The sequence below is a fragment of the Patella vulgata genome, chromosome 1, assembly GCF_932274485.2.
Source record: "Patella vulgata chromosome 1, xgPatVulg1.2, whole genome shotgun sequence".
Classification (NCBI taxonomy): domain Eukaryota; kingdom Metazoa; phylum Mollusca; class Gastropoda; family Patellidae; genus Patella; species Patella vulgata.
Window position 1 is genome coordinate 68036734 of NC_065879.2, and position 72089 is coordinate 68108822.

Genomic DNA, 72089 nt, shown 5'->3' on the forward strand with positions numbered 1-72089 from the left:
CCGTACGAGTGTGGTTCGATTGCTGCCTAAATACCGCCCAAAGTCTGGTTGAAAGGCGTCCCAAATGCTTTACGAATTCACATCGAATGCAGGCCGAACGCTCCTGGAAAAACCGCCGAATATGGTTCGAACGTCCAAGAATTCAAACAGAATGCTACTACTACTACTACTACCTGGTGCTTTAACGTCTGCTTCCACAGAGGTGATATCGCAGAAAAGACATAGGAGTGCCGAAGTTTCTTCCTGTTTTTAGAATATGATTTTGCAATCTTTCCATTTGCGGCCTTAGGCCATGGAGTGGGTTTAGCGGGAAGTTCTTCCCTTTATTTAATAAAAAACGTATTGTTTAATACGAATCATAATTACCAGTACAACAACTGCCTTCCACTTTTCAGCCAAATTAAGGTCAAACAAAGGGTACGATGGACTATTTGTCCGGGAGGCCATTTCAGAAGGGCCTTGGTTCGATGTGACTCCGGTCGTTTTTAACCGAAATTGATTGTTTCACAGAAAGCTTATACAATTTGCTACCAGATGGTGCCATTAACCGGGGTTCGTTGAAAAGGTGACTTAGATTGTTCTTCCCCGGGGCTCTTCATATGCGTCTCGTCTCTGGATTGGTAGATGTCACCTTTGTGGGTTTAGTGTTTAGGTGCCAGGCCCGTCTTATCGTGGCCTCCCCTTACTCCACTATCCTACTCTGCAGGTTTGGTGTCTTTTTAGCAGATTAGTGTTTAGATGCCGACCCCGTCTGACCGTGACCCTCCCTTACGCCACTATCCTGCTAATTTGGTATATGTCCCCAATGTATATGGTATATGTCTACATTACATTCAGATAATTCGCCAGATTACCTTAAATCCCTATATACTCCACCCCGTACACTCCGATCTCAAAATAGCAACCTGCTTTTATCCTTCCATATCTTATGGTAAACGCCCACTTTGCCAAGCTTCTTCTTTTCTGTGGAATACCTTACCTCTCAATATGAAACTATCTGATAGCACTGAAAGTTTTAAACGCAATTTAAAAACACACCTTTTTTGTTGACTACTATGGCTTTTAATACGGGTATCCGAGTTCATTGTATATTGTTTTAGGCGCTGTTCTATTTTATTCTTTATTACTTTTAGCTATTTTAATTTCTTTATTACATGCCATATTTTATTATAATCTTTACTACCATATTTTGATTGTTATCGTATGCCATTTTAATTTCTTTTATCATCTATTTAATTTTATTTTATTTTTCTATGCGTGATGTCCACAAAATGTTAAAGGACAATATTGGTGTCAGTCATTATAAAATATGTGATAGAACTGGTTAAATACATCCCAAATATAACTTTAACACAGAGATCATTGCTACGGGAGATGTTTAACAAGCACGTGAAGAAACGGGAAGTGACGACAAACATGAAAAACACGAGTTATCCTACTATATAACTGATTGATGCAACGAGCGATAACAGACACGCGATCGAATTTCATTTCACTGATAATTCAGTTGAAGATGAAAAGCTATTATATGAGACGGTGAGAGGATATCTGACAATTTAAAAAAAGAATTGGCTGTCATTAGATAAAAGATAGCGAACAAATTAGAAAAAGTCCGTGCATTACCATGTTTTTATTAAGAACAGAATGAATAAAAACGGGGGAATGCACGGGATTTTTCTATTTTTCTCGTTTTCCCTTATCTAGTGACAGCCAATTCTATTTTTGAATTGTGAGATACCCTCTCACCGTCCCATATAATAACTTTTCAACTTCAACGGAATTATCAGTGAAATGGAATTCGATCGTTTGTCTGTTATCGCACGTTACATCAGCCAGATACATAGAAGGATAAATCGTGTTTGTCATGTTTGGCGTCACATACCGTTTCTTCACGTGCTTGTTACACATCTCCCTTAGCAATGATCTCTGTTTTAAAATTATATTTGGAATGTATTTAACCAGTTCTATCACATATGTAACTATGACTGACACCAATATTGCCCTTTAACTGCGCCATTGAGCATTATGTTATATCTTTAGGGAAAGAGCCTTATTATTCCCCAGAGAAGGGTAGGTTGATTGGTTCAGACTTTTCATTAGATTCAATTACTAATGAAGGGTGTGAAAGATTTCCTTCCTCTTCAAGAATTCTGGTGATTGCTTTTTATTTCTGCTTGTGTCTGCAAATGTTTTGGCAAGAAGCGAAATAAATGTGAAACTAAACACACAAGAAAAAACAAAGCTAGAAATCAAAGTTAAAAATAAGGAAAAGCTAAACCAAACATACGACTTATAAGCAGAGAAAATCCTAGGAACAAAAAGAAGTACCAAAAAGAAATAAGACTAAAATAAATAGAAAAGAAATAAGAAAAATAAGCAAAAAGAAGTAAAAAAATATAAAAGAGAGAAAGAACTGTAGCACTGTAAACTCATTTCTTAGCTATAATATACTTCAGTTTCCCAGTACGTGTACACTGTGGTGTAACCAAATGATTTACTGTTAAAACGCACATAGCTTAAGCGAACTTAAAGGGCAATATTGGTGTCAGTCATTATCACATATGTGATAGAACTAATTAAACACGTTCCAAATATAATTTTAACACAGAGATCATTGCTACGACAACTGAGTAATACAGGTTTCCTGAATCGGAAGTGAGGAACGCCAAAGGAAAACACGAGTCATTCATCTATATAACTGACTGAAGTAACGAGTGATAATAATTCCTTCGAAGACCAAAAGTTGTTATATGGGACTGTAAGAGGATACCTGACAATTCATAGAAAGAATTGACTGCTACTAGATAAGAGAACACGAAAGAAAAACAGAAAAAGTCCGTGCATTACCATGTTTTTATAAGGTATAGAATGAATATAAACAAGGGAATGTACGGACTATTTCTATTTTTCTCGTGTTCTCTTATCTAATGGCATTCAATTACTTTATCGAATTGTCAGGTATCCTCTTACAGTCCCATATAACAACTTTTGGTCTTTGCTTCGAAGGAATTATTAGTGAGCAGAAATTCGGTCGTGTATCTGTTATCACTCGTCACATCAGTCAGTTATACAGAGGGATGGCTCGTGTTTGCCTTTGGAGTTCGTCACTTCCGATTCAGGAAACCTGTATTACTCAGCTATCGTAGCAAAGATCTTTGTGTTAAAATTATATTTGGAATGTGTTTAACCAGCTCTGTCACATGTGTGATAATGACTGGCACCAATATCGTCCTTTAATAACCGGTGACATACCAAGCACATTTTGCCAAGACACATATAGTTTTGTTTAACCCGGAAGTACATTTGTAATTCGATGGGCAAATCATGTGGTGACATGCTGTCGTGATTTTTTTCATCCAGCATACAAGAATCCAGGATAGGAAATAATTGGGTTGCTTTCACTGACTTCTGTTTATCAATATTTCTATACACCAACAGGATATTTCGTTTACAGCGATCTAGTTTCGGAGACCGTACATCTGGCCGAGCTGCCTGCGGTCCGTCCATCGGAACCCTGATCCGCCTCTGTTGCAATTTCTGATAAATATAGGTTGTATGGTTTGTAACTTGCATGTTTTGTGCAAATCTGGTCAGAGGATAAATACAAATCGCAAGGCATCACTTTATCTTTGAATACAGGATTGGAAGAACTCTTAATATGTCGGATGAGACATGAACATAAATATAGTATTTGATAAGTTGTAGCTTTACATCAGAAATCGAATTGCGATTTCAAATCAAAGTTGGGGAGCAAGTAGTCTACTAACTAATGTATCCGAATTATTTACAAGGCCATATATTTATTGTGAAAGTTTAAACATTTGGGTTAGTCAGTAACGATTGGTTTATTCAGTAGTATGGAATATTATATAATTCTTATCTATCTCGTCCGTAGAAGAAATTAAAACACGAACATTTTATAGTAGCTTCCCTCCACAGCTAAGAAGTAATAATGCTGGGATTTTAGTTTCTTAACACAAGATTCTGCTCATTGTTGGTTGATGCTTAAATCGATGCAAGCAGCCCAAAAACGCCCATCATGGATAAGGGAGCATTTCTAAAATAGTGTAGGTTATGTTTAATATGACATAAAATTAATTAATTTATATCATTGGGCATATTACACTTTCAGATACAGATATGACAATAATTGAATATTTTAATTTTTAATGGTCATTTAAGTAGTTTCGTTATGGACTGTCGATGTTGTCTTTTAAGGCCATCGTACCCAGCTGGTGTATACTTCCGGTTGAGAAGCACTAAACACGATCGAATACGTTGTATTCCTAATAAAAGAGTTAAGAAACAGCATTCCAGAATGAAGGTTAAATATAAAGATTAATAACATAAACAAGTATATTTCTTAACAAACATATTGTTAAAACATTATCCAAATGGCTAAATTACATGTATATCTTAATGATAAAAATTCGCCTATCCTTTTCATTCAAGTCAGACATTTTGTACTCGGATGAGCCTATTTACAGTACAATAGTACCGATGGTTGACTTTTGAGATGTGAACGATCTCGATTGTTGTGCCTTTAACGATCTGTCGTGCTGTGCCTTGATTGACTATTAAACATACTCAAAAAATAAGGAGCAATAAATATAATCTAGGACCACAATATGCTCAGAACAAACGAATTCTATATCTTATGTTTGCTATTGGTTTTCAAAACAGCATTTTGCTTGATGTTATTTCTGGAGAGCGGAATAAGGAGCCTTCTGTACAGGCGGGGGATCCCAGTTAACACGTCGATAATAACTCTGTTACGATGAGAATTTTTCCTCTAGATTTCGCATGTCCACTGTCGGTGTCCAAATACACATGAACGATATTGGTTCAGATTTTACCATCAGTGTTCAGCTAAACATGAACTATATATCGGTGTTCATTTTACCTGAATGCTAGTAGTCAAGATTAACCGTCGGGGCCCATATGCACTATGTTACTTACATGTTCATGACCGGTTTTGTAGATACAACTTGATATAAACTGTCTTTATTTACTCCGTCTGACCCCAGCTTATTCATGGAAGCTTTAGCAACAGCTCTGTAAAATAAAGTAACATTAACAAAATATTAAATGAACTGCGACTTTCAGCTCCAGCCATATTTTGAGCACAGCCAGTTCCTTCGGCAGTTTCTAAAGGATTTAGATCAGGTGTCTATGCTGTAAGAAGAATAAAATGAATACCGTAAATGATACATGGTTTGATAAAATGTTTTAAGTATCTCAAAATCATTTTGATTTTAATTTTAGAGGTGTTCCACTCGACAAAGAGAATGTCATTTCGGGACTTTCCTATGGTATAATTTTATTTCAGCAGTGGATGGAACCTGTTATGAAGTTGGGGAGACGACCCTACACATTATCACGTACAAATTGGGATCGAAACCACACAATGACAGACCTTATGATCTATTTTCTTAACTTTTATTTTTTGTTCAGGATATTAATTTTCAATTGTATTATCGCAACTGCAGTTCGTTTTGGTATTAATTACAAAATTATTAGCGCAATATATCCCGGTTGGTGCTGACGTGCTATAAACACCATTCTTTCTTTAGTTCTCTTACAGTCTTGGTATACTTTCTTTTAGGCGTCAATATAGTTGCTGAACATGATTGGCTATACCAGTTCAATGTATTGTTCACTCACCTTCTCTGGCTGTCATAAGGAGGAGGACTTGACCAATTATCATAATTGGTTTCTAATACATACCATCTGTTTAAATATAACATAATTTATTTTTTCAACAATGATCTTTAATGAGAGAAAAGGGGCAAGTGGGAACATGGAGCACTCTCAGCACGGCGATATCTCCAGTGCCTTGCACAGGCCTCTGATAAATGCAATCCAACTTTCAAACCACTTACGTAATTTCATGCAATTGAGGCTCGATTTATGCATATTTCTATTTGAACGTTATATATTTTACAATAAAAGATTGGTGTATTGGACTGTGTATTTATTAAATTATAAATGGAATATCAATCGGGTCAGTAATTTAACTTGATCATACTTTTATGTAAATACTGTAATAACAAGGGGCTTCTATAGAAATCTTACTGGGGCCCCACCTACTGCTCTACTTTGGGGCGAGTCGATGTCAGCTTTATCAGCCATAACGGAATGGATCCACAAGTAAACATCGTGTGAAAATGGTGAGAGTAAATCTAGTTTTACCTCCCCCTCGGCCATGCATAGTGCCATTTGGATGACGACGTGTTTGGCACGGCAGCACCGAATCTCCAGCGAATGGAAGCAGACGTAAATCCCCAAACATGCTGAGCAATCAACAATGAGTGACAGAGCCTGTGCGCCAATAATATAGGTGGTTGCTATCGGATTTGCAGTCAGAGGCTGGCCTTCAAGTATTATAGTTTGTGTTTATCGGATATCAAAGATGATAATGAGTTTTAACGTAAAGCGATAGTAATACACTTACACTCCGTAAGGCAAGTTAAGGTATAATTTGTCGTCCCATGCGAAACGATTTCTGGTTATGACCACACCCTCTCCTGGATTTATACCTAGAAATAGAATAAAATAGAACCAAGTCGTTATTGGAATATATACTATTCAAAAAAAGTAGGGGATATTTGATTTTGGGGGCATAATACTAAAATATGCAAATGACTACGAAAAAAGTCACTATAGAACCTAACAGAAGAAACATTTCCAGTTACATGTGACGCCCAAACGCACCAATAGCTACCGCATGGAATGCAGGTGATGCTTGGGATCATCATGGGGGTCCAACCCAAGATTTGCACGACTCTGACTTTGAATGTTACAGTCATTGTGGCATTGAATTCCAGGGTGGAAACATCAGTTTAATTGTTTTAGTGACCAGAAAACAAATTTTGATATGCGTCGGCTTACCCAAAATCAAAGGTTACGTGCCCTTGGCATGCTACAGATCGGCACAACACAGGCGGTTGTGGCGCGGACGATGAATGTTTCTCAGTCTGTCATAAGCAGGCTATGGTCCAGATACCGTGATACACAATCTGTACAGGACAGACCACGCTCAGGTCGACCAAGGGCGACAACTCAAGCCCAGGATCGATTTACCCGTACCTTGGCCTTGAGAAATCGTGTCATCACAGCAAATCAGATCAGCACTCGTCTTCAAACAGACACTGGTGTGAGAGTGAGTGGCCAGACGATTCGGAATCGACTGCATAGGGGTCACCTTCGCGCCCGACGTCCTCGCGTGATCCCTTGTTTGAGAGATCATCACATTCAGGCAAGACGTCGTTGGTGTAGGGATCGTCAACACTGGGATAATCGACGCTGGAGCAATGTGATGTTTTCAGATGAGTCAAGGTTCACTGTTGATTTTTTGGACAGACGTAGGAGGGTGTGGCGTCGTCGAAACGAGCGCTTCCAAGACGTTAACGTCATCAGACATGATCGATTTGGGGGTGGTTCAGTTATGGTGTGGGGAGGCATCACTGTTGCTGGAAGAACGGCTTTACATGTTGTTGCAGGGCGTGTTACAGGCCAGTACTACCGGGACAACATCTTGGCAGTCCATGTTGTGCCGTTCGCACGACGTCATGGCCGCCGTTTCATCTTCCAGGATGACAACGCAAGATGTCACAGGGCCAGGATCGTTACAGGTTTCCTCCAACAACAGAACATCACCACATTACCTTGGCCACCACTGAGTCCCGACCACTCCCCCATCGAGCATGTCTGGGACATGCTTGGACAGAGGTTACGTCAACGTCAACAACGTCCTGCCAATGTCCAAGAACTTGCTGCTGCGTTGCAACAGGAATGGGACAATCTGGACCAAAATGACCTTAGACGTCTCATTAGGAGTATGCCACGTCGGATCAATGCTTGTTTGGCAAACAGAGGAGGATTTACCCGTTACTGACTTGGTTGTGATGCTGTGGTAACTTTGCTGTTTGACCCCGGGTATCATTTTACCCTTATAGGCTGGTTGGAGAAGGTGACAAATCCAGCTTTGTGGGAAAAAATTCCTACCCAAATGATTTCTTCATTTTCTGAAACAACTATTTCCCTAGTGTTCCAGAAAAATTTTCCCCGCGGATCGGACTTGAGCAAAATTTTTTACAGCACTTTGAACTTTTCACCCCCTGGGTCAACATAATGAAAATGAAAACCATTTATAACTTCAAAAATATCAATTTTACAGTCTAGAAATGTATTATCAACATAAAGGAAAGTGATACCAAGGAATCCAGAAATGACGTCAAAAGTAACGTACGACCAAAGCCGTATAATATTATAGATAAAGTTGCGACAATTGTGAAGCCAGAAATTTCATATGACGTCATGAAAATATGACCTCAAGTGTAGTTAGACGCCATCTTGGGTCCCAAGTATTTGTACCTACTATCTATTTTATTGTTGTGTCGAAGTTGGCTTCCCCCGACAAGTATGTATATAGATATGTCAGAATACATTTTTTAAACGAAAAGTATAGCTGAACAAACTATTATTATTATTATTATCAATGCTTGTTTGGCAAACAGAGGAGGATTTACCCGTTACTGACTTGGTTGTGATGCTGTGGTAACTTTGCTGTTTGACCCCGGGTATCATTTTACCCTTATAGGCTGGTTGGAGAAGGTGACAAATCCAGCTTTGTGGGAAAAAATTCCTACCCAAATGATTTCTTCATTTTCTGAAACAACTATTTCCCTAGTGTTCCAGAAAAATTTTCCCCGCGGATCGGACTTGAGCAAAATTTTTTACAGCACTTTGAACTTTTCACCCCCTGGGTCAACATAATGAAAATGAAAACCATTTATAACTTCAAAAATATCAATTTTACAGTCTAGAAATGTATTATCAACATAAAGGAAAGTGATACCAAGGAATCCAGAAATGACGTCAAAAGTAACGTACGACCAAAGCCGTATAATATTATAGATAAAGTTGCGACAATTGTGAAGCCAGAAATTTCATATGACGTCATGAAAATATGACCTCAAGTGTAGTTAGACGCCATCTTGGGTCCCAAGTATTTGTACCTACTATCTATTTTATTGTTGTGTCGAAGTTGGCTTCCCCCGACAAGTATGTATATAGATATGTCAGAATACATTTTTTAAACGAAAAGTATAGCTGAACAAACTATTATTATTATTATTATTATTATACAGAAAGCGCACATTATTGTTATAAGAATAGTCTAATTCATAAGAAAGTGAAATAAAAGATACACCAAATAAAAGTGCAATTAAATTGCATACGCTTTTAAAAATCAGATTTTTTGTGCAGACGGGTAAAGTGAAAAATGAAAATTTAAATAGTAATTTGGGAGATACAACCTTTTTGCCTTCTAGCCGGCAAAATAAATGCCTGAAATTCCATGATTTTTGGTCTGGAGTCATTCCGGATTGTGTGTCAGTTTTCAGTCATCAATCATTAATTGTATCATCAATTTTTCGAAAATAGAAATTTCTTTAAATTGACTAATGGATAAAACATTTAAAATCAGTGTAACTTAAAATCAGTGTAAAATCAGTGTAATTCAAATAAAAGGTGTCTAGCGTGACATGTGTTTCGGGCATATGTTTCATCAGTGAAATTTGATACGAGATATCGCTCTCCGAAACTTTCTGGTTTCTTTTGCAATTTGTTTGGGGTAAGACGTTATCACTCCCCGCCCATGGGTAAATAATAATAATAATCTAATATATAAACCGCAAAAATTTAACAGATACATATAATGTACATGTCATTCCACAGGTAGACAGATATTGAAGGGGCCCAGTGAAGGACTCTTTTGGCTATTTGCGCCCCATTTCCAATGAAATAATCATGTTGTTCTGATGCTCAACTAGTATCAAATATATATCGCGTCTGAGATTTGTTACAAATCGCCTCGAACATGTTCCACACATCTCAATTTTTATCAGCTTTTTTTTTCAATCTATAAAAGCCTATATTCCTACAAAATTTTGTGTTTAGTTGTTTAGTCAAGTGAAACAAGAAAACGCATAGGCTAAATGAAACAATAGAACAAGTATACCTTTATAATGTCGACAAATATGTAAAACTATGAAATAAGATACTTCTAAGATATGATTCAACCGAAAAGTCCTATATATGCAACATAGATATATAATATCTACATTCAAGTTAAACGAACTGCATCCAATCATTTTAAATACCGGTATAGCGTCGAGCTGAATAAAGGATATGATTTATTGTCATTAAAGGATCTATGGGTGGTTGGTAAACAATGTGTAACTAAAAACTATGATATTATCTTTATTGCCAACATTTCAATGTACCTAAAATGAATTATCGCTGCCCTTTTATTACCAAATTAATGTTGTTTTTTTCATTTTAATTTTTATTTTTTAAAATGATATTCTTTTACCAAATTTGGCAGTCATATTGAAAGAAATGCCCGCCACCAAATGACAAATACATTTTTTTTATTGATGTTTGTCAAATTCGATTTTTCCACACATTTCGCTTGCATAACCACTCTCCGAAAATTCCTGAAGAACACCAAATTGAATTCTGTTAATCATGTCATTTTGGCCGAATTTGAGTATGATTTCGTCTGACATATTTATCATTGAACCAAACTGCATTGGTTACTTTTGCAATTTGTTTATGATGAACTGTAGCCCGTAAAACGTTATACCAAGAAAAAAATAAAACGTTTTGTTAAGTAAAGCTATATGACGCCATGACGTCATAGTTTTTATGGCGTTATAGTTGGGACACCAAAATGGCGCCTGTAAATGAGTTGTCGTAACTTTCCCTATACAGGGCTTTGCGTACGACGTCACCGTGACGTCAGAATAAAAAATGGCGGAACTATGACGTCACTGTGATGTCAAAATTCAAGATCGTTGACCACTTGATTGATTAGACGGATTTTGTTTTCAGTGTTGGCCAGAAACTGGGCTTGACGATAGATAACTGTGGTGTCCGATTTCAGAGAAATGTCACTGCTCCTATATTTAGACGTAGCAGCTCGGCGCTCGTGCTCATGATCCTTAATATTTGGTTCATAGACGCTGAACACGACGATTGGCGTGGGACCTGAAGCCAGGTGTTAAAGTTCAAGGCACGACAGTGCGAGTGCAACCAGAAGTTCTTTTCCAAAGATGTATTACGGTAGCACATATTCAACAGTTCTTCAAATATGAGTTGAGTGCCTTCCCGTCCTCACTGTTTGCAGGAGCTTTCATGCGACATGTAACCAAGTCCGATCTCGCTGAGCATTTGCTCAAGAACGTTTCACCCGTTTCGAACACTTCGCTCGCCAGTGAAATAACTGTCATTGATGGAGGTCTGCTAATCAACTTTGTAAGGTGGAATAAGGGTACGAATATCTCCAACATCTTAGAAAACTATCGGTCATTTGTAAAAAGATTTCCCTCGCCAATAGTCGTGTTCGACAGCTATGAACCAAATACGACAATTTGGTGAGGGAAATCTGGTTGTTTCGGATTCGGTAAATTGGGACTTCTTAAACATACGAACAGTGACATCTTTCAGGAAGCTAGCAAGACAATAGCTTCACCTGGAAGTTCCCAGTTCGAAGTATCTGAAGCTGGGGAAAGGTTATTCTGTGCAATGTCAATGTATGGTCACAAAAATGAGATATCTCCGACTAAAGTCCGGTACCTAAGGTACAAAGCTATGATCGCTGAAAACATTTCCATTCAAATCAATAGACTTCACTCAACAGCTGCTGCGGCCGAGCAACATGCTCACCGCATTCATGTTCAGGTTAGAATTTGGGATGAACTAGACGATGGCGTCGATCCTGTGAATTGGGGTTGGCAAGTGATAGAGAATAGATACGTTCCCATCGCGACTGTTCTTCCATCAGCACCAGACAACGTTCTGAATTTCATCTGGTGTAAATGTAAATCGTTGAAACAACAATGCTCGTCATGTTCTTGTACACAGAATGGTTTGAAATGTGTTGAAGCGTGTGGAGGATGCCACGGGGAGGGGTAGAACAAATGATCCGAATGAATATTTTATTCCTCTTGTCTATTTGCTTGCTTTATTCACAACACGTCTCCGCCATTTTGAATTTTGACATCACAGTGGCGTCATAGTTCCGCCATTTTGTATTCTGACGTCACGGTGACGTCGTACATTACTATTGACGTCATTTCTGGATTCCTTGGTATCACTTTCCTATGTTGATAATATATTTCTAGGCTGTAAAATTGATATTTTTGAAGTTATAAATGGTTTTCAGTTTCATTATGTTGACCCAGGGTGTCAAAATTTCAAAATGCTGTAAAAAAAATTTGCTCAACTCCGATCGGCGGGGAAAATTTTTCTGGAACACTAGGGACATAGTTGTTTCAGAAAATGAAGAAATCATTTGGGTAGGAATTTCTTCCCGCAAATTTTCTACCCCGACCAGACTATTATAATGGTCAGTCTGTGCCTTACTTAGTCTAACGATCATTTGGAATAAATCGATGAATGTGAACTTCATTTCATTTTGTCATTTGTTTCTTCGTCAGTTTCATTAGGTGACTTTAATAACACTTAAAAATCAAATATCCCCTACTTTTTTTGAATAGTATAATTAAAAGAGTTTATTGTTAGCTGGGAATGAAGATAGACCTTGATCTCTAATCACAGCCAATTTTCTATAACACACACGGGCGTTTCAGACTTGTCAAAGATTAAAATATATGACAAATCTATTTATTCATATTGACCCTCAACCAGAATGGTCTCTAAGATTGATGGTCTTTTTATATGCATTTTGTAAAGTTACTTTTTATAAAGGTCAACACCATTCTGGCAACTGCTTTAGTAGTCCTGTGACTTACCAGGAGCAACTTGAGTGTTCGGTTTTGGTTGCAATTAACTGACTGGTTTTCGAATACAGTTGCTGTTTTAGATGGTCAATTGCGTGAGTGTGGGTGGAGCGGGTGGTTGTACTCTATGGGTTATAAATTTATGTTTTGGTGCGGATGGTTAGAGTTTCGATTTTGGCTGATTTAACAGAATCGGTGCTGGACGGGTTTCATATTGGTCGGAGTGAGTCAGTAGACACTGTACCGATTGTCATTGCCACTGTGGTTACGATTGTCATTTTTAAAATTAAATTATTAACAACCAAGCGTGTTTAAATCTGTTGTAAATCAATACCGCACGATGTTCTAAACACCAGAGAGTTGATTATGGGCTTGGCATGTCTAATCAATGATTTATATAATAGTTGAAGCCAAACGAAAGATCTGCATTAGGCAGATTTAACTTTTACATAATGCATCTATAATAAGAATTGGATTTTTCAGAGAAACAACATTAAAGAAATATGCACGTTATCAGTTTCAGGGAAAAGAAGGAACGACTACAAATGGCATGGTCACAAAGGCCATCGTCAAAGTAAAGACAGTCACATATTTTGTCGCAATTAATAAACAAACATGTGCGGAGTTAATTAAGACTTTCTTTCAATGATAACGTGTTTACGAAAGTTTTCAAATATTATTTGTCTTCGGAAGATATTATTTTAGACGAAGATGTTGATGGCGCATGTTTATCAAAAGATCCAGTAGAGTGTTCGATGGAAGGTGAAGACTCTCTAATTTCAAAAATATCCAGTCTCTAATAAGTGGGAATTGGTGCGCATTGCGACTGGATGGCGGAATGAAGGGCCGTAGACTTTGATCCAACCTTGGCAGTGTGTTTCTCACTTTTCTATATCCATTGAATATCTACTGATAAAGACTCGCTTTTAAACGAGTTATTTGCCCCTGAATCTAACGATTCCATCATTACTAAGATAAACGTAATAAACTTTAGACACAAAAGACATACTTAGCTTTAGTCGAAGATATAGAATGTTTTATATTACGATATTCATGTGGGTCAAAAGTGACAAGTTAGTACTAGAGCGACGTTTGCTTTCTCTTATCTTCTCGAGAAATAGAATGGAACAAAAAATCCGAGGTCTCGCGTACACACTGGCGTGTACGTACAAGAACACTTCGACACAAGATTTGCTGTAGTGCCGCTGTCTGGGCATAATTTCCCTGATACTTTGTACCCGTCTTCATTATCCCGGGTGGAGCAGAAAAGTAGGACTTTGACTCCATTTCATTTCATTTTTTTATCTACTAGTGGTCCTTTAAACGGATAAAATATGAGAGTCTTGTCTTACCTCCTACAATATAATAAACAGGGGCGTGTATAACTTGTGTTGAAAGTTGATCAACAGCATCACTATATGTTGTACTATTCTCTAAAACCTAAAATATAATTATATTCCGAAATTATTTCATTGATTCATTCAGTGCCAATCCATTAAACTAAATCGATTTAGAAGTTGCAAAATTTATATGTTTCGGGTTTTTTTTTATTGCATTTCTGATTATTTTTGTTTCATGTGAAGTGACACTAAATTATGTAGATTGTGATATTTTTCTTTTGTTATGTTTATATTTTGTTATTGAGTATAACAGTTTGGCATTATGATCTAAAAATAATAAGTTTCATTCGTACTAACTCCACTTCGTCTGCTGATAATGATGATATGTCATATTGATGTCTACAAATGTTTTAAACGCCCGGATAGTGGTTTTACGTTAATGGTTTTACATGTGGAAAACGTTAATGATTTTACCGAATACTTGTCAAACTCGTTAAATGGATTGACATATTCGTTGGATAGGTTAAATAATTTTAAGTAGTTTTACGTTAACAGGTTTTCGTACATGTCGAATACGCTAACTATAGTTTTATTTACTTGTTGAATAGGTTAAATGGTTTATGTACTTGGCGAATACACTAAATAATTTTACATACGTTATATTTACATACTAATGGTCGAATACGTTAAATACTTTTACTTACTTGTCGAACTAAGAAACTCACAAAATGTGAATTTTTGTCAACAATGGCGATTAGAATATTTTGCCACCAGTAGCCCACATGAACTGAAAAAATAGAAGGTAATATTTTGTAATTTCATATCTATTAAAAGAGAAACCAATGATATCCGGTAAATGATTCTCTTTTGGTGGTCATATTGATTGGTAGTCCACGTCTTTATTATTCTTTCGACAAGAACATTTTTATTTACATTGTGCTTTATATTCCCGAAGTAATGCCGACGAGCATTATCAGCTCGTAACCAATGCTTCATGAATACGCCTCTAAACTGGCTTATAGTAGACAGAGAGAAGATGGGTACCCCACAATAAAGTACCATTCAAATATGCATGAAGGTAATGTCCCATATAAATCTTGGATACTATTGTTGGGGTGAGAAAGAGATAATAGAATCAGGTCTAGAAAACCTTACCGTGGTGTCCTCTTTGATTAACTGTTACAGTAAATGCATCAGGTCTCTGTCCAGATACAATACCAACATAACCAGCATAGGTCGTTGCTGTATACACCGTCTAGAAAAAAAACCAAAACTGATGTATTGTTTCAATGGCATTTAGTAATCGAACTTGACATACGCCGGTCACAATTCTAAAGACCAGAGAAGTCTAGTCGAAACGTCGCTCCGTAATAAACAGTAATTGTATTCTATAGAATTGTCAGGGGCGGAAATTTTTGCAGGGGGGGGGGGCAGGTTCCTGAGACAATGTATCCCCCCCCCTCCCGCTTGGTCTCTATCGTCATTTTGGCGTATATACATACACATTGAGCTTTTTAAACAGAGAAATTCAACATCTCGTTTGACGTCAATTTTTATTATGAATTAATACAATGACATTGTGATTCAATTTCATGGATGCAAAGCATTAATTGTGATATCACATAATGTCTATATCATTATCTCGTGCTTTGAGTGCCCATCCTGTCTCACATCAGACGATAAAGGATAAAGCACACGGCGGAGAAACTTTTCTCATAAAAAGTGTTGATTTACAAAAAAAAAATTATGTCTTATAATAATATGTACTGTTGTAGCCACTTACAGGTTAATGAATATGGGGCGGTTGTTCAAAGCTCAGTTAACTTATAACAACTCGTTAACATGGAGTTAACGGATCCTTAACTTTAACGGAGAGAAAGCCTGTTTCTGGAAGCTCCGTTAACTTTCTTTATATTTAACGAAGGTGTTGAGCTGCGTTATGGAGTTAACGGATCCTTATCTTTAACGTAGAGAAAGTCTGTTGCCGGAATCTCCGTTAACTTTAACGATGGCATTAGTCGGCTGTCATTCCAAATATACCCCTAAGAAAAAGTCATTTACCAGTGTAGTTTTATAAAACATTCTAGAGGGTTGGATGGGGGCTATCCCATTTTCTATAGGATAAAATTCTATAGTATTCTACAGAATTTGGGGGGCCTTTCGGATATAACGGCTCCAAATATTCTATACAGTTTCTGTAGTGCAAATCCTATATTTTTCCTACAAATTTATGCTAAAATTTCTATAGAAAAATACTATAGTATTCTCTAATTTGTTTATAGTGTTTTCAGTATGAAATTCTACAGTTATCCTTTTGTCTTTAATCAAGTTTTGTGAACAGACTGCACAGTTGTCCCACTTTCTTCAAATGTTTGGGAATAACTTTAATCAGTCCGTTAGCTAACGGATAATGAAATTCACTTTCTAGCAACAGAAATCTAACGGACCGTTCACAAACGACACATTAGCAAAATAACTGAGTTTTGAGCAATCGGTCCCGGGCTACCGCACTACTCACTGGACAATACATTCCATAAAGGCACACACGGAATTTAAATGACGACAAAAGAAAATTTCGTGATTATTTGTGGGCCAAAAAAGAAGGTATAAAATCTCAAAAAGCATTGTTTGAGAATTTAAAATCAGCAATGATGCTGTTTTAAATCATATTGTGCCTTTACGTTTCTGTTGAAGCTGATTGTGTTGTCGCAATGGACCTGATGAAATTATTGGTGTCATTTACAGTAGCGTATCAACAAGATGAACTTGAGCTATGTAAAAGAAAAAAACCACATTCATTGTCACATACAAGTATGAAATCGAACACCTGTATCGATGACCTTCATTTCGTTAATCAGTGATAGCTGATGTGTATTCATTACAAAATTTATGTTTTACATGACATACATTATACATTCGACCTGGCAAGCGATTAGTAAATTTTGTTCAATAAACTTGTCATTTACCTTTCCCTGTCGTTGAAAGTTGACCATAATAGTCAGGTTTCTGAGAAGATCACCATAATAATAATCCAAGTTTCTAGCATGCCATATTGTACCATTACCATCTTGAGCTACTATACTGGTACAAAACCTGTGCATATATATACTATATTATTGCCGCCTAGAAGGGGATAATGATAACGAAATAAATCCGCCTCTAAGAAGGTAAACGGCAACCCGATTCTACCATATTAGGTAAATTTATAACCTCCATCATATGGACATAATAAAAGGCCCACTTTCGAGAATATGTGTATCTTATGGTATGATTCGTATGTTTTAGGATCGGTTATCCATAATATCTAGAAATATATTTTCTTTTTTGTGGAAATATATTCGCCAGTGTGCCAGGCTGACATCAGTGGGGAGGAGGATGTGCTAGGGAAAATAAAGTACATTTTTGGAAATAGGTATTACTCATGGTTGGTAACATTATGCGAAATAAAAATGTTTGTTAAATCAGTCGAAGATAACATGATCTACGGGAAATGAAGTTTACGGCTTCCTGAACCGATCCCTAAATTCTCCAGAATAAAAGCTACTCCAATACAATACCAACATGACTAAAAAAGTCAGTCTGCCTTATTCGTGTATTTGGCGTTATTGATGTATCTTTTTTTTTAATCGGCTTATGTTATTACAATTAAATGTTAACACAAAACTCTTTATAGATCCTCTTTAGATTTCTATTCAATTTTGAATGAATTACGGAACGAACTCCATCTCCGTGGCCATACCACAGGGAAAACAGAATAACAAATACGACCAGGTGTATAATCCCAGATAAAGCATTGGAAAAGCAATAATACTAATTGAAAACACATGTCAACGGAATTGGATATGCAGCACGTTTTCCGGTTATGACTCATTATGAGTAAATACAATCCAGGAACAAACTGCTACTGTTAAATCAACACTATTTCAACTCGAGACAATTCCTCTTCTTGAAATATTAATAATCGGGGTTCAGTCGTTTTATAGTTACAAATATTTGCAGTATGTTTTACGAAAGACAGAGTATGCTTGATATTTATTTGAAACAAGCATCTAGAAAAATGAATTAATCAAAGGAAGATGAGCAAGGAAATGCCCACTTCCAAGAAGAGTAACTTTTTTTAAGAAATAGAAAATCATTTTATGCTTACGCTGTGACATCATATATAATATTTAGAAGAACTATTTCCCCCAGATCTATATCCCAGATTTTAGCTATAGCTGTAATATAATGTTATAACATAGTTAGATTTATTTCCCAGATTTTTTATTTAACTGTAATATAACATAGTGAGACCCATATAACAGACTTTTGATATTTCAGCTAGATCTATTCCATATAACTAAATATAATTCCCAGGTTTTATCTACAGCTGTAACACAATATTAAAACACATATCCATATCCCTGGTTTTAGCTATAATTGTAATATTATTATAACATAGATCTATATCGCAATTTTAGCTGTAACGTAATATTATAACATAGATCTATATCCTAGCTGTTATCTATAGATACAATATATTTCCTAGGTATAAGTTATATTTAGTTGTAATAAAATAATATAACATATATCCCAGGTTTTATCTATAGATGTAATATTACATTTTTAAAAAACATAGAATTAATTCCCAGATTTTAGCTATAGCTGTAACGTTAATAATATAACATAGATCGATATCCCAGATTTTAGCTATAGCTGTAATACAATATTATAACATAGATCGATATCTCGGATTTAGCTATAGCTGTAATATAATATAAAATAACATAGAACTATATTAAAGGTTTTAGCTATAGCTTTAATTGTAACACATAATTAACCAGTAGTGTATTTAATTCGATTTTTAAATTTGTCTGTGGCTGCCAACTAACAATTTAATAGTATAATTTAAAAACTTTAAGAACCTTTCAATTCACCAGCGAATGGCTGTGATATATATGTCTCTATATCATCAGCTATTTTCTCTACCAGAGGAATATAATCCACAGGTATTAATGATCTGAAATATAAACATGCATATTAATAATAACAATTATTTAATTAAAGATAACGGAATGGATATTTTTAACGTCTCGTCAACTCACCATCCATTTGTAGTCGAACATATGGTTGTATATGGTTATCTGTGCAATGCCAGCTATATGAATTTTGTCCGTACAGCGACGTTTCAGCCGACTCTTCCTCGATTTCCAACGAGCACGTCAATGTGTATACTTGTCCTATCCGAACGACTAGAACCACTTGCCCTTGACATGTGAAGACCGGGCTTGAAATTCTTATAATAATGTAAACACGATTATATGGCTTTAATTTAAAATCTCGAGATTAATTGCGTGTATTAGTCTTTGTAAAGAATGTACGTTACCTGACGTCTTGTAGAATATTAGGTACCATATATTGATAATCTGTTAATACTTGAGACCATCTGATCTCCGCTGGTGCATCAAGATCAATATTATATGTCCGAACAGGTTGAGGGTCGGAAGGTTTGGCCAAGGTAGCCCCCACTATGAGAGTAATTGTCATGCAGAGGATAGACGTTAGCGACATCTTTCGTCTTTTACGATGTAAAACTTACTGTCCTTATCTGTGTAACCTAAATCTATATCTGATAAGACAGTAATACTAGTAGTCAACGAGAAGAACGAACTGTTCTGGTAACTAAGACCGAGGCTTAAAATAAATGCTCGTGACTAAAGACTTTTTTTTGTTTTAACTGATCTGATGCAAAGTCTGCAAACCAAACCAAGTCTGAGTGAATCCAGACCCCAGTCTGTTTGTTCCCAGAGTTTGTAACTGGAGTCCAGATCCACGAAAGTATAAATTCTTCAATTGGAAATAGTTGACAATTGACATTCGCCAAGAGCGTCGGCATCATGGCACACTGGAAGGAAAATAAAAATTTCAATTTTAATAAATATCAGTGGCGTTTATTATGTGAAATCGCACGTATTAGACAATTTGGCGGTTAATTCTTTTTTGGACCAAGCATCGTCAAAAACGTACTTTCAACCATTGTGAAGAAATTGTTCTGCAATGTTACGCAGTAAATTTCACATTTGCTACAGATAGAAGACCATCACAAGTCCAAAGCATATCATATCAAGTCGCTCGTAAAACTAGTTGTAGAAATATTATGCCTCGTGCACGTCACCTCCTCTTATGGTTAAACCAAGCTTAAGTTTGGACCAAATATGTTCAAGAACATCTGATTACTACTTATGCCATTTTCTTTCCAAACCAAAGTTTTTTTTATATAAAGTGATCATTTCTTATTCGAAATTTAAATTTCACACTTTTGACTAAGTTTTACTTTGATTTTATATCGATTTATATATACACGAACCCTTCTAGCTGTGACACTTTTACATTTTGGCTTTCTTTAAAGACATGTAATTAAACCAAATTTATCAATAATTTCTATCAAAAAGAACCACTTGGTTAGTGATCTTCAATGCCTCTCACTTGTTCTTTCTAACTTGCTCAAAATCCGATAGATTTTGGTAGAGATCACCATGACAATATAACTGGCTGGTGCTGACCTGTCATCAAACACCAATATATTCACTTCATTTCAATAGAAAGAGAGAAATGGGGTTTAACATCCACTTGACACAAACCAGATCATTTTGGGACTAACATATGGTTCAATTTTATTTCAATAATTCGCTTGCGCATAGGGGTCTTTAGCAGTAGCAGGAAACCGGAGGACCTGGAGAAATCACACAAGGTTGGACAGGCGACCCTACTCATTGTCACGTACAACCAGGGAATCAAAACCACACCGGTTGACTCAATGACAAACCTTATGATACAACGTGCACGCGTTAACCATTCGGCCATCCAACCCTCCTCCTTTCAATAGATTTTGGCACATATCTTGTGAATTGTACAAGCAACACCCATCCTAATCAATAACCCAGGCACCTTTACTTTAAACTAAAGAAAATGACACTTATTAACTATGAATTTAGTCTTTTTATTATATATAATAATAACTAACAATTGCATATATTAATAATAATATACATGTGTAAAATTTAGATTTGATTAATAAACATTATGTGTACTTTGGAGAATGCCACCCCTAGCACACCATATAATTTTCAAAGATACCCATTAATTCATACAAATCATACCCACTAATTTAAAAAAAGAGAGAACCAGTCAGATTTTTAAAAATATAGCTATAATAATATAATTTAATTCCCAACAAATTATATTTTACAAAATAATAGAAATATAACAATATAATAAAATTTTTACAGATACTGTGTATATCTATTTTTTTTGTATAAGTAAAACTGATAATAACATGAAATTGAAAAATATAATATCTGTACATAATGAAATATGAATTTCAGATCATTTTATGAAAAAATAAATGGTATGATAAATAAATAATAATTCTAGATTATTTATATGAGGATCATGATAAAATATAGTCCAATTAAAATTAATTAAATAGTGATATAGTGTACAAAAAAAAAAATATTAGTTTCAGATCATTTTAAAAATCTACATGGCTAAAAGTATAAGTTTAAATTTCAGATCATTTTAAGAATTTACATAAATGAATATTATCTTAATATTATATAAGGAAATTGCATAAATAAATAAGAATATTTTTGGAATTTGCATAAGTATGTAAATATTAATTTCAGATCGTTTTAAAGGATTAATTAATGACATGAGGTACATAAATGTATATTAATTTCAGATCAGTTTAGGAGGTGAACATAAACATAATAATTTTTAATAGAAGGCCTACGATAAAATTCAAGGAGATCTTCAAAGTTTTAATAAATGATCATGAATGAATGCTTTTGTCGATTTCATTATCAATCATCAACATATAGAAAAATATCACAGTTATTTTTATGAGATGCTAAATATGTAGTTGCCAACACCATTAATATGCTCACCAGCAGCTTTGTTGTCTAGCAATAAAATTAAAATAATGTTTAGTATGTCATGTATGTTGAACCACCCAATATAGTTCCTTGACAGTCGACAGTCTAAATAAACAAAATTTGATTAGAAAACATATTCAAACTACAGAAAAAAATAGAATAAAGCAGAAAACTTTTGTCATTATGATTTCTATTTCAGTGGCTACATCTGCAATCTAAACATACTGCCATTTGGAGTACAATTATCACCTAGTGGTATGCAACACTTGTCTGAACCCATTTTCTGAGATTTTATTGATCACAAGAAAGAATGATAAATATTATAGAAAACCAGACCCCTAACTAAAGACTAATGTGTGGAATAATTAATTGTTATTGGTGTTGCTGCTGTAGTTGTAGGTCGGGATGTTTGTGACTGTGGTGTAGATCGGAACTCTGGATCCTTTTTATCTTTAGTTTTAGTTGGTATAACTGTTGGTGGTCTCCATACGGTAGGAAATTGCTGATGAAACCATTCTTCAAAATCTTCAACTGTCATGTCGACAATTTTTTCTCGACAAAATTCAATAGCTGCTGTAATATCAGGACTACAGATTTCCCAATCACGGAGTTCACCAAGTACTTTAATAAATTGATAAACACTCAGTTTACTGGAACTTTCAATCTAAAAAATAAAACGTTCTGTGCTATGAGGTAAATTTTGTCCAGGCAGGGATCTTTAACATGCTGCCAATGCTATATACAGGACCTAAGTTCTTTGTCCTGTCCGTATGGAAGGGTATCGCTGCCAATATTCAATGCTCTGCTAAAAGGTCCTTTCGATTGATTATATGTAAAAAATATAATGTATAAAGTCCTAATACTAGTAATGATAAAGTCGAAATACTTCTAAGGCCAAAGTTAGATATAAAAAACTTCAAAAGTAATGTGTCAAATGACAAATGTTTTGTGGGGAAAATGCTGTTTTTGACATGTCAACATTTTACATTTCTCTCATTACATTTTACATTTGTGCACTGCCGCATCTCATTTGTCCTTCACGCTTTCTACATAGCATCTTATGCACAGCACTATCTTTGATATTATGCAAATGTAGGATATCACATGACCTATTAACATAAACATAAACTATAGCATCAAAATATATTCTTGTTACTAGGCTTCCAGAGTTGATATGTTAGTGGTAGACAAGGATTGCTTGAAAACACAAAAATTAATTCATGTTACAACAATAATTAAACACACAGTGCCTGAATCAAACTTCTTGTAATAACTAATCGTAATATATCAGAAAACTTGTGGTGAAAACAAATGGAAATTTAATTGATTATTTGCAAAATAGCACAAAATAAGCAACTAAAAATTAATTCATGTTACAACAATAATTAAACACACAGTGCCTGAATCAAACTTCTTGTAATAACTAATCGTAATATATCAGAAAACTTGTGGTGAAAACAAATGGAAATTTAATTGATTATTTGCAAAATAGCACAAAATAAGCAACTAAAAATTAAAACTGTTTGGGGATCATACAAATTTGTGTGTACTGAAAATGGTGATTTATACTGTTTGGGGATCATACAAATTTGTGTGTACTGAAAATGGTGATTTATACCATGGAAAGACAAAATTTTCCCAGCTCAAACCATATGTCTTAATATAACTACATTTACAAAGCATCCATAACATTGTGAACACATTATATCAATTATAACCACACCGTGCATCAAACAACAAAATGCTGTGAATCAGTATATTTTTCATGTAGTTTATACCTTTAATATACTTTGTCTATAGGATGTTCTAGATGTATGATTACCCTAAAACAGCAGAATTATTATCAACTATATATAAACCAACAATATATTAAACTACTAATTCCTTTAAAGAATTGTTAAGACTATTTCATAAGTCAAATAATGGAGGGTTTATCACATGCACCAAGTACTTTCCAACTCCCTATCTATCTTTTTCATGCATTACTCAATTTTCAGTTTATCATAAAATAATGCAAAAATCTATGTGAACTCCTCAAATGAGAAGTGCAACCAGATGTCCCCTAAAAAGTTAGCATACCATGTCTCACGTACGACACCCATCACTACTTAAAACTAACTGACATGCATTTCTTAGTTTTAAGTTTATCATAAAATAATGCAAAAATCTATGTAAACGCATGACACCCATCCCTACTTAAAACTGATATAACAGAGATTTCAGTACCAAACAAATGCTACTTACCAGACCATGTTTTGCAAGTTTGCCAAGGACAAGACTGTAATACCATAGTTCTCGTAGTTCTTTAGGTATACAATCTTGTAAATCTGTAAACCTGAAACATAATTTAAATATTCAATCACTATACATGTAACATTGATAAGGCCGGTTATCTATGCAAGTCATGTGTTCATATTGCATATAACCATCAGTAGGATCACCTGTTAAACCATGTGAATTTTTTCTGGGCATATCATATGTTAGTCCTGACATGACAACTCTTACTGTACCATGTGCTGTACTTCTTACAACACCTGACATGAACATCAAAATAATAAAATACCTAAGACTGCATTAATGAATTTAAGAAGCATTAACAGGCCAATTTGCGACTGATTACATTTCTAAAGGTGGCCATGGATCACGTGGGTAGGTGGGTAAGACGCTGGCTCGCTAGCCTGGAGGTCGGGTGTTCAATCCCTGCATTGGCCGAGAAAGTTCATCCAGATTTTCCAGCGTGGTTTCCCCTTGTCAGTGATGCAGGACGGAGGACCTGACAAGGACAGCTGTCTAGTTGTTTGGATGGTACGAAAAAAGAGAGAGAGAGAAATGGGGTTTAACGTCCACTCGACACAAACTAGGTCATTTCGGGACTAACATATGGTTTAATTTTATTTCAATAATTCGTTGCGCGTAGGTGTCTTTAGCAGTGGGAGGAAACCGGAGGACCCGGAGAAAACCCACGAGGTTGGACAGGCGACCCTACTCCTTGTCACGTACAACCGGGGAATCGAAACCCCGCCAGTTGACTCAATGACAGACCGTATGATACAGCGCGCGCGTGCTAACCATTCGGCCATTCAACCCCCCGGGACGAAAAACCGAGATCTTGTTTACATATTGGCGTGCACGTAAAAGATCCCTTGGAAGTTGGAATTCGATATAAAAGTAGGCCGTAGCACCGCTGCCCGGGCAAAATGTCCCTCATAGCACGCTGTATGGCGTATGCCTGTCTTCATTAGCCCAGTTTAGGAGCAGAACAGTAGGACGTTAAACCCCATTTCATTTCATTTCATTTCCTAAAGGTGGCCAGTAATAATTTGATATTATAACTTGTTACTAACAATACAATCCTTTTTACCGACAATACTATCAATTCTGAACCAGACATTCTGCACTTGCTCTATTACTATAATATCTTTTATTAATGACATATTGATTTAATTGTAGCCTAATCCTATAAAATGAAAGAATTTATCAATCGATCATCTAATCATCTAATCGATGTTTATTGCATTTATATGATCGAAATTATCGATAATCAATAAAAGGCTATACATAGTACAAATATTCCTGTTCAAATTGGCAATCACCTGACTAATACTGTACTGATTGATGATTGTTTCTCATACACTGTGCCCATTTCCTTTTCAACAATAGTTGATAAATAACGACTTGAACAATGATATAATGATATTCTCTTGTGGCTAAATCACAACTGTTCCGTTTTGATGATTAATAGAGTGATATTAATATATTTATCACAAATTGATCGAAATATTCTTTGTTGGTATCTGGCCCGTTAGATAGAATAACGATAATATGCTAATGACATTACTGAATTTCTCCTAAGTCGAAAGAGATTGAACATTTATTTGTCAGGTTCGTTAAGTTCGTTGTCAATGTCGAGTGAGATACTCTTACCTTTAAGTGCATAATTTGCTCTGAACAGAAGAGGGGTATCTCTTTCTCTAAAGAAACAGCACTTTCTTTGAACCAAAGAAAGTTTAATTTTGTATTTGGAAACCGAACTAAATAGTTATGAGGAATCTCTCTCTACAGTGTACAGGGATCAAATTTTCTCTACAGTGTTTAGTTTGAAGTTATAACAATAGCATTTTTTTAACAAGTGTTGAAATGGATTATTTCTTGATACAGATATCATATTATTATTGACGAATTGAAACTCGACATTAGCCTGGCTATCATATCTATGAAGTGTTTGGTTGTCAAGAAGTAATACAAACATAAACAGGGCTATAAGTGTTTGCTGTCGACAAATGGCGTCATGAACATCTCGTATTTACAATAATTAAACATAAGTGTGGGCATAATCTTTACAGGGGTGTCTTGTAGTATTATAAATCTTCATTGTTCATTGTTTTAAGCCAGATAAACACTTCATCTGAATTCATTTGTGTTGGAATACAAAATTTCTGACAAGCATTATTGAAGTTAGATTTTGGATACATATCGCACAATTGGAAAGTCTAAATTAAGAGATATTATTGTCGAGCTTGGTTTTTTTTTGTAATAATTTGAAAGTGTGTTTTGTGAATATTATCCTTTTTTAATCTGAAAGGCTAACAGTTGATGAAGAAGTGATACATTTTATCATAATAATTTGATTCAATTAAAGCAGAGAAAAGACAAACACGTATATTAAATAAAGTTGTTGAAATATGTGGGTGTTGGTGAATAGTGATGGTTTATTGATTGGATGCTGTTGTTGATTAATGTTCTTATTAATAATAACTAGAAACAGAAACATAACTATTTTAAAGGATTATATTACAAATAGTTGAATTTTGTCATTGGAAAATACAGAATGTGTTTGCTTTAGAGTTGAATTCATGGTATTAAAGATACTAACTTAACTCGGTGATATTTATAAAGTTATAATAATTTTAACAAATCTGTCAGAAATGGAGAATATTTGAAGGATACTATTTGAATTATACAATGTAGCTAGTGGAGCACCAACATTTCTTTGGAGAATTAGTTTGAAAATTAGAACTTCCACAATGCCAAAAATTGTTTTGTACCAGCCACAGGAGACTGAGAGCGATAGTGAAATTGATATTGCTGATCAAAAACCTTCTTCTATTGTCTTAGAGCCTAATTCAGCTACCATAACGTGTAATAGGCTACTGAGAAGTACCTTTAAATCACTTTCACCTTCTTTACCTAAACGAGAGGTTCGACATTCACCCACCTTAACTAAGAATTGTGTTAAGGAAAGCAAAGTGAAAGCGCCAACAACAACGGAAATGGACGTATGTAAAATTTCTATGCCATGTAATACTGGATGTTGTTATTGTTCTTACGGAAATGAACTGGGGCCAGTTAAAGTGTTGATGTCGAATCATCAGCCCTCCAAACACAGTACGGAGAAATTAATGGAAAATATTAAAGACGGTCGGGGACAGAAAGTTATTCCTGCCTCTCGCAAAAGTGACTTAAAAGGATTAGTTTTTGACAAGGATACATTTTCTTTTCATCCTCCTGCGAGAAATGTATTACGATCTCGGAAGTTTAATACTAGTAAACAGTGACTTTATAATGAGAGGCATTATCAGTAATAGTCAGGTCACTTAGGTAGATTTTTTTATAGAATTGTTAACTTTTTGATAAAGGAAAGAAAATTGGCATCAGGTAGTTTTTAATGTTCTCAGATATGATCTGATTCATTTTGGATTCAAAGAAGAATTTACTAATTCCTAAAAATAAAACGGTTTAAAAACTCTACTTAAGTAACCAGAAAGTTCTTCTTCCTTCCTACTACTTTCTCGCTAACAATTTGAAGCAGAGACATTTTAAAATTAAACTGCCTAAACAGAGTCGTAGGAAAGTTGTATTCTTTTAAATCTATGAATTATTGTAGTTTAAAACTAAATACCATTTGAGGTCAACGAATCTAAAGGAAACTGTAATCTATGTATAAATATCCCAGGTAAGAAATGTTGTTGCCATCACATCAAATGACAAATAGAAAATGAAACGTCCTACTTTTCTGCATCAACCTGGCTAATGAAACCAGGATCCATTTAGGCAGTTGTAAGTTATAGATAACAATATGTGCCATTATTTTAAAATGACAAAGATTATTATAATAGTCAAAAAGTGGTTGAATCATAATGGTTTTTACATCTTAAAAGTTATATCCAAGATAACAACAGTTCTTAATTTTGGTCTAATTTACTAGTTTCTATTTTGGATTTCATTGTTTTTCTTTTGTGTCTTTTTGGCAGATGACACACATGTCAGCGTGTAGCTCTAACTCCCTTACTACAGGTGGCTTGTGCGATCATAGTGCAATTAATAAATTTGCATTTTGAGACATTTCAATAGGTTTTAGGCGACTAAAAAACTTTCAGAAGTCGAGGAATTTTTTTGTGTGTTTTCAGAAAATAAACTTGGAAATATGATTACAAATTACGAAAACCCTGCTGATGAATTCATCAGTGAATGCTGAAGTTTAAATTTTGACTATTTAAATATTTGAGGTGAGAACCTATATGTTCCGCTCTAATAACTATACCTATATGCCAATTTTCATGCTTTTGTTAAAAAGTGAATGATTTTTTCTTTAAGCGACCTGACAATGAGGACATATATATTCTTCGTATAATCTTACTGTATAGCAAATAAAGAAATATAATAGCATAACTAGACAAGTAAAATATTGATGTTTTACCATTTGTGTATTTGTTTAATTATGACTCCTTCATAACATATGCAACAGACCCATACTACCTTAATTTAGTCTTGATGTTGCCATTGCCCCACAATACAAAATAAGGAAATGCTTCATCTCAGTTACATATTGTGAAAAATATTTTACATACCAGTTTCCCTTAAAAGATGATTTTTTACGAAGTTGTTGTGCCGATTGTGTCATAAGTTTACTTCCCTCTTCTCTCATCTCATCTAAAGCACGATGTACGATACTGCTCTTGGGTCTCATGGCAGAAAACTTGTTCTGACATTTTCCTAACCTTTCTCTGAAAAACAAATTAGAAAAGATAGATATGTGTAAGACATTGTTACGTCATGTTATAACATAGCTCTTATAATTAAATTTAATTCAGGACTATTGGCACTTACTGGTAAGCACAATTTGGACTGAACCCAAAGTTAATTAATTAGTATTCCCAAAGTAAACACAAAATGCATAGTCTAAATACTCATGAACAAAGTTTTTTGGTGCTTGAAGAAAAAAATTAAAATATATGACAAATCCATGAAAAATAGGTGACAAACCTATCTAATTGCTGTAAAAGTTCATGTAAGGTCAATGCCTTATCTTCCTGGATCTCTTCAAACTTAAGTCGGAAATCTGTTGACAGTGTGGAGTATTTATTGCTAGGTAACGTTGCTTGATATTCTATCAAACCTGGAGAACTAAAAAATAATTTGAAATCAGAAAGATTTAAATTCGGCATAATATTATCAACCCAAGAGAAAGCATCATTATTATAGCAAGAATCACACATATATTATATATAACTGATTGTTTTACATATTCATATATATTTAGTAGTATTATTTACCTAGACTAGATTATGTTATTTGCTTTTATTTTTTTTCTGATATGCCATTAAACTGCATTTCATTCCATTAATTACAGTAAGACCCTTTAATCTTCATATTTTGACTAATGTATGTGTTAAATGATAGTGCTTCATTTCTGCCTTTACTTACACAAATTATAACTGTCGGTTTTCCATCAAATTAACTGAACTAAATTAATAAATCTTAAAATTAATATTTAAAACACAAGATTGTGTACAAGATTAGTCTTTAGAAAACAACTGGTTTTGAATTTACCTTTTAGGTCTGATAATTCTAGAGTTAGTGCTTGACCCACGAGAAGGAAGTCTGTCATCTGTAGAGTTGGTACGAGCTGACTGAACTCGTGATTCTCTTCGTTCTTGTTTCTACAAATAATAAATCACAACAATTTAATATTTAACAACATAAAATACATCCTGTATTGGTCTTAGTGGTGTTTCTCTAACTGCTTTAATCATGAACAATTTAATCACAAACTACTGTCGTGACTACAGCCAAATTACATGACTGGGGTGAACAGTTAAAAAACAATTACAATTTCATTTTCCATTGTTTTTACACTACCTTGTAATCTATCAGATATATAATTTTGTTTTTAGGGTGTCACGGTGGCTAGGTGAGTAATACGCTGGCTCGCTAGCCTGGAGGTAAAGTTCATCCAGATTTTCCGGCATGGTTCCCCCTTGTCAGTGATGCAGGACGGAGGGCAGGGCCTGACAAGGACAGCTGTCTTAGTCGTTCGGATGGGACAAAAAACTGAGGTCCCATATACACATTGGCGTTGGAATTCGATATAAAAGTAGGCTGTAGTGCCGCTGTCCGGGCAAAATTTCCCTCCTAGCACACTGTATGGCGTATGCCCGTTTTCATTAGCCCAGTTTGGAGCAGAACAGTAGGACGATAAACCCCATTTCATTTCATTTCCTTTCTTTTGTTTTCATAAGAATTACAAAATCAACTTACAGAACTTTTTCTGTGGGATTTTCTCGATGATTTACCATCTGATATACTTGCTCTGAAATAATATGAAATCATCATCATCCTTATCATTGATGAAATTTGGTCCAATGACTGATGTAAACGGACTTCATGGAAACTTTTTTTGTAAATTCTACTTGAATTTTATGTATTGAAAAGCAAAACAAAGTTTGAACACACGTTTGAAAAGCTTTGACAATAGTAATGATGACTTAAGTTCGGCTAGTGTTTAGAAATGATTACCTAGGCACTTACATGGCAGGAATACAAGGACTTGTGGCCAAATCCACATTTAATCTGAAAGCTTGCATTTCTTTGAAAAAGTATCACGGATCCTCAGACAATAAGGTACATGATTGTAATAATCTTTCAGCCTGCATTAACCTTTGGGCTGGAGAATTAATTCAAATTTAAAGGGAGTTAATCCATTGTCAAAGACTATCTGCTGGTTTGTGAGTGTTTTATAATAATTACCGTTTTTCTCGTTTATGTCGTTCGGAAGTAGTGTCGTCTGTTTTATCTGGACCGTCAGTCTCTGGTTTTAAAGTAGCGTAATATTCATCTAAAAACTTAAATATACCTGAAACAAAACAAAACAGATATACAACCCAGGCCAATAAGTATGGTTCTCTAATTTCAAAAACTGCATCAGGTCCATGGTCTGAAGTTGGGGGCAGATTCTTAAGAAGATATTTGATAAAACATAATTTCTCCCAGTTACTTTTATAATAATACCCTCTTATTGTTCTCGTGAATGTAGTGAAAGGAAAACATTGGGTTTCTTTCCTATTTTCTATAGACTAACAGTATCGTATAGTTAATAAAATATCTCTTAGAAAGTTGAAAACTAGGTTATAATAAACAAAAGGCAAGCTGTTTTTACCACTATTTAATTTAAACTATTTCGCTTTGAGAATGGGCATTTAGTTTGCAAGTTTTGAGTGCAGTGTATAGAAACTATAAACTACCAAATGGCTATATGTTTAAATCATAATGGTAAAAAACAATTTTACAACTTTCTAAATAGTGGTCTGATTCTAGATAAAAAGTTGAGATACTAAATGTTGTTTGAGCAAAACAAAATGGTAACTGTTTCCCAGTGGAACAGCGTAATACACCATCGTGAATAATCAACATTTTCCACAGTCTGATATTTAAATACATTTGGATGGTTAGCACAATTAGAGAGAAAACTTTCCGATTTACTTATTCTACTGATTATTTGTACACAACTAGCCCAGTTTGGCTCACTGGTTAAACAACAATTGTCTTGGATTAGAATGATTTGGAATCATGTATAATTTCTCGTAGAAACATTATTTTGGTCATTTTGAGACTACCATATGAACTTTCTGTTTATATCTATAAATATGTCTGCAATGTGCGAGTTATATTTTGCTCAATGAGTGTCATTTTGGCCTGCTCAGTTTTGAATTCCAGCTGTCAAGGAACCTAGATTTGGGTGGCACTTGCAAGGCCTGATAGTAAGAGTGCCTAGTCCACCTGTGTACAGGAACCCTTGATAGCTGGAAATGGAAAAAGAATGGGCAGAAAATTTTGCTCAACTCACATTGCACGCATAGCAAAGAATGAGAGATAGATGGGGTTTAACGTCCCATCGACACAGACTAGGTCATTTTGGGACTAACACATGGTTCAATTTTATTTCAATAATTCCCTTGTGCGTAAGGGTTTTTGGCAGTGGGAGGAAACCGGAGGACCTGAAGAAAACCCACGAGGTTGGAAGGGCGACCCTACTCTTGTCACGTACAACTGGGGAACTGGGGACTCGAAACCCCACCAGTTGGCTCAATGACAGACCTTCACATGCTAACCATTTAGCCATCCAACCCCCCTGCATGCATAGCAACACAAATGACAATACCCATACATGAGTCCCCATATTAACCAAGGCGTGTGTTTACGAGATATTAAAACCCCATTCTAATCCATTAAATTCTTTCCCTAAAAATACAATCAATTTTTATAAATAATATTGGCAAGAAACATTAAAGGTATAATATACATTGAATATTGTAGGGTTTTTATAGTAGATTATTATATTATCACACATTAATTCAAACCACAACACACATGTAATACAACACTGTACAATAGTTATAATATCTTATATATATTTAAATTCATAGACCACAAACAATGAGTAAAGAAATAATCATGGAATAAAATATTTAAATATCTTATATAAGGCAACACCATAATATTTGATATCAAACATATATCATTAAGTGAGGTGCACATCAAAAACTTGTGTGAAACAAATAAACAACATTCTGTGATGTGATGCAAGATTTATTGTGACATTAACCCTTTAAGTTGCTACTCGGAGTATTTTAATTCCTTTCTATATCTGATAATATAAATTGTTTGAGTGGCATTTAGTAACTGGATGAGAATAACACAAGACACAATTATATGGAATACAAGTTACTTGAAAGTTTTATTTCTGGCGATGTTTGAATGAGGGTTCTCTTGTCTTTGCTTGATAAAGAGAAGAGAAACCTTGTCGAAACATCGCCAGAAATAAAACTTTCAAGTAACATGTATTCCATATAATTGTGTCTTGTGTTATCTGACAATATTTCTTTAAAACCAGAAAACAATGAATCATTTACTGGAACCAGATGCCAAAAAACTATTATGTTGTGCTTAAAGGGTTAATATAGGTCAGTGATGTGATGTGACATTACAATGTACATAAAATATGACTTGTTACCTGTTGATCCCACTAAAAATAAATGTTAGAATTAAATTAGATAAAAAAGATAAAAATAAATCTTAAAGTATTATTATTTCTAATTTTGTCTCAGAAATTATTTACACTGTCAGAATAACTTCAGAATAAATGCATATATTGAAAAACGTAATGGATGATGGTTATTATGATCACTGAGAATGATTTAGCCATTTCTAAGTAGTAATTTATGTTTACAGCAAGTTTTGAAACGAAACAAAACAAAACTATGTTGGTGTTTTCTGTAAAACAAGATTTTGACACAGAACCACTTCCCTAGTTGATTTTGGTCTTTAATATCATGTAAAATATGTACTTGGATCTGACCAAGTAAAATGTTGACAGGTGAGACCATTACATCAAAATAAAGTGTGTCCACAATGACTATTTAAAGGTTAAACTACTTGAAAACTACTATATAATTTGTAGGACTCCTACACTGAAAGTTAAAAGGTCTGTATATCAGTAATCACTGAGAGATTTGTCTCAAGTTTTGCATACAATCTAATCTGAACACCAATATGATTTTTTAATTTGAGCATACAAGCAAAATTGTGATTTGTAATCAACACTGTAGTTCAGTAAAGAGTGTGTGAATTCCCTTTATAACAAAATATAGCAGTTCAGCTACAATACCAGCACAGACAGTGGACAGTAACATCAGGCATTTGTGTCTAAATAGGAAGTACGGCCGTATAATTGCTAAACCTACAACTTTGGCGAATTTCAGGTTTTGAGTCTCCATGAACCTCTACTTATTGTAATAAGGACACACAAAAAAAATATTTTAGTTATCAAATACCGCTGTACTATCATCAAAAATGGGCCTAGTCACACGTTTTTATTGACAAAATAAAAAAATTAAAACAAAGGCAATGAAACATGCTCGTTCATATTTCCCGCAATCAAGGAAAGTAACTCTATTATACATTTCTTGATAACAGGAAATGAATACTTGACTAGACTATCAATAACGTATAACCATGGAAAACACTATTGACAATCACGAACAGCACTGGATAATGGAATTGTACTCTATTATTAGCAAAGATGGCAACAATTTTGCTCTTGCTCTGTCTTTTTTTTTTTTTACAATCAAAATGCCTTATCTTTCCCTAGGAATATGACTCTGAGAGAGATGACCAAAAATATTCTCTGCAGGGAGATTGAGGGTGCAGACTTTGATTTAAATTGCCAACAAAATCCATGCTTTAACAATGAGAATGGTATCGATACTACACAGATCTAAGTAATGGTCGCCAAAATAAAACAAGTAAATTTGAAAACATTTTCCCAGGAGTTGATGTTGATAGATGAAGTCACAGAATTATTTGGTCGTTATTTTAAATTCTTACTCTTTTTTTGTTTTTCTTATTAAGAGTTGAATAAATATTGAATTTCTAAAAATTTTGTGTGTTTCTTAAAAATGAAAAACTAGCTAGATTTTGAGTATTTTGACAAAATAAAAACAAAAAACGGCCCCCCAAAAATGCCCTCCCACATCTATTTTTTTAAAAGGTTTGTATGAGAACCAGAATATATTTTTTGTGTGGCCTTAATCGGAGCATCTTTTTTCAGAACATCAATTACAACATAACTAATTTCATTTACTTACTTCTGCTATAAGCTGTTTCTTCTTCTTCTGGTGGTTCCTGTACAGGAGATACAGATGAATCTTCTGGAATAGTGCCCCCTGGATGAAGCTGATTGGACAAGGAATTGACATTAAGTTGTGTTACACTGTTACTAGGACTAACTGATGATTGAACAGAAGTACGTAAAAATACACGTCTGCTTGTAAACTGTCGACTTAATCTCTGTCCACTTGATCTTTTATTCATCTATTAAATACAAATTATGCGATATGAGAGTGATGAAAGGAAAAATAATATTAAATTTAGATGTGTGATGCTGCTTTGACGACTTTCACCTTTTAACAGATTTTCAAAAATGGCATTTAAATTTATATAGTGCTATCTGGTCATACAAAAAACATATTCTGGTTCTCAGACAATTGGGAGCCACAGTGGCCCAGTGAGTAAGATGTTGGCTCGATAACCTGGAGGTCCTGCGTTCAATCTGGTCATACAAAAAATATATTCTGGTTCTCAGACAATCGGGAGCCACAGTGTCTCAATGAGTAAGATGTTGGCTCGATAACCTGGAGGTCCTGTGTTCAATCCGGGTGTTGGCCAAGAAAGTTCATTGGGATTTTCCGGATTGGTTCCCCCTTGTCAGTAGTACAGACATAGGGCCTGGCAAGAGACAACATATTATAATCGTTCAGAATGGACGAAAAGTCAAGGTCATTAGCCCATTCAGAGCAGAACAGTGGGACATTAAACCCCATCTCATTTCTCAGACACTCTTTCCAAAAAATAGGATATGCAAGGGATGTTTTCATTTTCGTTTTTTCATTTTGTCAAAGAATCATCTGGCTAAAGAATTATGAAGGAAATTTTGCCCAGACAGCTAGTGACATTCCACCTAATCATCATTGAATTCCATTGGTCAGGGGTTCTTTTACATGCACACCAACGTGTACAAAGGACCTTGGATTTCTGCCCCATCCGAATGACTAGACACTGTTCTATGTCGGGTTCTCTGTCATTCATCACTGACATGATTAATAGAGTTTCCTCCCTTTACCATTAGTCAATGAGGATGGTTTATGTTTTTAGCTTTCAGTTTTTGAAATAAAAACATGTCATGAACTCCTTTTCAACTTATGCAGCTGTATCTGAGATTAAATATATTTTCAAATATAGCCTTATATTACTCAGGGCTTAAATAAAAAGCTATGACAGGTGTGTCTATACATATACGAGATAAATATTAACCTAATCGAGGGTTGATATGTGAAATAACTGACACTGAAGGTCGTAGGTGGGTTATTTCACATATCGACCGAGGGTATTAGGGTAATATTTGTCTTACACACCGACATCAATGTTAAATCTATCCTAATTGATTTCACCTATAAGACAATGGTTTAGTCCATATCGGCCCTGCGACTGATACGACAAAATTAAGAAAACAAGTCGTAAGTTGCACGTGCATTACATTTCAGTTCACAAACTGGCATTCATTTGATACGTTTCATAACATGCATGGGAGATCAAAAGAAATAACATCCCACAGCGTGTAAAAGTATATAATCACCCTAGAATGAACACCCGTATTTGTCACAAAATGGTTCCAATTAGTTTCTGTTGTTTTTTCTTTCTGTAGTTTTTTAGTTGATATTTTACTACCACCAATATCACTGTAATAAAATACATGTAATAAATGAGAATCATAAAAAAATGGCCTATTCATAAATAATAGTTAGCTATGTTCTAATGATAATGGGGAGTGTGTGTGTGTGGGGGGGGGGGAGGAGGGTCACTCGGTGGCAGAGTAGTCTAATATCTGTTAATGAGTAGATGGGCATGATTTTGATCCCATCCTTGTGCATGTCCATGAGCAGCGTCACCAAGTGAATTATTTAAATAGATATGTACCATTGATTTCATGTCGCTATCTTTTATCGCTAAGTTGTCTGAAAAATAATTCATTAATTTCTACAATCTTCTAAATTACTATTTAAAGAACTCTTTCCATCTATTACAATATTTTGTTCAATTTAAATAAGGGAAAATTTATTAGCCGCCTTGTCCACTAAGGCTTTTATTACAGGGAAATATATGAAATATTTACCTTTTTGTAAGTTTCCAGCAAGTTGTTATTGGACACATTGAATATCCCTGATCTAAATTCATAGCTTCTAATATCCAGTTTAATACACATAGCTGACGAAACAGTGAATCTCTGAAAATAGATTTAAATCAAATATAAAGAAATAGTAACATTAGAAAATGTCTGTGTTCTTGATAAAATTTTAGGATAAACAAGAAAAGCAACGTGTGAAACTAGCAATGTCAGGTAGATAATATTGCCGGCGCGGCATTTTTTAAGGTAGCTATTGAACCTGTAACAAAAATTACTGCGTCTGCAGGGGCGGATCCAGAGGGGGGTGGTGGTGTCCAAACCCCACTCTGCTCAGCTTTTTTTAAGGTAGTTATTGAACCTGTAACAAAAATTACTGCGTCTGCAGGGGCGGATCTAGAGGGGGTTGGGGGGGGGGGGGCAAACACCACTTTGCTCAGCTACATAAAAATAATTGTAAAACAACACTTTATGAGAAAAGTGTAATGGTCTTGTGCTTTATCCTTTATCATCAGATGGTGGGATGGGATTAGCATTCAAAGCACAAAATAATAATATAGACATGTGTGATATCACAATTAATGCTTTGCATCAATAAAATTGAATCACAATGTGATCCTATTAATTCATTATAAAAATTGACATCACATGGAGTGTTGGATTTCTCTCTTTGTGTATGTATGCCAACATAATTAAACGATGATGGCATCATGCATTGTCAACTGACAAATTTTTTTAACAGGAGCCTGCAAAAATTTGTAGATCCGCCGCTGGCCTGCATACCAGTCGATGAAAGTTCTTTTGTTGTCTTTAAGCCGAAAACTAATCCCAAAACAATCAGAACTCAGATTTTGGATATTTACTTCAATTATATTGATTAGCTGTTGCTACACATGTAGGACCAATTAATTTATTGATTCTATAGGTGGTTAATTGTTTGAAGTGAAAACCTAATTTTGGATATCTACTTCAATCATATTGATTATCTGTTGCTACACATGTAGGACCAATTAATGCATTGATTCTATAGGTGGTTAATTGTTTGAAGTGAAAACCTAACTTCATTAGCAAAGACAGTCCAGAAAAGTAGGACGTTAAACCCCATTGCATTACTTTTCAAGTTCATTATTACAAAGTTGGAATCAATTCCTACAGCCAAAATATTCATGTGGGCAAATTCCATGTAATGCAAAAACTATGTACAACCAATGTAATGTACTATTGCAAACAAATCATGTTGCTCAAAATAGTCTAAACTAAATGACAAGGAATGGTTACATGTGCAGTGCAAGGTCAGGGGATTTGCCTACTCTTCAAGGATACTTCGTCTATTTTTGTCACATCCCAAACTTTCCATGTCAGCCTGCTGCCCGGGCAAAATTTCCCTCATAGCACACTGTATGGCGTATGCCCGTCTTCATTAGCCCAGTATAGGAGCAGAACAGTAGGACGTTAAACCCCATTTCATTTCATTTCATTTCCATTTCTCTGAACACTTGATTACCACCGCCCCCAAGTACCAAGGGATGCCTTACCTACACTACCAATCTGGATATCAGATAAGATTAACCAGTGAGAGCCAGACTTGAACAATGCTGAAGATTCTTGGTTCATGTCCTGGGACATTCTATTCACCTACCACACAACCACCATCACCCCCAATGGAAAATAAAAACAAACCTGGAGACATCATATGAAGGATTTTTACAGTCAGCACTGACAATAGAAGTATTGGCCGAAACGACTGGCACGACAGGCAGTGACTCGGGTGATGCATCCCTAGTAGGAGATCTACTGCTGTTTAAATTTGTCTCAAAATCTTGCGTATGATCTGTGACCTCCGATAAACTAGTGTATTTTGGTGTGAAGGGACGTGGAGGAATATTTTTCTTCTTTTTTCGAGGTGTTGAACGTGAACTACTTGGTCTTGAACCCCCATCACTAAAATCATAAAACATACTGTTCATTTAAAAACTGCCGCCATTTTGAAAACCAAGTTAAAGTGCCCTTACCAAAACATATACTCATCCAAAAATGATTCAATTAAATCAGTCAACTATATCTTAAAGGGTCTATGCCAAATTGAACAGAGTCTCAAACTTAAAAGTCTGAGTAGGTATGAAAGTTAAGTGCCAAAATATAAAGAAATGGTGTATTTTACTCTGTCTCAAAATTTCAGCTCAAAATATTGAGTCATTTGGACGTGAACGTCAAAACTGCTTATCCGGACACGTAATCCTTTTAAGATTTTGGGTCAATTCTTTCGTTGGGTGACCTGATAATCGATTACCGTTCCTTTAGAGGTTTATACAGTGAATGACCCATGTGCTGTACTTGATAACGAAAGGTAAATTTCACCTACACATTATTTTTATAAAATAAAAGGCTTGTTTTATCCAGACACCGCATAATACAACTTTGGGCACCGGTCCCCACCTCCAGATTAAGACTGACGGGTTTAAGTTGTTTGAAAACGTATCAAATATATTAAGTGAGTTGTTCGGCCCTAAGGTAGAGGATTTTAAGCAATTTTAACACAAAATTAACCAGTTTTATTCTCCAAAATATTATCGGGATTGGCCCTTTAAGCTATGCCACCATCTTTATTTCTCTCTGTACATCAAAATAGTAATAATTCTATAAACCAACCCATTCTTTACAAATAGGTTTTTGTTTTGTTTTTTTTTTGTTTTTTAGGTTGGTTGCTTTCTGAGAAATGTTGCGACGATTATTTCCCCGACCTATTTCTCAATGTGAATTTAATGCAGTCTGCTAGGAGGTGTAATACATATAAAATAATGCTGTACATTCTGGTAGGTTGTGCCTTTCATTTTGATGTCACCAAATTTGACTACCGGCACTCTACAAAGATTTCATGAGTAAATAACAATAATAATAACAAAGCCTATATTAATATTGTATAATAATATACTATCTTATGAAATTTGAAGCATATACTAATGTAAGCAATAAAATTTTCCCATTAAGAGAAATGTTTATCCTACCTGGAGAAAGCCACACCTTTGTGATCTTTAGGTTGTGTTAGAAATATACTGTCTCTCTCATCACCAGAATAATAACTACTGTCAATCAGAAAATATAGCAAAAATATATAAAGCACTCTAACTACTAGGATATCATTATAGCAATGTATAATTCCAACTCGGCCTTTAAATAACTAATTGTGAATATATCTACACAAAGCACTAGAATTAAATATAAATTTGCAATAATCACAACTATTCTATGGAGATAATTGGTGAAACCACACTATCAGTGTAAAAGGTAGATATTTCGTTTTTAAAATACTGTGCTTTACATAATCAGTTTATTTACATAGGTTCAAGCAAAATTCAAGAATTGTCTTCCAAAGAGAGAGAGAGAGAGAAATGGGGTTTAACGTCCACTCGACTCAAACTAGGTCATTTCGGGACTAACACACAGTTTAATTTTATTTACATAATTCACTTGCGCGTAGGGGTCTTTAGCAGTGGGAGGAAAGCGGAGGACCCGGAGAAAACCCACGAGGTTGGACAGGCGACCCTACTCCTTGCCACGTACAACCGAGGATTCGAAACCACGCCAGTCGACTCAATGACAGACTTTATGATACAGCGTGCGCACACTAACCATTCAGCCATCCAACGCCCCCCCCCCCCCCGTCTTCCAAAGAACTGTAATGATTATTTTTATGCCACTCATAAAACAGTAGTCTATAACAAACATGAAGCTTTTAAACTAGTCTCATTATAGAAGCTAATTAAAATACAATGTAATTAAAATTATATCTTTCCTTCCTCTTTATGGTTCTGATTATTTTTTACATGGCATTAGATCTATCATATATTCAGAGCTGCTGCACACGAATATATAAACAGATCAGTGGATGATGAACTTGTCTGGTGTTAATTTGAGTCCAATAAAAAAGCGGTTGACATGCAAGATACTCCCATATTTTGCAAGAGATGGACAGAGAACAAGCTAACAAAATAAATGTGATTTTTTTTGTACAATCAGGGGCCATAATCTACAAAGTTATGTTCTGATATGCACGAACTGGGATCTTTTGGATATAAACATATATTTTAAGTTTTATCAAAATCGGATAAATATAGTAACTTCTAGAGTGTCCACAAACTTGGTATGACATACTTTTACACTATTTGCGTACAAGGAATTGCCATTTTGTCAGGCAGTTTTGGTCTGATTTTCACGAAATTTCATTAGGGTGTAACTGTGATATATTTAAACAGTTTTTCTAGAAGGTCCACAAGCTAAAAACGTGATTTTTCATACAATCATGCAGGGAGTATAATCCAGGAAGTTATGTTCTGATATGCGCGATTATCAAAAGGAACCAAGATATTAACGTTAAAAACTTAAATTAAAAGTTTCATCAAAATCGAATCAAAACCTCTAGAGAGTCCTCAAATGTGATATACCATACTTTTACACTATTTGCGTACAAGGGGTGTTCATTTTCTCAGGCAGTTTCGGTCCGATTTTCGAACTTCAAACTCAACCATCATTATGGTATAACGCTGATATATTAAAAAAAAATTTTTTTAAATTGGATAAAATTTGTGATCTCGAGAGGGACCACAAGCTAAAAACCACAGGGGCCATAATCCAGGAAGTCACGATCCAATATCGACAGAAACTGAGATCTTTGTGTTATAAACATACATGTACATTTCAAGTTTCATCAAAATCGGTTATGAATTGTGACCTCTAGAGTGTCCACAAGCTAAATATGTGATTTTTCGTACAACCAGGGGCAATAATCCATGAAGTTATGGTCCTATACATCCCAATTTTGAAAGGAACCAAGATCCATGGGAGATGAACCTATTTTTCAAGTTTCTGCAAAAAACAGATAAAAATTGTGACCTGTATAGAGTGTCCACAAATGGACGTCTGGACAGAGAGGGGTGACAACAATATACATCCACAGGAAAATGTGGGCGTATAAAAAATACAAATTATATAATAAAACTGAAAATCGGATTGATCAAAATAATATAGCCTACTTATGTTAAATAAGCAATGTGCCAAAATCTAGTTAGAAGCATAAACATATTTAGATACAAATCTAACATCGATATCTTGAAGATATGCTGAAAACTCAATACATGAACAAGTCTGATTTTATCTTTTAATGATACAAATACTCTACATAATAAATCTACACCACTGATTAAAAGGCAAAATCAACACAAAAAGGATGTATAGGCCATTATTTGATTGGGAAGACAGAATTCATTGATATATACATGTATATTGTCCAATTATAGTCCAATCTATGATTACTGCCCAAATTTTGTCATAAAATGTCTTCATGTACGTATGGGAGGTCTGTAGTGCAGCCCCCTTGATAGTCTTGATTGTCTAGAAAGAGTAAGTATTATCATCTTATGAGACTATCCGTCTGTAGAAGACTGATATTTTGACCACCACTTCTATGTATTTTCTAGGAGACCATTTAGGTTCATTTAATTTTTATTACCTGTCAAGTTCAACATCATGTGGAATTGCATCATCCGATTCATCTGAACTGTCAGATTTTGGCGGTTGCCAAGCATTTTTAGCTTCTTCTACCTTCTCTCGATATGCTTTAGCAATGGCTGCTTTCTAGAAAGGATCAAAAATTTAATTTTCAATAACACAAGACACATACTTATGGAAACAATTACTCAGCAAAGATGTTAATAATAGGCGAAAGGCAGAAAAAAAAGGCTGTTTCTGTTCAATTCCCGGTTATTTTAGGATTTGCTTCATCAATTCAAATCTTCCTGCTGAATCAGGATCATTAGAGATATGCTGGTGGCCTTGTGTTATGCCGTTTTTGTGGACCTCCCAGCGCCCTAGCCTGGCTTGCTATTCTACCTCTGCGTCTTGGCATCATTACTACCAACCTGCTGCTGAGACTATTTGCTACGTTTTCACAAGGTTTTTATTGTCTTTATCAAGTCAACAACCATTCTAGTCTGTAACTAACCACATGATTACTTGTAGATCTACATAAAACTTACCTTAGCTGTTCGTTCCTGTTTAATGAGATCGAATAAACCATGACCCAACTTTACATTACGTATTAAACTCCTGAAAAACACAAATAACACAAATCAACATCATTGTTATGTTATGTAGAACAACTCTAGAATTACAAAAAGGACCTCATCAGATTTCAGCAAGAAGTGTGTTTGGTTTCCATCAGCATTCTATTAGTTGTCTCTAAATAATGCATACATGGACAAATTTAGTCGTAAGCTTAACATGCTACTGCTTACAGCCCTACAGTCATTTAGGGCCTGTTATTGTCCCTGTTTCACCCTAAATTCAAATTCTAACTTTCAAGGGTTCCTTTAAGTGCATATCAATGTGTACACTGGACCTTAGATTATAGTCGAAACCAAACGACTAGAGGCTGTTCCTTGGTAAGCCCTCAGCCATTCACACATGGGGAAACTATGGTGAACAAGTACAGCTACATCTACACGTACTATGAGCAATTTTGGAATTGTGACATCAATCTAAGCCAGATTATCTAAAAACAAACATGCCAAGTTTCATGTCGATCAAATTTCAACTGTTGGAGCCTTAGGTTTTTTTCTTTAACAAGAGCAAGAACAACAAGTGTATGGAACTAGTTCCTGGTTAAAAAATCCTAAGAGTAATTTTCACAGCCAACACAGGGATCGAACCTGTGACTATCGGGTAAGTGAGCTAGCATCTTACTTATTGAGCCACTATGGCGATTTTAGCCAATTACCTCCTTCAATTGGGGTTATTATTTCAACAGTATTCAATAGGAAATGAAAATGAAAAGAAATGGGGTTTAACGTCCTACTATACTGTTCCAACTGGGCTAATAAAGATGGGCATATGCCATACAGTGTGCTATAAGGGAAATTTTGCTCGGACAGTGGCGCTACAAATTGAATTCCAACTGCCAAGGGATCTTTAATCCCATCCAAATGACTATACATTGTCCCTTGCCAGACTCTCGGTCCTGCACCACTGAGAAGGATCAGGAACCCCGTCAGCAAATCCTGATGAACTTTCTCTGCCCACACGGGGATCGAACACGCGACCTCCGGGTTAGGTAGCCAGTTCTTATTCATTTAGCCACCCTGGCTCCTCGTAATCAATAGGAGTGTGATAAATCATAGAAATATATACTGACTTTCTATGGATAAATCTATACAATCCATAGCCAATAAAAGCAAAACTTGGCTAACAGTGAAAACATGTCTCAGTCTCCCAGTCACATTTATGAGTATTTTTTAAATTTAGGGCACCTTCATGTGCCTAATACAGCCCGAAAAATAAATCATATTTTGTCATGCTCCCGATAATTTGACCTTATACGGTGTATCAAGGACAGTTTAGTCTGCTAATACCGGTACATAAATCAAGTAGACCTATCATCCAGTATTTATTTTACAAGTAGATTAATCGTCCAGTGTTTATTTTGAACAAAGTTAAGTATGATAGATGAGTCGATCATAAAGCAAATAAAATAATACAAGTTGATTGTTTAGATAACTTTAACAGAAATCAGATGATAATAAATTCTATAATCAATAATCAAGATCAAAAATATTCAATGTCTGGACCTGTTTGATTTTGAGCGAAAAAACAATTGTCGATTTCAGTGAATAATATTGTGTAAACAAAGAGGGTGGAATTTTTTGGGACTAAATCTTATCGTTGAACCATCCAATGCTAAAGTCCTTAAAGTGTGAATCCATTTTGATTCAGATAATTTCCAAATGACATATTTTTGTCACTAAACCTCAATTGTTTCGTAACATTTCTACTGTTGTGTCCTTTGAGATTAAAATGTATATCAACCGATTAAGGTCTCTTATGTTTAATATCTCCCATGTGTTGTATTTAACATAGTTAGCAGTGAAATGAAATGGGGTTTAATGTCCTACTGTTCTGTTCTGACTGGGTTAATGAAGACGGGCATATGCCATATAGTGTGCCATGAGGGAAATTTTGCCCGAACAGCAGTGCAAATGCCTACTCTTATATAGAATTCCAACGGCTGAGGGAACTTTTACATACACGCCATGTGTACACAGGGCCTTGTTTTTTAGTCCCATCTGAACGACTAGACAGCTGTCCTTGTCACGTCCTCAATCCTGCACCACTGACAAGAGGAAACCAAAACGGAAAATCTTGATGTACTTTCTTGGCAAACAAAGGGAGCAAACTTGCGACCTCCAGACTACCAAGCCAGCATCTTACCCACTTAGCCCCGGTGCCTCCCACATAGTTAGCAAGTTAGTAGGTAGACTATATTTCTACCCAGGCAATTTGAAACATTGTGACCGAGAGATTTCTTGTCAGTTGTCCCAATAAAGAAATAGCTATTTCGGTCTAATTTGCCGCACATATTAGTCTTGTTTGACACATTGTTGGAATAAGGACCGGCACTCCACTCGTTTGTGGATCCCTGCTTAGGGTTGATCTTGTGAGTGAATCTTTTTAGATAGGAGTTCCTTAATTAGATGTTGATTTGTTTCGTGGGATGACAATCTGTTGATTGTTTATTTAAATAAGCTGACTCCGCTTGATCTTTTGAAAGAAACATTAGTAAAATTTCCCTGTGGCACTCTGCAGAGTGTGGTAGAATAAGACGTTCCATGATAATATAGATTATACACTTAATACTCTTTCGTTTTTTCCCCCTACCCACTAAACAAATTCAGTAGTATGGATTATGTGAGTACTTTTTATATAACAGTTAATTAAATCTCTGTTTAATTATATTCCTATCATAACCTAAGAAAATATTAGTTGATTATATAATGTGTTATTATCTTTCTATTAAGCAGTTTATCTTAATAAACCACATGATATGATTTGTTGCATGATTTATTATCCAATACAAACTCATTCAGCTTTCTGTCATAATATATTCCTTTCATAATAATACCGCATATGCATTGTCTTCATTGATTTCTTCATTGGGTTTAAGATTAATATCCTGAGTCAGAAGTGACAATTCCGTGGAAATTGGAGAGATTCTTGAATGTAAGTTACAACATTTCCTCGATCATTCCACACTTTTAATGAGACAATAGTTTTTAAACTGCTAAACCAATCAGAATCACTCTCCTATACATTTAGGTTTAAAATTCCCATAATTCCGCAGAAAATGAATCTCCAAATACCAATACAGACAATTTGATTGGTAAATAATAAGTTCACATGATCAAAAAACACCAGCTCCAATTTTGTACAATTACTCAGATTCGCTATCTAATTTTAATTACATTTAAATATTCATTATTGATATGACTAAACTTTTGGTCAATAAGCCCACAGAATATAAACATATTTCAGTAAATAAATTACCTGCCATGGCTGACTTCTTTGTTTAAATTGTTTAAATCTTTTCTTTTTCTTCTTAGCATAAACTTGGCAGCAGTCTACAAAAACAAAACATATCAAATCTGTTAAGAATTGCATTAAATCAAGTAAACAAATCCATTCATCAGAGTGACTGAAAGAAAAAACTCTGATTATGTGGTGACACATTGAGAGTGGAGGGTGTAATCTGATTCCATGGTGGAAAGCAGAGGTGTGAATCTGAATCTGGGATGGAGGGGACAAAGTGATTTGAATAAAACACAGATCGTATTTAGACCATAGGATCTGGAAGGATGTTTTAAAGGTGAACTTATATATGCTCTGGTTATTGTGCAGATCCATCAACTGAATGTTGTAGTTCATATCTTTATATCATGTCAATATTAATGAATATTTTGGGTAAGGAAAAAATTTAAAAAATGTTCTGTTTGATATATGAGATCATCCAATCAAATGGTCTGCTTCGTCAAAGCTTTGTTGAGATGGGTTAGTGCTAAATGATAAGGCCAGCTCAATTTTTTGATATAGGTCACGAGGTGTAAAAAGGGCTAGCGCTAATCCCAACCATAACCCTAATCCTGGACCTAGCCCCAATGCTTACCCTAACCCTAACCTACAATCCCGCCAACAATCATGTGGTCTAACCTTATTTACATCTCAGCAACCTTAACAAAAACTGAGCTGGCTTTAAATAGATTTAGCTGGTGATCGTGAGGTGTGCACTGACTTATGCATTATGGGAGAAATCCATAAATCAGTAAATAAAATTGAGGCAGGGCATGAAAAATGTCTAGTCTTTCAGATGGGTTAAAAATACAACAGGATAGTGCATAAGATCACTAAGATGTTTGAATTCAAAGAAATGTCATAGTTTAGCCCAAATCCCCACCTAGATAGATCACATTGATATCTTCAATGTATTTACTGTACAAAAATAAATCTCATCTAATCTTTTATATAACAAACTAATACCCTTATCATAAGTCATTGCTGTCAACTTTCACTAAACCCAACAGGGTTAATCTCATTCTATTAATAAAATCTTGTCATTTCTATTCAAACCAACACTGTGTTACTGTATATTGAATGTGCTAAAGAGATTAGGCTATAAATGAATAAGCTTTGACGGTATTACGAAAAAGAATGACTGAATGTTACAAATAAAATTGAAAGCATACATTTATATGTAATGCATAAATTTATATGTTCATGTAAATTATATGAATAAAATAAATTTGTTTTCATTTAACTACATGGCACAACATTCCAGGCTAAAAAGCACACAGAGACTTTCTGTCTATACACATTAAAAAGTAGTCGTAACCAATTTATCAATCCTAACATAACTTATGGATCTAAAGTTTAACTTAAATTCTACTGTTTACGTGCTGCCATCTTCAATTTCTTCCACTTGATAAATCAATGTCTGAATGATAAATGATTTTTATTGATGAACATGAAGCTTCAATGTTTTAATCATCTAAGTTATCAAAATGAAAATAACTATTGTACTTCTGTCACATTGTGGATTTCAATAAACTAACATAGACTTGTTTTTGTAAAATACTGAGAAGGCACACAATTAGGGAGTCACAGTGGCTAAGTGGGTAAGACGCTGTTTCGCTAGCCTGGTGGTTGCATGTTCAATCCCTGCATTGGCTGAGAAAGTATCATAATTTTTCGGTATGGTTTCCCCTTGTCCCGGGCAAAATTTCCTCATAGCACACTGTATAGTGTATGCCCATCTTGATTATCCCTAGAATAGTAGGTCGTTAAACCCCATTTAATTTCTGGCACACAATTAAACATTTTGTCAACACAATGCAGAGAGAGAGAGAGAGAGAGAGAGAAAGAGAGAGAGAGAGAGAAAGAGAGAGAGAGAGAGAGGTTTAACCTCAACTCTACAAACTAGGTCATTTTGTGTCTAACACTAACATATGGTAAAATTTTATTTCTATAATTCACTTGCATGTACGTGTAGGGGCCTTTAGCAGTGGGAGGAAACTGGAGAACATGAGGTTGGACAAGCGACCCTACTCCTTGTCACGTACAAGCAGGGAATCGAAACCACACCACTTGACTCAATGACAGACCTTCTGATCCAATGTGCACGCACTAACCATTCGGCCACCCACCCCCCTGTCATTTTGAGACTAACATATTGTAAAGAAAAATTTAAATCAGTAGACATCACTAATTTTTTTATTATTTTTCTTCGCGGGCAATCAACTTTTTTTAATTAGTCCATGATTCGGAAACTGCCAACTTCATGAAAGACCTATCCTTTTGACTAATGAATGTCTTATGAAACTAATGAGCACACACTAAAATCAAATTGAAAAAATTTTAAGTCATGTATTATATGAATAATAGTTGAAAAACAGTCCAGGGACTGAGTTATTTAATATATAATCAAAGTTCAGTACTTGTATATTTATTTATGAATTTACATTACACAGGATTAAACAAGTGAATTATTCGTAAGTCACGAGAACTAATATTAAAATCTTATACCAAAACAAAATTAATATCTTACTTCCACATAACTACAGCTATGTTATATTAAATTAGATTTTATTAATATATCAGGTATCATGAAATAACATTAGTAAAATAGATAATAATTTGAATATTAAAGGATATATCGGTAAGCCTACTAAAAATAGATTATAAACAAGCAACCAGTCCATTTCATCCAACTGATTTGAAATTAGAGTAAAAATGGAAACGATTGAATGTTTATATACATTCATATTACATTATCATATGTGTTGCGACCCATTTGTGTCAATTTTAGGTCCCAAATATTAGTAATTTAGCTCCTTTAAGTACCATACGTGTAAGCAAATTATATTGAATTGAAATAAATTTGTACCATAATTTCCGCCAAAATGATCAGAATTATGTTGAGTGGACATTAAACCCTGTTTCTCTTCTTCTCTCGTCCAACTGGACACAGATTTATTGTTACATGCAGCATGGAAACAGACCTTGCTTGATTATTGTATCAAAAATACATGTAAGCTCTAACCCAGGGTTCTTAATTCATTTTGAAACAAATCGGCCAGAACTGGGTCAAATAAGGTATATAAATATTATAGGTCTACGTACATTCCTATTATAAGGCGTAGAAATAGTGGAACGCTGATGTGTTTCATCTTCATCTGAACTACTTGTTGAGTAAAAATCATCTGACTGAAAAAATAATATAACATTACTTTAACGTAACTATTCCTGATATAAACTTAAACATGCATTATGCAAGAGCAAAATCTGCTTATTACAAGTCTTTCTTTAGGCCTGAAATGTTATCTAAATTATCAATTAGACATTAATTAACTTATCCAGACCATAATAAACTCTCGATGTCAAGGCTAGCCTTCGATGTTGGCTGGATTAGATTCTTATATGCCGCTAACGGCCATTGATAATTAAATAAAAAAAAGTGGATAATCAAGACTATGCTGTTTATATTAATGATTTTAGTAATGATGACCGAGACTATGCAAAAATTTCACCCGCTTCTTTTTCGGTTCATAGTGGATCAATTTGACTGAAATTTTCAGAAAATTACCTTTACACTATCTAGTTTTTAACTATTATAGCGAGAACTGCCATAATGTATCTTTAAGGCAGGTAAAAAGGAATAATTTAATAAAGAGCAATAGGTTTAATGAAACAATAATTACATGTAGCAATACTTTCATGGAGTAATAACTTCATATCAATAATTTTATGGGGCAATAAATTCAGGAAGCAATGATTTCACAGAGATCTTCACAACGAAATACTCAATAGAGATAACAATTAAAGCCAAATAATTCTTGCTCTAAGCTTAAAGATGCATTATGTAAGGTTTAGATAAACAGCCGACAGTTCTCGCTATATAGTTTACAAATAGATAATATTAAAAAATAAAATATTTAAAATGTCAGTCAAATTCCTTATGGAGTTATGAATGTTTGTAGAATAACATAGTCTTGAATTCCACTACTACCGTTGTTGTGATAATTAACAAAGTCTGGATTATCCATTTTTAAATTAAATTATCAAATTGCTGCAATATTTCAATACATTCAAAATCACAACCATCCAACCATGATGCAATACTTTTTAAAGCGCAATAATTTCGATAACCAATAATTTTATGGAGATAAAAGTTATGCCATAATAATTTTGTGGAGCAAAAATGTTATAAGGGAAGAATTTTGTGAAGCAAAAATGTTATAAGGGAATGATTGCAACGAAAATGTTACGATAAAATAATTGAAAGGAGCAATAATTCTAATTAGAAATAATTCTAAGATTTAATAATTTCATCATGTAATAACTGCATGGACTTACATCATCAAGCTGTCCAAGAGCACTCAGCACCAACCGTTTCTCGTCTAAATAAAATGGATCCCCTATTCCCTTATAAGGTTTATGATTTAATGCATTAAAACCCTGTGTGTGGAGTTGTTCTTGTCGACGTCTGTAGTTGACTTTACGCACAACTTCTCGTGTTGGTGTGACAGGGTTATAAACTGTAGAACATCTGGCTTGAATCTTTAAACCCTTCTGTGGAGATATCGGTAGCGCTACTCTCTGTATATAAGATCGTGGATCTTTGGTAGGCATCTTTCTTATCGCTTGTTTTTATTTCTTGACCTTTAAAATAATAAGTTACTCAACGACATTTCTTTTCCACCAAGTAATAAGAGTTATGTTCTGAAAAACAAACATCAAAAATTGGAATTAGACAATTGGTTGACAAAGTAAGGCATTGCATATGGACCATGTAATATGAGTTTTACACCAGTGGTTCTCAACCTTTTTTTGCCAACGGCACACCTTGGAACACATGGAAAAATAGCGGCACACCTGGCTAAATATATATGAAAAATATTTGTATTTTGCAAAATAAAAACATGGCAAGTCATAGACGGCATACAGCCGTAGACAAAGACTAGTCATAGACACATAGAATGACCCAAACTAAATAAAGAAAAACACGGCTATGAAGTTACTTTAGCACGGTGTTTGAATTTCATCAGTCAAATAGATGACTTCTTTAGTAAGAATTTTTTGGGTGTGCCGTTTAAAATTTTGCAGCACACTTAGAAAGATCTTGTGGCACACCTGTGGCACACACTGGTTGCGAATCACTGTTTTACACTATAGTTTATTGTTGATGGACGCAATATAAGATATACACTATAGGTTACAAAAATTAGGTTATTGTATATGGACAATTAGCTACAAGAACGCAGCTAAAAACATTGAGATATACTGATGTGCTTGTTTTTAGATAGACTGGGTGCCTTCAGTTCCAAGTGACAAACTCAATTTCTTTATTAATGCATGTAACATCTTAAAAATAGGATAACTTTATTCTATTATCGCCTAACTCCAAATATCACGTTTAAATTAATGAAGCGTTGTTTTTATCCGACATACATTGTCATACATATCTCCCGTTTAAAAATGGCATTCCTAGTAGCGGCTTAACGCCTCGATTTTAAATACAATGATTTATACCTGTTTCAGGTAGGATTATGCTTAATTGTAGTTGGATGTGGCAGAAATACTATAAATAACAATAATCAATCTTTGTTTTCATGAAAAATATTGTCAATTTTGCATACTGAGGCCCGATGTGATTTGCATTGGGCTTTGCTATGTGGAACTATATACATGTAGCACCATCTATTATCTCAAAACACAGAGAACTGAGAGATGAGGTTTTTTATCTAATGGATAATGAAATACAAGATAAAAACTATATATTATAGTTAATGTATATGGACCATGTAATATAAGTTATAAACTATAAGTTATTTTATATGGACCATGTTATATAAGTTATAAACTATAAGTTATTTTATATGGACCATGTTATATTCAAACTATAAGTTATTGTAAACTGACCACGTAGTGTAATTATTGTAGATGGACCATGTAATATAAGATATAAACTATGAGCTATTGTATACTAAGTACTGATACCATGCAATATAAATTATAAACTTTGAATTATTGTATATTGACTGTGTAAGATAAATGATAAACTATGAGTTATTGTATATTAACCAAATAATAATTTATAGTCTATATGCCTGTCACCATAATTATGGCTCTGTTGGTGCTTAAAATTAGGTTGTAAAACCCCATTTCATTTTGATTACTGTATATTGAGGTATATGTAATCAAACTATCAGTTATTTGATAAATCATGAGTTATTTTATATAATATGTCAATGTATATCAGTAATTGTACATTACAAGGAAATATAAGTTATATGCAAAATGTGGTGAATCTATAGATACATAATACCACTCATATTTCACATATTTGGGAAGTTCCCAAAGCTTCCAATCTTTTATTATAAAGGGGGCCTTGATGGCCGAATGGTTAGCATGTGCTCATTGTATCATAAGGTTTGTCATTGAGTCAACTGGCATCTTACGTGACAAGAGTAGAGTCGCCTGTTCAATTTATAAAGGGTTTCCAATTTATAAATAAATGAATTGAAACAAATACCCTCGCTCTTAAGTGTTTTTTGCTTGGCTCCACAATGTCTGTGTTTAAATCAAAACCAAGGTTATTATTTCCATCTATTATATACATAAAATAATATTAATTTTATATAATGAATAGGAAATACTATATCTTCAGCGTAATAAATAAATAATGCATGTATTATACCTTGAAATTCAACACGATATATCTACTGATGAGTGTCTTGGCTATATATATAGTATTTCATATTTATAATGCACAGTCATACAATATATCCAATGGAAAATATTAACTAATTGATGAAAGGGACAGGGCGATCTAAAAGATAAAAGTACACGATCGACGAATGAATTCGTACTTTCAATGTTGTGCACTTTAGTACCGGTAAACTTTTAACATGATATGATCATTGAACAAATGCATAAATAAATAATTATTAAATTGCCCGGCCGAAATCTAGTTATTTAACCAAATCACCTTAAAAACCGTTATCTTCTAATATTATCCTCTTCTCACACAGATCTCTATTCCTCTACGATCAAACGTATCTTTACCTCATAATGTATCTATCCCATTACAATCTGAAAGTCCATAATATAAATCTAATTTACTCTTCCCTTGATCATTAACAGCCAAAAGTGTAAACATTTACACAAAAGCATGCTAGTCTCGAACAAAAACGTAACGGTTGAATCCAAAACGGGACTAGGATCAAACGGGTAATTTTACCGTTATAAATGAGGTTAGTTTGGAATAATGCATAAAACACTTCGCAATTTTAGTTATAGATTAAAATAAAGATAAAATAATTTATATTTTAAATAGATTTGATAAATATATTGCAAAGATATTTTAATTAATATTTGCTTGCCTGGATGTTCGAATCAATAACAGACTTGTAGATCTAGTATGGTTGCATGGTTACGTGTAAACGACCCCGTTATAGCTTGGTTTATCGGCGGTTTTCCTTGTTATACTTGATTAGATCCATGCTTGATTGAGATATCATTGACGCTAATCGGATTTATCTTGGAATTTACCGACTTAGAAAGTTAGAGTCTGGCAAATTAAATCTTCTTTTCATTTTTTTTTTTTTTTTTTTTTAAATACTGATACTAATACTATTCCTTAATTTCTTCTTGTATCTACTTTTATTAGACCTCTATTGGGATAACATTTGAAAATTATTATTATTAATCTTAAATTTTTGTGACCGAATTTTGTACTGTTTGATGGATAAATTTCAACAGATTGATAAGGCTGATGTAATATAATAAATAAAGTCTGATTTGGTTATTATTAAAATGAGACGCCCCCTTACATTTAGGTAAAAGATAAAAGGTGTTCAATTTTTTTGCAAAGCACAAATTTGCCTAGCTACGAGAACATAACTAAAAACGCTGAGATATACTGATGTGTTGAGAGATTAAGGTTTGTTATCTAATATTTGTCTACCTATGGTCCACATATGTTACGAAATAGCCAATTTCGCGTTCACAAGTCTGACAGTTTAAGCCAAAGATAGGTTTTCAGATAACAAAATGCACCACAACTTCATGTCATAACCATGAGTAAATTTCAATCGGAAGCTTGATTAAGCATCCATAAATTCATCAAGGGTAATGACTCTAAAAATAACTAGAGTTTTCATCGAAACAACTTTAATAGTTTTTATAATCACACTCATACATTAATCACAACATGTAGTAGATTAATTTGTATTGTTGACCTGGTTTCTTTTCAAGAATCTTAAAGAAAAAAGAATTATTAAAATCCGTCAAAAAGTTGCTATGGTATATATGGAAAGGTATTTCAGCCGGGCAAAATTTGCTGTTTTTTGTTGTATAGGTGTACAGAAACTTTGTTAAAAACCCGATTTTGACAAAACTTTCAGAATAAGCACCAAATGACTTAATTAATCGTTTAGCATTACATTTGTACCTGATTTCAAAGTTTTACACTTTCCAAAACAATTAAATTTATGACGTCATTTTTAAAAATAATCTTGATCAAATATCAAAATTTTAATCTCAGTTTTCGATAGTTTGCTAATAGTGAATGGTTTTTAAAAATATGAAGATATTGAAAGTGGGATACAAATTGAAGGACGAGATAGATTTTAAAAAGAGCTAAATTGTTATAAACTGGCACCTAGAAATGGACACAAATGGGTCGCAACGCATATAATAACAAAAATTGATTTTGAAATGAAAACTTTCGGTATAACCGGAAAATCTTGTTTAAGGCAAAATTTGTCGTATTTCGACCAATTTTTCACCCTAATCTAGAAACGCTTCTACTCGAAATGTTGTGAGCCTAAATTTTTAATATTGATCAGGTTTGATAAGCCTGTGGTCGACATAAAATCTTGCATTCGATTTGGAATGATTGAATCGTGCACGTGGAATTTTCTGTGGGTTATCTTAACGTGGTCATTTTACATATGTTTAAAACCCTGCCTTCATAAAACGTGTGTAGCTTCTTCTTTACAGGTCTGACATATAATTGCTTGGTGTTGTTGTTGAGGACATTCCACCCAAAAATTGTCCGAAGAAAAAAACTGACCGGAACTCAACCCACTAGAGTGCTGCATTATATACCGTGAAAATGTTTAAAAAACGATATTTTAAACGGGATTCACTAATGACCGATAATTATCTTCTAGAGTTCAAATGACCGTCGATTATCAATTTAGCACCATATTTTGTTATTTGAACGTTCCCCGTGCCTAATATGTTATTTTGGTTAAAGTTCATAGAGTTTTTGTGACAAAATCGGACGTTGACGGTCATCGTAGGGAAGGGGCGTAACTGGTGTATAATTTTGCAGGATCAGGCCATGATTATTCTCATCTGTATTAAATATAGTTAGTAGCAGGGAAGTGTGTAAATGTATGGGTTGGTATGGCAAGCTTTGATATCAGCACAATCTAACCAAAGCAGCGCCTTTTCACCAATGACCAACGATTATTTTTAAATGACCACTGATCATCCCCATTACTACTATATGTTTAGTTGCGCCCAATGCCAAATAAGTCATTTTGGTTTACAATCATAACAGTTTTGTGACAAACTCAGACTTCACACTGTTTGGTAGCTGAAGGTAATGGTAATAAGTCGTGTACCGTGTACGACTTTGCATTGACCAGATCACGTTTATTAAGATCTGTATGTAGAAGCCGATAATAATCTAGATTTATTGAATAACATGACTATCATAAACTTGATATATCTATTGTCCACATGCTCATGTAAAGAAGAACCACGAGAAGAAACATTTAGAAGTGTACATGGAAAGACATTTAATGTCAGACGGCAGGCGCTGCCCATGTTCAGAAGACCATCACGCTTTCCATATTGAAGCCGGGAAGATGGCATAGGTCACAACAGGATTTATGGCACTCCAGAAATTTAGGATATTGCTGACAGCACATGTCAAATTACATAGGCCTATACCTACGTTCGAGAAGAATTCCAATGTTCGAGTGCAAATGCTTTCTGACCTGCCGTCCCGTGTTCTTAGTGTTGGGATCCAGGAGAAAGGTCATAGAGCTGTTTTGGCCTATGTCATCTTCTTCCAGGGTTTCTTTTAATATGGAATATACATATATAGTCTCCTGATTTCCAATGTCTCTCCATGCAAATGAAATGAAATGGGGTTTAACGTCCTACTGTTTTGCTCCGAACTGGGCTAATGAAGACGGGCATACGCCATATAGTGCGCTATGAGGGAAATTTTGCCCGGACAGCGGCACTACGGCCTACTCTTATATCGAATTCCAACTGTCAAGGGATCTTTTACGTGCACGCCAATGTGTACACGGGACCTCGGTTTTTCGTCTCATCCGAATGACTAGACAGCTGTCCTTGTCAGGCCCTCCGTCCTGCATCCCTGACAAGGGGGAACCACACCGGAAAATCGGGATGGACTTTCTCGGCCAATGCAGGGATCGAACACCCGACCTCTATGCTAGCGAGCCAACGCCTTACCCACTAAGCTACCGTGATCCCCTCTCTCCATGCAAACTTCCAAATGTTTAAAAACCAGCGGTTGCCAGGCAAAACGAGAGAGAGAGAGAGAGAGAGAGAGAGAGATGGGGTTTAACGTCCACTAGGTCATTTCGGGACTAACATGGTTTAATTTTATTTCAATAATTCGCTTGCGCATAGGGGTCTTTAGCAGTGGGAGGAAACCGAAGGACCCGGAGAAAACCCACGAGGTTGGACAGGCGACCCTACTCATTGTCACGTACAACAAGGGATTCGAAACCACGCCAGTTGACCCAATGACAGGCCTTGTGATACAGCACGCACGTGCTAAGCATTCGGCCATCCAACCCCCCCGGTTGCCAGGCAAGATACGCCCACATTGTGCAACAGATGGATAGAGAACAAGCTAAACAATCCAACAGTGAGTCTGATGTCCCCCGGCGAAATCCCGAAATAAATAGATGACACATATTAATTAATTGCACGTTTATCTTTTGTAAAAGTATTGAGCAATCAAACTGATCATCAACTATACACTAAGTTTCAACACTCTCTACCAGATAGAATCAAAGTCAGAGAAATTGCTTAGTGCCTAGCTTTAGCAGGAAATGTTAATCATTGAACTCAGTCAATACACTCACCTAATGAAATTCAACATCAAGTTTAAACATTCTACCTCAATTAAAAGCAAAGTTGTTGTGTTCCAAAATATTGACCAATCCAAAGATCTTTGGATTATAAACATACATTTCAAGTTTCATCAAAATCGGGTAAAAATTTTGACTTCTATAGAGTGTCCACAACCTTGGTATTACATGGTATTAGATACAAATTGTGACTTCTAGCGGGTCCACAAACTAAAAATGCGATTTTTCGAAAAATCAGGGGCCATAATTCAGGAAGTTAGGTTTGAAAATGCGCGATGATCGAAAAGAACCACGCCCTTTGAGTTATGTATGGTTTAATGATCGAGATCGAGACATTAAGTAATATATTGATACTGCACAAGGCATTAGCCGAGTGTTGTTTCAATAAATTACGCAATGTCTTTAGCTCGAGACCATTAAACAACTTAAAATACAGACACTATACTGCACGTGCTTTTCAATGAAATACGTCACGCGAGTCCAATAAATCATCTAGTATAGATAATGTACGATTGGCAAGTTGCCCGTACATTATTGGAAATAATGGTACGCCAACATCAAAGGATGACGTCACATCTGTATTTTAAAAACATGTAATTCAAGTTTCATCAAAATCAGATCAAAATTGTGACCTCTAGAGGGTTCACTATTTGTATAAGGGCGGCCATTTTGTCCGATAGTTTTGTTCCGATTTTCACGAAATTCGAACTTAATCGACATTACAGTGTAACGGTGATATACTTATTTAAATCGGATAATAATTGTGACCTGACCACAAGCTAAAAACGTGATTCTTCGTAGAATCAGGGGCCATAATTCAGGAAGGTACTATTGTCCCTTGGTAAGTCAAAAGTGGTCTAACACATGCGCTTTAGATCATAAGATTTGTCATTGAGTTAAGTGGCATGGTTTCCATCCTAAGCTTGTACGTGACATGGTGAAGTGCTGTCTGTCCAACCTTTTGGAATTTCTCTTTTTGCGAAATTGAATTATTGACATATAATTATACCATGTTTGTCTCAAAATGACCTAGTTTTTGTCGGGTGGACCGTAAACCTCTTATCTCTCTCATGTCAAAATCATACTTGCTGACGACTGAACGGAATATATTAACTCTGTAAAGTTGTCCATACATATGCATCACCATATGTTATGTTAGTCCCAAACTGAAGTTAAATAATCCAAATCCTTGATCCAAAGGTTATCTTCCCTTTCATGGTGCTCTCGCGCATACATTTTTAAATATTGGATATTAGAAGGCCATCTTTTCACGGTAAGATAACAACATAAATGTTGATTTAAATTGACCAGTATATGTCGTGTGTGCAATATCGAAGACTGTGGATGATATTGAGTTACCGACTCTTTTCTTCAAAATGGTGGCACTTCTGTTGCATTTTAACTCGTTGAGATTACCCTAAAAAGTTGATAAACGACTCTTATTGGCAAATATTTTTGAATTAGGCAAAATTTTTTTTAAAAAGTTGAAAATCTAACCTCGTCTTCAAAAGGGAGATAGAATTCATTGGTAGAGACCGCGTTCTATCTCACAAAACGTATGAATTAAGAATACCTACCGATTGGTGAACATCCTGAGGGGTTTTTTCCCAAGAAAATCGCGTGTATTGTTGAATCTTAAAGGAAAAGGGATTATTAAAATCTGTCAAAAAGTCGCCAGGTTGTAACGAAAAGCATTTCAGCCGGGCAAAATTTCCTGGTTTTTAAAAGTTGCACAGAACCTCTGTTTATTAATCTGTTTGGATAAAACTTTCAAATTTAGTCCTGTGTGACCTACTTAATCGTTTGACATCAACATTTGACGTGATTTCAAAGATTTGCATTTTTTAAAAAAAAATTTCAATTTCAATTTTATGACATCACTTTAAAAATCATGTAGATCAAACATCAAAATTGCACAAATTGACAGATATAGCAAATTACAGGAAATCATCAATTATGAACAGGCCCCTTATTGTCACACACAATCATGCAACACACATACATGTCAGTAAACTCTAATAATAGGCTGTGGAATGAAATGAAATAGTGTTAAACGTCCTACTCTTCTGCTCCATTCGGGGTAATTGGGGCTAATTAAGACGGGCATACGTCATGCAGTGTGCTATGAGGGAGATTTTACCAGAACAGCGGTGCTACCATTCCTATTTCAAATTCGAACTGCCTGGGGTTCTTTAACGTCCTTTCTGTCAAATCTGAACGACTGGACACCTTTCCTTGCTATGCCGTCTGTCCTGCACCACTGACAAGTGGAAATTCACCTCAGAAAATCGCTAAGGAACTGTCTCGGTCAACACCGGGGGCGAACCCGAGACTTGGTTAGCGAGTCAACCTCCCAATAAAATAAATCAAAAAGTCTCAGTCTCATGTAAAGTCTGTAAGTCGTCTTAAGTACAGTTTGTTATTTAATAAATCAAATGAAATGGGGTTTAACATCCTATCCCTCTGCCAGCGGATCTACGACCTAGTGCCTGAAGGTCGGGTGTTCGATCCCTGCATTGGCCGAGAAAGTTCATCCAGATTTTCCGACGTGGTTCCCCCTTGTCAGTGGTGCAGAACGAAGGGCCTGACAAGGACAGCTGTCTAGTTCTTCGGATGAGACGAAAAACCGAGGTCCCGTGTATACATTGGAATGCACGTAAAAGATCCCCTGGCTGTTGGAATTCGATATAAGAGTAGGCGATAGTGCCGCTGCCCGGGCAAAATTTCCCTCATAGCACACTGTATGGCGTATGCCCGTCTTCATTAGCCCAGCATAGGAGCAGAACAGTAGGACGTTAAACCCCATTTCATTTTTATGCGCACGCCAATGGTGTACGGGTCCTCGGTTTTCGTCCCAACCGAAAGACTATACGTTGTTACTTGCGAGGCGCCACTGAGAAGGAGGAACTATGTCAGAAAATCTCGATGAGCTTTCTCGGCCAACACCGGGATCTAACACGGAATCACCGAATTAGCAAGTCATCGTCTGACTCACTGAGCCACCGCGGTGGCGCCCACCAAACAAGAAATAAACTAAAATGTTTTCTGATAGATATGGTTTTTCGGTGCTTATTCAAGCTTTCGGGGGTTATATCGATGCTAACTAACTGTTACTAATAACATAGATTTCTTCCGCGATTGGGGTGCTAAGTTCCATATCAATCTGCTTGATAACTTTCGGGACAACGGCACACGGAAGAAGAATATTTTCTCATAGATGATTTGAACAATAATAGTTTCAAAAATAATTAAAAGTTCATGACAGACATAGGTAACTCGCGCGCTGGAGAAAACAAATTTGCATGTCCTAAACCAGCCACCATACAACCGAACACTGGTCACTCGTTTTGTTATTTTATCCAACCATCGTCCAGGATGTTTGACCACTTAGCAACTGATCAACTGTCTTCAGTTTGAATTTACCCGCCTAGGAGAACAGGTCGATCATTCTGGTTAGTTGGGTGATTGTATCCATCCTGCAGGTCAAATAGGTATGTAGTAAAACAAGTGTCTTTTTATTTGAGTCTATAGGCAAAGTTAAGTGTGGCCATAGCGCTTCTGGGGTTATTGCTAGTTGCTATTCAAAATAATTTTCGACTCGACCATGCAGTTACAACGAATGTTCTGAAATCAGAAGTTATGTAAACCTCGAAACAAATCAAGTCACTATTGTGATAAATACGTGCAATTTACGAATGGTATAATATATTTGTAATGGTTTTCAAAGAATTATTACAATCCTTTGTGAAAAATATCTTCGATTTTATAAATATTTAAACATTCATTTCCCTGGGTAACGTGATTACGCCTCTTTCATTTATCAGTCGGAGCAGAACAGTAGAACGTTAAACCCCATTTCAGTGCATTTATTGAAACCACGCCACTTGACTCAAGAACAGACCTTATGATCTAAAGCTAGTCCACTCGACCATACAAATAGTTAAAAACATTTTCTTTTGAGGATAAATGCCAATGGGCCATCTATTTCGCCACATAAATCTGTATTATTTTCTGCAGATGTTCTTATATCAAGTGAATTTGAGACTAATATATAGAACATCTCTTTACGTTTAACACACGGCGAGACATACAGTCGTGTGGGACATAATTCAAGACTTTGCATATATAATAGGCCACGCGCCACCCACCCACCATAAAATTCCACATATCCACAATTTCAACTTTTGAATATAATCAATTAATACAACAATAGAACTCTTCCTTGTGTCATCTGTAAAATATTTTGTGTTTTAATCATATTTCTTTTCCATCTACAGACATGTCTATCTACTGCACCTGGTCAAATTGACAGATCGTGAAGACTGTTCCAAGGTAATACTGGTCAATTACTATAAATTTTGAGAACGTCACTTCCGGAATAAAAGTAGTAGCGAGGTTTGGTTTATCAATCTAATATACATTATCCTTCAAATAAAAAGTTACAACACTATGTTAACCAAAATAATGAACGTAATTAATTATGCAAGAGATAAATCTGCCTATTTCAGATTTGTCTTTAGTCCTGAAATGTTATCTAAATTATTTTAAATTAGACATTAATTAACTTAACCAGATCATAATAAACCCTCGATGTCATCGCTAGCCTGCGATATTTACTGGATTAGGATCCGATTTGCTCAACTTTCATTCATGATTTCTAATCATGAAATGGATAATCGAGAGTATGTTTTTTTTTATCGTACCGACTTTAGTAATGATGATCGAGGCTATGTCGAAAAAATTTAATCGCTAAATTATCGGTTCAAAGTGGATCAATTTGACTGAAATTTTCAAAAAATTCCCTTTAGATTATCTAGTCTTTAACTATTATAGCGAGAACTGTCAGCTCTTTATCTAACCTGCCATGATGTATCTTTGTGTACGATGGCGCATCTTTGATTAGCTCTTGTTTGTTACAGTTTACCAAGTGGAAGCAAGAAGTATCATAATACACGTTATATTATTTATCTTATTCTAGGCCTTTACCTTGATATTTCCTGGGTCGACCATTTCGTGTATAAGCCTAGCTTGTACAATAATTTATTTTCTAAATATGTATATACGATACTTCTTTTGGACATTGATTAATGATATTTGCCTAAGTAGATCTAAGTTTTACAAGTATGACATCAGCACTCTGGGCCCATCTCTTTTATTAGCACCATTTTTGAGCACCACATTAACCCACCGTCTTTCCTCACTGTTAGGGATACGGTGTCATAATTAGTAATTCTGATCTTTTTGATTTCGCTTGACATATTCTTGACTTATATTCCAAATTTCTCTTGAGGGCCTATTAAGATAATCGGGTGGACGCAATATAACGTGTTTCTGTGGTAAGCTTAGATGTATTGGTGATAGATGATTGTACAGAATATACAGTTACATGTGAGTTAACCAATATTATTGACAATATACAATACGTGTCATCTGTTTTCTTTTCCAAAAACTAGTTTGTGATCATCTGATTATATATTACATAATTGCCATTCTCACCAGATAAATATATTGACCCTCTTTCACCCACGCCCATTGAAGTCTTTAAACCTAATGTCCGTTGCTACCCTGAGAGAATCCCCCTACCATACACACAGTTGCGACCATGCCAGATTCCCCCGACCTCACGTTCAACTCTCAGTTGCTACACTGACAGAAACTACCAACCACACATGTTTTACTTTCAGTTGCTACCTTTACAGAATTCTTCGACTACAAGTTTTACTTCAGTTGCTACCCGGACAGACCCCCCCCCCTCTCCGAACCCTCCTCTCGCAACACATGTTTTACTTCCGTTGCTACCCTGACAATCCTCCGACATACGTGTTTACTTCAATCAATACCTCGGTAAAAACCACTGTCCGATTGCACACGACACACAACCATATAAAAATATTTATTTTTATTGCAGGACCAGGGCAGGTAGATATGTTTGAAAGGGATGGACATGGCAGTTGATGGTTAGAACAGCATTGATGGGTGTAAGTAGTATTTCGATCGCTTTCAAAAAAAATATAACCGACTGTCTTAAAAGATAAGCAATAGTAAAGTGACATAAATGATTTTACAATCTAGTTACATTTACTTCAATAAATGAAAAATAACAAATTAAATTAAATTAAATTGACTCTCATTTCATTAAAGATTTATTTTGTCATTGCACATATACTAATTGCTTTCGGCCACTTAAGTTTGTTTTTCAGGAGCCAGGTTGCTGGATGTAGATTCGTGGATGCAGAGTGGTGGACACAGAAGGAAGCAGGTTGATGGACGCAGAATATGGACACAGATAGAAGAAAGCAAGCCAAAGCAGTATACTGGTCTGTTCGGACTGTTTGGCTCAAAAGGAGAGTACCGCTTTTCTCATTGATACTGTCGAGGGTGGTGTCGGTATGCAGCCTGGCTACTCTAAATTGGGGGGGATAGGACCAGCTGAACAGTCCAGCTCAGTTCCATTTAGTCCAGAGGGGATTAAGTTAAATTGACATTCAATTAAAGATTTTTTTATTTGTCATTTCAGGTATACTAATATCTTTCGGTCACTTAAGTTTGTTTTTCAGGGCCCAGGTTGATGGATGCAGAACGGTGGACACAGATGGAATGGGATGCAGGTTGGTGGATGCAGAATGCTGGACACAGATGGAAGGATGCATAGCTTTCGGCCACTTAAGTGAGTTTTTTTTCAAGTGGGTGGATGTAGAATTGTGGACACAGATGGAAGGGGATGCAAGTTGGTGTATGTTGAATGGTGGACACAGGTGGGAAGAGATGCAGGTTGGTGGATGAAGAATGGTGGACACAGATGGAAGGACACGGGCAAGGCAATATTGTGGTCTGTTCGGACGATTTGGCTCAAAAGGAGAGTACAGCTTTTTTAATTGACATTCTTGAGGGTAGTGTCCGACTAATTTTTAAAAAGATATTTGTTTGAGTGTATTAAACATTTCAATGATCTTAGTGTAGTGATAAATATTTAAGTTAAATTGACTCTCAATTCATTAAAGATTTTTTGTTTGTCATTGCACATATACTAATTCCTTTCGGCCACTTAAATTTGTTTTTCAGGAGCCAGGTTGCTGGATGTAGATTGGTGGATGCCGAGTGGTTGCCGACACGGAAGGAAGCAGGTTGGTGGACGCAGAATGTGGACACAGATAAAAGGATGCATGCGAAAGCAGTATGGTGGTCTGTTGGGACTGTTTTGCTCAAAAGGAGAGTACCGCTTTTCTCATTGATATTGTCGAGGGTGGTGTCGGTCTGCGGCATGGCGACTCTAAATTGTTGGGGGGGGGGGATAAGACCCGCTGAACAGTCAAGTTCCATTTAGTCCAGAGGAGATTAAGTTAAATTGACTCTCAATTAATTAAATATTTCACATATACTATTATCTTTTGGCCACTTAAGTTTGTTTTTCAGGGCCCAGGTTGGTGAATGCAGAATGGTGGACACAGATGGAAGGGGGGTTTCCAGGTTGGTGGATGCAGAATGCTGGACACAGATGGAAGGATGCATTGCTTTCGGCCACTTAAGTGTATTTTTCAAGTGGGTGGATGCAGAATCGTGGACACAGATGGAAGGGGATGCAAGTTGGTGGATGTTGAATGGTGGACATAGATAGGAGGAGATGCAAGTTGGTGAATGAAGAATGGTGGACACAGATGGAAGGATTCAGGCAAGGCAATATAGTGGTCTGTTCGGACGATTTGGCTCAAAAGGAGAGTACAGCTTTTTTAATTGACATTCTTGAGGGTGGTGTCGGACAAATTTTTAAACGATATTTTTTTGAGTGTATTAAACATTTCAATAGTCTTAGGGTAGTCATAAATAGTTAAGTTAAATTAACTCTTAATTCATTAAAGATTTTTTTTGTTTGTCATTGCATCTAATTGCTTTCGGCCACTTAAGTTTGTTTTTCAAGAGCCAGGTTGCTGGATGTAGATTGGTGGATGCCGAGTGGATGTGGACACAGAGGGAAGAAGATTGATGGACGCATAATGTGGACACAGATAGGATGCATGCCAAAGCAGTATGGTGGTCTGTTCGGACTGTTTGGCTCAAAAGGGGAGTACCGCTTTTCGCATTGATATTGTCGAGGGTGGTCTCGGTCTGCAGCCTTGGGGGTGGGAGGGGGATTAAGTTAAATTGACTCTCAATTAATTAAATATTTTTGTTTGCCATTTCACATATACTAATATAATATCTTTCGGCCACTTAAGTTTGTTTTTCAAGGCCCAGGTTGGTGGATGCAGAATGGTGGACACAGATGGAAGGGGATGCAGGTTGTTGGATGCAGAATGACACTGATGAAAGGATGCATTGCTTTCGGTCACTTAAGTTTGTTTTTCAAGTGGGTGGATGCGGAATGGTGTACTCGGATGGAAGGGGATGCAGGTTGGTGGATGCAGAATGCTCGACACAGATGGAAGGATGCATTGTTTTCGGCCACTTAAGTGGGGTTTCTTTCATGTGGGTGGATGCAGGGCAAGGCAATATAGTGGTCTGTTCGGACGATTGGCTCAAAAGGAGAGTACAGCTATTTTAATTGACATTCTTGAGGGTGGTGTCGGACTAATTTTTAAAACGATATTTGTTTGTGTGTATTAAAGGACCTAAGTCTGTAACTCAAAATCCTCCAAAATCTTCGACATCGAAAACACGAACTATTGGTCAATTTAAATCAACATTGATGATGTAAACTTACCGGGAAAAGATGAGCTTCTGATATCCGATATTTAAGATAAAATAATTTTTTTAACATTGGTACACGAATCGTGTACCATAATGCGCTTCAGCCCCAGTTGTATTGAGAGACTCGAGGGACGAGGCTAGACACATTGCACCAAATCAAATGGAGTTATGTAGACTAGAATAACTAGACGCTAGAAATTTGCACTCGATTGAGATTGCTGACTTATTTCGCCGAACATAACTGATTTGAAATTGGAGTAAAAACGGAAACCATTAAATGTAAATCAGTTTATATACATTCATATTACAGTATTATATGCGTTGCGACCCATTTTTGTAAATTTCTAGGTCCCAAATGTTAGCGATTTAGCTCCTTTAAACATTTCAATAGCCTTAGGGTAGTGATAAATACTTAAGTTAAATTGACTCTCAATTCACTTAAGTTTGTTTTTCAGGAGCCAGGTCGCTGGATGTAGATTGGTGGATGCCGAGTGGTTGTGGACACAGAAGGAAGCAGGTTGATGGACGCAGAATGTGGACACATATAGGATGCATGCCAAAGCAGTATGGTGGTCTGTTCGGACTGTTTTGCTCAAAAGGAGAGTACCGCTTTTCTCATTGATATTGTCGATGGTGGTGTCGGTCTGCGGCATGGCGACTCTAAATTGAGGGGGTGGGGGTGGTAGGACCAGCTGAATAGTCCAGTTCCATTTAGTCCAGAGGAGATTAAATTAAATTGACTCTCAATTAATTAAATATTTTTTTGTTTGCCATTTCACATATACTATTATCTTTTGGCCACTTAAGTTTGTTTTTCAGGGCCCAGGTTGGTGGATGCAGAAGAATGGTGGACACAGATAGAAGGGGGGTGGGGTGCAGGGTGGTGGATGCAGAATGCTTGACACAGATGGAAGGATGCAGTGCTTTCGGCCACTTAAGTGTGTTTTTCAAGTGGGTGGATGCAGAATGGTGGACCCAGGTGGAAGGGGATGTAAGTTGGTGGATGTTGAATGGTGGACACAGATAGGAGGAGATGGAGGTTGGCGGATGAAGAATGGTGGACACAGATGGAAGGATACGGGCAAGGCAATATAGTGGTCTGTTCGGACGATTTGGCTCAAAAGGAGAGTACAGCGTTTTTAATTGACATTCTTGAGGGTGGTGTCGGACTAATTTTTAAAACGATATTTGTTTGAGTCGCTTTCTAAAAAATAGAACCCGATGTCTTAAAAGATAAGCAATAATAAAATGACATATATGATTTTACAATCTAGTTACTTCAATAAAAGAAAAATAACAAATTAAATTAAGTTAAATTGACTCTTAATTAATTAAAGATTATTTTATTTGTCATTTCATGTATACTAATATCTTTCGGTCACTTAAGTTTGTTTTTCAGGGCCCAGGTTGGTGGATGCAGAATGGTGGACACAGATGGAAGGGGATGCAGGTTGGTGGATGCAGAATGCTTGACACAGATGGAAGGATGTATTGCTTTCGGTCACTTAAGTGTTTGTATACGCCCACATTTTTATGTGGACGTATATTGTCGTCGCTCGTGTCCGTCCGTCCGTCCGTCCGCCGTCCACAATTGTTTGTGAACACTCTACAGGTCACAATTTTTATCCGATTTCAATGAAACTTGAAATATAGGTTTATCACCCTAATATCTCGTTCCTTTCGATATTTGCATGTATCGGACTGTAACTTCATGGATTATGACCCTTGATTGTACGAAAAATCACGTGTTTAGCTTGTGAACACTGTAAAGGTCACAATTTTTATCCGATTTGGTTTAAACTTGAAATGTATGTTTATAATCCACAGATCTCAGTTCCTTTCGATATTCGCGCATATCAGACCATAACTTTCTGAATTATGGCCCCTGATTGTACGAAAAATCACGTTTTTAGATTGTGGACTCCATAGAGGTCACAATTTTTATCGGATTTAAAAGAAATGTTTGAATATATCACCGTTACACCCCAAGGATGGTTGAGTTCAAATTTCATGAACTCAGACCAAAACTGCTGGACAAAATGGTCTCCACTCGTACGCAAACAGTGTAAACATCTGGTATATCAAAGTTGTGGACCCACTAGAGGCCACAATTTTGATCCGTTTTTGATGAAACTTGAAATGCAAGTTTATAAACCAAAGATATCGGTTTTTTTTCAGTATTCGCGCATATCAGATCGTAACTTCCTGAATTATGGCCTGTGATTGTACGCAATTTCGCGTTTTTATCTTGTTGTCCCTCTAGAGGTCACAATTATTATTCGATTTAAAAAAGAAACGTTCGAATATATCACCATTACACCGTAATGTTTGTTGAGTTCAAATTTCATGAAAATCAGGCAAAAACTTCCAGACAAAATGGTCGCCCATTGTTCACAAATAGTGTAAACATCTGGTAAATCAAGGTTGTGGACCCTCTAGAGGTCACAATTTTCACCCGATTTCGATGAAACATGAAATACATGTTTATAACCCCAAAATATTGGTTCTTTTCGATATTCGCGCATATCGGATCGTAACTTCCTGAATTATGGCCCTTGATTGAACAAAAGATCACATTTTTAGCTTGTGGTCCCTGTAGAGTTCACAATTTTTATCCGATTTAAAAAAAACGTGTGAATATATCACCATTATACACTAAGATCTTGGTTCGTTAACTTAACTTCCTGGATTATGGCCCTTGAATGTTCGAAAAATCGCATTTTTAGCTTCTGGAAGTCACAATTTTGTCCGATTTTAAAAACAAATACACCACCATTCCACCATAATGAAGGTTGAATTCGTATTTCGGGAAAATCGAAATGAAACTGCCCGACAAAATGGCAAATTGTGTAGAAGTGTGTAATACGAAGGTTCGGGACCCTCTAGAGGTCACAATTTTTTGATGAAACTTAAAACATATCTTTATATCCCAAAGATCTCTGGCAGCCGCTGTTTTTTTTTTCAAGCGGGTGGAGTTTTTCAAGCGGGTGGATGCACAATGGTAGACACAGATGGAAGGGGATCCAAGTTGGTAGATGTTGAATGGTGGACACAAATGGGAGGAGATGCAGGTTGGCGGATGAAGAATGGTGGACACAGATGGAAAGATACAGGCAAGGCAATATAGTGGTCTGTCCGGACGATTTGGCTCATAAGGAGAGTACAGCTTTTTTTAATTGACATTCTTGAGGGTGGTGTCGGACTAATTTTTAAAACGATATTTGTTTGAGTGTATTAAATATTTCAATAGTCTTAGGGTAGTCATAAATAGTTTGGCTATATGCTATTTCGAGTCGCTTTCTAAAAAATAGAACCGATTGTCTTAAAAGATAAGCAATAGTAAAATGACATAAATGATTTTACAATCTAGATACATTTACTTCAATAAATGAAAAATAACAAATTAAGTTAAATTGACTCTCATTTCATTAAAGATTTTTTTGTCATTGCACATATACTAATTGCTTTCGGCCATTTAAGTTTGTTTTTCAGGTTGGTGGGTGCAGAATGTTGAACACAGATGGAAGAGGGTGCAGGTTGGTGAATGTAGAATGGTGGACACAGGTGGAAGGAGATGCAGGTTGGTGGATTAAGAATGGTGGACACAGATGGAAGATTGCAAGCCAAGGCAGTATTGTGGTCTATTTGGCGATTTGGCTCAAAAGGTGAGTACCACTTTTCTAATTGATTGGGTGGTGGCAGTCTGCTGCACGCGGACTCCAAATTCAAGGGATAAAACCAGCTGAACAGTCCAGTTCAGTTCCATTTAGTTCGGAGGGGATTAAGTTTAATTGACTCTCAATTCATTAAAGTTTTTTTTGTTTGTCATTGCACATTTCCTAATTGATTTCGACCACTTTAAGTGGTGGATGCAGAATGGTGTTCATAGATGGAAGGGGATGCAGGGTGATGGATGCAGAATGGTGGACACAGATGACAGCATGGTGATGGATGCAGAATGGTGGACACATATGGAAGGATGCAGGCAAGACAGTGTGGTGGTCTGTTCGGTTATTGTCTCAAAAGGAGAGAGGAAAATGGGGTTTAATGTCCACTCGACACAAACCAGGTCTTTCGAGACGAACATACGGTTCAATTTTATTTCAATAATTCGCTTTCTCGTAGGGGTCGTTGGCAGTGGGAAGACCCGGAGAAAACCTACGAGGTTGGACAGGTGACGTACATCCGGGGTATCGAAACCACGCCGGTTTACTCAATGACATACCTTATGATACAATGCGCACGGTCTAACCATTCGGCCATCCAGCCCCCGCCCCCCGTCTCAAAAGGAAAGTACTGCTTTTATGATTGAGGGTGGTGTCGGTCTACATTCCGGCGACTATCAATTCCGGGAATAGACCAGCTAAACTGTTCAGTTCAGTTCCATTTAGTTAAGTGGGGATTAAGTTAAATTGGCTTTGATGGAAGGATGCAAGCCAAGGCAGTATGGTGGTCTGTTCGAACTGTTTGGCTCAAAAGGAGAGTACCGCTTTTCTCACTGATATTGTCGAGGGTGGTGTTGGTCTGCAGCCTAGCGACTCTAAATTTGGGGACGGGGGAAAAGTTCACTTCCATTTAGTCTAGACGGGATTAAGTTAAATTGACTGAATTAAAGATTTTTTTTTGTTTGTCATTTCACATATACTGATATCTTTCGGTCAGTTAAGTTTTTCAGGGGCCAGGTTGGTGGATGCAGAATGGTGGACACAGATGGAAGTCCAGAGGGGATTAAGTTAAATTGTCTCTCGGTTAAAGATTTTGTATTTGTCATTTCACGTATACTAATATCTTTCGGCCACTTAAGTTTGTTTTTCAGGGCCCAGGTTGGTGGATGAAGAATGGTGGACACAGATGGAAGGGAATGCAGGTTGGTGGATGCAGAATGCTTGACACAGATGGAAGGATGCATTGCTTTCGGCCACGTAAGTGTTTTTTTTTTCAAGTTGGTGGATGCAGAATTGTAGACACAGATGGAAGGGGATGCAAGTTGGTGGATGTTGAATGGTGGACACAGGTTGGAGGAGATGCAGGTTGGCGGGTGAAGAATGGTGGACACAGATGGAAGGATACGGGCAAGGCAATATAGTGGTCTGTTCGGACGATTTGGCTCAAAAGGAGAGTACAGCTTTTTTAATTGGCATTCTTGAGGGTGGTGTCGGACTAATTTTTAAAACGATATTTGTTTGAGTGTATTAAACATTTCAATAGTCTTAGGGTTGTCATAAATACTTAAGTTAAATTGACTCTCAATTCATTAAAGATTTTTTCTGTTTGTCATTGCTCATATACTAATTGCTTTCGGCCAAGGGATAAAACCAGCTGAACAGTCCAGTTCGGTTCCATTTAGTTCGGAGGGGATTAAGTTTAATTGACTCTCAATTCATTAAAGTTTTTTTTGTTTGTCATTGCACATTTCCTAATTGATTTCGACCACTTTAAGTGGTGGATGCAGAATGGTGTTCATAGATGGAAGGGGATGCAGGGTGATGGATGCAGAATGGTGGACACAGATGACAGCATGGTGATGGATGCAGAATGGTGGACACATATGGAAGGATGCAGGCAAGACAGTGTGGTGGTCTGTTCGGTTATTGTCTCAAAAGGAGAGAGGAAAATGGGGTTTAATGTCCACTCGACACAAACCAGGTCTTTCGAGACGAACATACGGTTCAATTTTATTTCAATAATTCGCTTTCTCGTAGGGGTCGTTGGCAGTGGGAAGACCCGGAGAAAACCTACGAGGTTGGACAGGTGACGTACATCCGGGGTATCGAAACCACGCCGGTTTACTCAATGACATA

General features: G+C 35.7%; 2 protein-coding genes across 4 annotated transcripts; both read right to left on the reverse strand.

Annotated features, from left to right (window-relative positions):
* Window positions 1–4077: 4077 nt before the first annotated feature.
* LOC126827845 (N-acylethanolamine-hydrolyzing acid amidase) lies at window positions 4078–19629 on the reverse strand. Its single transcript, XM_050557416.2, has 11 exons — window positions 19515–19629; window positions 19054–19148; window positions 18297–18366; window positions 17116–17242; window positions 15305–15404; window positions 14854–14936; window positions 14162–14249; window positions 6455–6539; window positions 5665–5730; window positions 4960–5055; window positions 4078–4286 (listed from the first exon to the last, which is right to left on the reverse strand). Exons 1-11 carry the CDS (start codon window positions 19541–19543, stop codon window positions 4214–4216), a joined length of 912 nt encoding a protein of 303 aa, XP_050413373.2. The 5' UTR covers window positions 19544–19629; the 3' UTR covers window positions 4078–4213.
* A 1483-nt stretch (window positions 19630–21112) lies between these two features.
* Window positions 21113–53608, reverse strand: LOC126821884 (coiled-coil domain-containing protein 60). Of its 3 annotated transcripts, XM_050550474.2 has the most exons (19): window positions 53445–53608; window positions 50810–51175; window positions 49577–49660; window positions 46451–46524; window positions 43111–43180; window positions 42585–42709; window positions 40084–40161; window positions 38759–39019; window positions 37070–37180; window positions 36533–36635; window positions 34986–35211; window positions 33353–33364; window positions 31090–31195; window positions 30601–30652; window positions 29893–30002; window positions 29326–29466; window positions 28911–29066; window positions 24307–24397; window positions 21113–22726 (listed from the first exon to the last, which is right to left on the reverse strand). In XM_050550474.2, exons 2-19 carry the CDS (start codon window positions 51083–51085, stop codon window positions 22412–22414), a joined length of 2391 nt encoding a protein of 796 aa, XP_050406431.1. In that variant the 5' UTR covers window positions 51086–51175; window positions 53445–53608; the 3' UTR covers window positions 21113–22411. The 3 variants fall into 3 exon arrangements, with proteins under 3 accessions (XP_050406431.1, XP_050406450.1, XP_050406440.1); XM_050550493.2 differs by lacking the exon at window positions 40084–40161; XM_050550483.2 differs by lacking the exon at window positions 33353–33364.
* Window positions 53609–72089: the final 18481 nt, after the last annotated feature.

Bases quoted from the DNA above. Each gene is read 5' to 3' on its own strand.
- LOC126827845 (XM_050557416.2), bottom strand. From the start codon at position 19,543: ATGGTACCTAATATTCTACAAGACGTCAG. The intron at 17,243-18,296 runs GTAAGCATAAAA...ATATATGCACAG, and splicing joins ATTATATATGATGTCACAGC to GTTTTGTACCAGTATAGTAG. The intron at 6,540-14,161 runs GTAAGACAAGAC...TTCTATTTCTAG, and splicing joins TGTTTATTATATTGTAGGAG to GTATAAATCCAGGAGAGGGT.
- LOC126821884 (XM_050550474.2), bottom strand. From the start codon at position 51,085: ATGCCTACCAAAGATCCACGATCTTATATACAGAGAGTAGCGCTACCG. The intron at 30,653-31,089 runs GTAATTATTATA...ATATTATTTCAG, and splicing joins CGACATAAACGAGAAAAACG to AGCAAGTATATCAGATGGTA. The intron at 30,003-30,600 runs GTAAGTTGATTT...TATTATTTGTAG, and splicing joins AATCCCACAGAAAAAGTTCT to AAACAAGAACGAAGAGAATC.